Consider the following 72,089-nt stretch of genomic DNA (forward strand, 5'->3'; position numbering starts at 1 on the left):
ATTATTATTATTCTTAAGCTTGGGTTGAACAAATCATTTTTGCTTAGATGGAACAGCAGCTACGCTAATTATGTCTCTATTTGTTTCTCTGTTGATTAACATCCTGTGGTAACTAGGAATGACAGAAGCTTCAGTCTGGATCCAACCCTTAAATGATCTGAGATGACCGAACACCTGAGAAAAGATGATGCCAACCCCTCAGAGGACCTCAGAGGATGCCAACGCTCAGACAACATACAGAATTAACACATTTTGCCATAAGTTAAATATATTAAGGTTCTGCAATATATAAATATATTGTGGAAACTTAAATTCCTGTAGAGCTGCTTTGCAATGATTTGTAACATAAAAAGTGCTATACAAATAAATAAATAAATAAACTTGAACTTAAGTGCTGACAGAAAGGCGTCTTCAGCTGTTTTGATGATTTCTGTAGTTCAGGTGGAGGTTTGCAGCTCATTCCACCAGAGAGGAGCAGAGAGGGTGAAGGGTCTGGAAAACCACTGCTGGCCTCGCTGTGAAGAGACAAGGTGCTGCTCGTTCAGTGACTGTAGCTGCTCATAAAATGACAATAGATAGTGCTGGGATGATGGAAAAAGAAACTGTTTAACTAGCATTCGAGAGATGAGGACTGGGGAAGTTGACTGCTCTATAAAAGGGCCCATGATGCATTACACTGTAGATGAAAACAGTGCTGAAGAGAAGAGAAATTGCACAGACAAACTTCTTGACACAATGATTACAGCCCAGCTCAATCTGAGGCCGAGAGTGTTGTGAAACCTGGCATCTGATTGAAACGAAGTCTATTGATTAGTCATTATTACGAAGGCTTTTGGCCTAAAGCTCACCATAAACAACCAGCGCTCGGGATGTAAATAATTCACTAGTGTTACAGTTGGAATAGAAACCAGTCTGTGGGAAGACCGCAGTTAAGTAGCCTAAAAGAAAATGAATCAGCCAGCTCTCATTTACATTGTTAATTACAGAATATTGATTAACAGCCAGTGCCATTATCAGTGTAGATTGCACAGTTCTAGAATGCCTAGACAAAGAGTCATTTATCCAGTCTAACTCTGTTTTTTTCTACAGGAGGCTGTGATTAATGAGTATGAGATTTTCAACATGAATGACACACACAAGGAGTTTTTTTGGAATATTTATTTTTAACACTGAGGAGTAAAACTAAAGCTTGGTCAAGCATGTACTTTTGCATGGTACAGTTCAGTTTTGCTCAATACAGGTATTATTTTAAATTCATTTGGAAGGATTTAACAATTTTGACTCTGCAAAGCATTTTCTTAATGTGACATTTTTCTCATACACCAAATGCATTATCTCATGCTTCATGCACTCACTAATTCACTTCTAAAATGATACTGTTGTCAGAAAAAAAGCATAACCATTTAAATGCAAGTGTTTTATTACATAAACCTACAAACGGTCTGGCAATTACAAACCACACAGTTGTTGATTGCATTATAACTAATCACAAAACAAAACTATTCTAGCTCTTTTGGGTGTTTAATAGGACTTGCAGTCTATTGGTCAAGAGTCTCCTTCCCCATGGAAAGAATGCAACATTGGAGGTGTGCTATAGAATTCATACGAGCACAGGTGAACATGTGAGGAAGAACAGCGCATTGGAACCTGATTAAAATGCATCACACTCATCTCTCCAGGCAGCCAGGTGACTCGGAGAAGCATCTGATCAGGATCAGGACAGACTCCCACCTCTCTCCGGCGCATGCGCAGTGCGTCGCTGTGAGTCGAGCGCATCGGCGGCTGTGCGGAGTGAAGAAGAGCAGCTCCAGCCCGGTTATGACAGGTATTCACTTTTATTCATTTATGTCTTATATTGTTGTCTAAACGCTAGTTCTCTCTGTGACGGAGCACGCATTTGATGGGTAAGACTGTGACTGCTGGATCAATACCGATCATCAAATGTGTTAAACGCTGCTTTGTGCCGTTTTGTTGAATAAGGGCGACACTGTATGCTTTAAACGTCGTTGACGCATTGGACATACACGCAGCTATAAATAGACTTCATAACTGCACATCTCTGATGAGAGGAGAGGACAGAGTGTCTCAGATCAGCATCAGCTGACATGAAGATCTCAGGATGGCGTCATCCGTGATTCACAGACTGTGACGTCACGCTGCTCAAAAAATCTAATACAAATCTTCATCTTCATGAAATGTCAGCTGAAAGTATAACTGAAAGTGTGTATGTGCGTGTGGTTACAGTTATCGTTTTACTATCCCAACGTAAAATAAATAAATAATAATTTTCCACATAGAGGAATTTTATTTTTACAATAACTTCTAAACTGTTAAAGACAGCCCTACTGTGAGCTACAAGGTTGTTAATCAGTGATGTCTGCTTTGTTACAGCCATCTGTTTGCATTATTTTAACATAGTTTTCAACAATTTAATAATTATTTAACAGCAGATCCTTATGAGAAACTACATTACCCATGATTCAGTAATCTCCACCAATCAGAGAATCACAATTAAATCAGGAAATCATGTAAAATAACTCTTTAGCTCCGCCCACTCCCATGTAGCTGCTGCATCTAAAATAAGTTGACTTAACTTAAAAAAATTAAGTTAAGTGAATTGTCAGGCAACGGGTTTCCTCAGTTTTTTTAATTATTATTTACTTGATAATTTTAACGCAAGGGGTTTCCTCAATTTTTTTTATGTTAAGTGAACTTATGACTTTTGTAGGTGTGTTGGACTTGAAGCGGCGCTGTGCACAGGGTCCGTCGGCTCTCGCGGTACTGTGATGTCATACACTGATCACTCTGCGCCGTCGGTACTGTGATGTCATACGCTGATCACTCTGCGCCGTCGGTACTGTGATGTCATACACTGATCACTCTGCGCCGTCGGTACTGTGATGTCATACGCTGATCACTCTGCGCCGTCGGTACTGTGATGTCATACGCTGATCACTCTGTGCCGTCAGTACTGTGATGTCATACACTGATCACTCTGCGCCGTCGGTACTGTGATGTCATACGCTGATCACTCTGTGCCGTCGGTACTGTGATGTCATACACTGATCACTCTGCGCCGTCGGTACTGTGATGTCATACACTGATCACTCTGCGCCGTCGGTACTGTGATGTCATACACTGATCACTCTGCGCCGTAGTACTGTGATGTCATACACTGATCACTCTGCGCCGTCGGTACTGTGATGTCATACACTGATCACTCTGCGCCGTCGGTACTGTGATGTCATACACTGATCACTCTGCGCCGTCGGTACTGTGATGTCATACACTGATCACTCTGCGCCGTCGGTACTGTGATGTCATACGCTGATCACTCTGCGCCGTCGGTACTGTGATGTCATACACTGATCACTCTGCGCCGTCGGTACTGTGATGTCATACGCTGATCACTCTGCGCCGTCGGTACTGTGATGTCATACACTGATCACTCTGCGCCGTCGGTACTGTGATGTCATACACTGATCACTCTGCGCAGCGCCAAGTCCAACACACATACTGTCTGAGAATGAATTTGAATTTCAACTTACTTTGCGAGTTGTGACTGTTAAAAAGTATGTTGTAGCTATATGGTATGAATATATATGGTATGGAATTTTGACGTACTCTATCCACCATGCTGTTATGGTCATGTGATCTCCAGAGTCAGTTGTGTCGTGGCCTCATGGGATAGTAAAGTGTCCATCGGATGCACACTTCAGAAGCTCATTGGATGTAGTCTGTAGTCATCCAGGGACTTTTTGCCCACTATTTTTCGTATACCACAAATTTGGATATACTACTCGCCTCACATACTGTTTTTTTGCATACTATATAGTAGGGAAGTATTCGATTTCAAACGCAGCGTCAGTTTCCCTACACTCTCAAACTACTGAAATACTGGCATACTTTGCAATGAATTTTGTTTATATAGATACAATCAAGATTTTTAAATCAATAGTTTTATATTTCTCCAATAGTCATTCCCAGTGTTTCATGGGATTGTATTTGTTTCCCTCGCTAAAGCTGTTAAGTTCACAGTGTCGTATCTTTGTGTTTTTGTCTGATTTTCTAATACTTTTTCTTTTGCTTCAAATCAGAGTTCGTAATGGGATTCTCCTTGTAGCTGATGGATTTAGTTTATTGCTTATAACTCTTGAACAATTACTTTTTTACATTCTTATGTGAAAAATACTTGCAGAATGAAGTCGTATGCACACCATAAACATAGATGTGAAGTAATGTCATATAAATTCTACTGATGTGAATGTGGCTTCATTTTCTGTATCTCTGCATGCCATCACTTTAATTGCAAGCCTAAAACCACTTTAAATGAGCCTACACTCCCAAATAAACGCACTGGTGTAGTGTGCAGGACTGATGCACATTGAAATGCTGAAGAGTCATTTCCTCGTGATTTCATTACAGTCTCATTTCCCTCCTGCTCTCATCATCCAGACCCTCTTTACAGATGAAGCTCACGCTGGAAACCGCATGGCGCCTGGACGCATCCAGCTGTAGCATGAGTCTGCCACTGTTTCAATGTTAAACATATTCTTCTCCTACTCCACATTAATATCCAGAGTCATCTTTGATAATTTAACCTGTCATAGGCTGATTCTCAGTTTGGGGCGGGGCTATCTGTGTGTCTGACCAATGGAAAACAGGAGAGGATTTGGGAAACCTCTTTAAAAACCTTCTGTTTGGTTCTGCAGAACCAAAGTGGCAGAACATTCAGCTTTAACAAAAGAACAATCAGTTAATGAGGAATTTGTTTATTAAAACTGCATGCTCAAAATATTGTCATTAGAATGCTGTTTGTTTCGATTGTTTGTTTGTTGCCTGACTGTTCATTTGAGCAAATTTCTGTCTGCTAAATGCATAACCCTAAAAAGGGCAAAACCATAAAGAGACATCAGAAAATTCATTTACTGCTATTTTCCATCTTATTGGCACTCAAACAATACAATTTCCTGACTTTTTTCAAAACTTGACTCTTATTTTGTTTGTCAATGTTTGTATCCCCAGGATCCGTCGCCCCTTTGGGGTATAAATCCACTGAAAACAGAACACTTGTTAATCAATGCTTGTTACAACATGGCTGTAATTCCTGAATACTTTGGAATACAGACCTAAGGTTGGTCTCTTTTTAAAGAAGACACGAGCAGATTATTGCTGAAGTCAAGGTAAAACAGTTAAGCCATATGTCTAAGCAAGTTATGTTCCAAATTTGAAATATCATAACAATTGTGGTTCCTGTGAGATACTATACCAAAAAAACCCACACTGGGTTACACCCAAACTCTATTCAATTTTTCTGAGGCAGTTTTCTATTACAAATTAATCATTTGTTGTCACAATATCACTTCTATTACAAAACAGTCACCAAATATGGATCCTTGACTGTCAGACCTTTCCAATATCTTGATTTATACCCCTAAAGGGCGACATATCCCCTGAGATACAAGCATTTAGAGACAGATTACAAAAATGTAAGCATTTAATTCATAAAATTAAATTAAACCTAATAAGCTAATGCCGAACAACAGCTTTTTAAACAGGTAAGTCCCCTCCAACATGTGTAAATATGTGAACTAGATCAGCTTTTATCAGAGGATGAGTAGATTGCTCTACTACAGACAGCCATGCAGATTTAAATGCTTCCTGTGAGCTAAACAAAGATTGTATGAGCAAAGACACCTCATCTAAAAATATTCACAACAAACAAGACCTACACTTTCACTGCTTCTCCCCACAGCTTCTCAAATGTTTGTGTCCCCCAGGATACGTCGCCCCTGTAATGTAAAATGGGCCTAAAATGAACACTCGCCAAAACACTGTTCCAAATTAAACATAATTTTAATTTTTAAATTGGCCTAATGGTTAGAGAGTCGGACTCGTAATCCAAAGGTTGTGGGTTCGAGTCTCGGGCCGGCAGGGATTGTAGGTGGGGGGAGTGAATGTCCAGCGCTCTCTCCACCCTCAATACCACGACTGAGGTGCCCTTGAGCAAGACACCGAACCCCCAACTGCTCCCCGGGCGCCGCAGCATAAATGCCCACTGCTCCGGGTGTGTGTTCACGGTGTGTGTGTGTTCACTGCTGTGTGTGGGGGTGTGTGTGTGTGTGTGTGTTCACTGCTGTGTGTGTGTGTGTGTGTGTGTGTGTGTGTGTGTGTGTGTTCACGGTGTGTGTGTGTGTGTGTTCACTGCTCCGGGTGTGTGTGTGTGTGTGTGTGTTCACTGCTGTGTGTGTGTGTGTGTGTGTGTGTGTGTGTTCACGGTGTGTGTGTGTGTGTGTGTGTTCACGGTGTGTGTGTGTGTGTGTGTGTGTGTTCACGGTGTGTGTGTGTGTGTGTGTTCACTGCTCCGGGTGTGTGTGTGTGTGTGTGTGTTCACTGCTGTGTGTGTGTGTGTGTGTGTGTGTGTGTGTTCACGGTGTGTGTGTGTTCACTGCTCCGGGTGTGTGTGTGTGTGTGTGTGTTCACTGCTGTGTGTGTGTGTGTGTGTGTGTGTGTGTGTGTTCACGGTGTGTGTGTGTGTGTTCACTGCTGTGTGTGTGTGTGTGTTCACGGTGTGTGTGTGCACGTTGGATGGGTTAAATGCAGAGCACGAATTCCGAGTATGGGTCACCATACCTGGCAGTATGTCACTTCACTTCACTTCACATTAAATACTTTAAAGTTTAATAGTAGTATAATAATATTTATTTATTGGCTTGTTTTGTTTTTAATAATTTGACTGAATAATGATAATAATTAGTGTGTCCTCCATTTGTTCAACCAGTGCTTTAATGAAATAATGCACATAGTTTCATGGCCAGTAAACTGAATTGAAATGAAATTGAGACTAAATGGCGATGCTGTGTTTGTGTGCAGATGTGAAGCATGGCGTCCTGCTCAGAGATATGTGGCTCGGATTACGCTGATCAGAGCCATGGCGCCCTCAGCAGCGGTTACCAGGGTTACGGGGTGCGTTCCTACCTGCACCAATTCTACGAGGAGTGCACCGCTTCCATCTGGGAGCGCAATGAAGATTTCCAGACACAGAGATCGCCGAGCCGCTGGAGCTCCGTGCTCTGGAAGGTGAGCTGCTGCAACAGACGTTATGATTCTGCTGTTTCTCTGCAAACATTTGCCAACAAACCTCTTTTTATGTTTGCATGAATGCATGTTATTTATGTTTTTTGTCTTTTTTTTGTTTATTTTTATATTACTATTTATTTAATTTGTTCAGTTAGTTAATTTTAGTTTATATTTAATTGTATTAGTAATATGTGCAGCCAATCACAAAGCTGGTTCCTCTTCAAAAACAATGTATTATGATTATTATTTTTATTATTTATTTATTTTTTCATTTGCTATTTTGTCTTCCAGAGATTATGAAAACAAGAATCTAGATAGAAAGATTGTTGTTTTGCAATGATGCTTTTATTTAGTCTTGTGTTCCTTTATAGTGGTGTGCTTCCACCCCTTAATAAAAAAAGCCTGACAGCGCCCTATTTAGTTCAGCTCCAACTGAGTTTATTTATTTTTATTTTTTAGTTGATATATATATATATATATATATATATATATATATATATATATATATATATATATATATATATATATATATATATACACACTCACCTAAAGGATTATTAGGAACACCATACTAATACTGTGTTTGACCCCCTTTCGCCTTCAGAACTGCCTTAATTCTACGTGGCATTGATTCAACAAGGTGCTGAAAGCATTCTTTAGAAATGTTGGCCCATATTGATAGAATAGCATCTTGCAGTTGATGGAGATTTGTGGGATGCACATCCAGGGCACGAAGCTCCCGTTCCACCACATCCCAAAGATGCTCTATTGGGTTGAGATCTGGTGACTGTGGGGGCCATTTTAGTACAGTGAACTCATTGTCATGTTCAAGAAACCAATTTGAAATGATTCGAGCTTTGTGACATGGTGCATTATCCTGCTGGAAGTAGCCATCAGAGGATCTTCTATTGCTCTTCTATCAGCTTGAATCAGTCGGCCCATTCTCCTCTGACCTCTAGCATCAACAAGGCATTTTCGCCCACAGGACTGCCGCATACTGGATGATTTTCCCTTTTCACACCATTCTTTGTAAACCCTAGAAATGGTTGTGCGTGAAAATCCCAGTAACTGAGCAGATTGTGAAATACTCAGACCGGTCCGTCTGGCACCAACAACCATGCCACGCTCAAAATTGCTTAAATCACCTTTCTTTCCCATTCTGACATTCAGTTTGGAGTTCAGGAGATTGTCTTGACCAGGACCACACCCCTAAATGCATTGAAGCAACTGCCATGTGATTGGTTGATTAGATAATTGCATTAATGAGAAATTGAACAGGTGTTCCTAATAATCCTTTAGGTGAGTGTATATATTAGTGCTGTCAATCGATAAAAAAAACCCAAAACGAATGAATTGCACATTGTTCTGCGATTAATCACGATTAATCCCACCTAACATTAAAGTTTTTAAATATACTTTTATATTGCAATAATTTCACATTCAATCTTCAAATTAATGTACAAACAACAAAGACAGTATATATATTTTTAATATTTGTTTAATGTCATGTTTATTTTTATGACTGAAGGCCAGTATCACTGATACCAATTAGTAATGATGATTAGTAATGATTCCCTATAAAATGTTTCTCCCTAATATATAATTATTGACATTCAACTTTACATTATAATTAAGAGCTATAAATTTTAACATTTATTAGACTTTAAAAATAACTTCTAATTTAAATGAACTTAAAACAATCTTCACATAAACCCATTATAATAAATGTCTAAGAATTATTACAATAATTTATCTACCTGTGCCCCTCAGGATAAATATACAGAAATTGAATAAAGTTATCAACACTAAATTCTAAACTAAATACAGATGAATCCATAAAACATTTCTTTTGTTCTTGATGAACAGACATCACAGCAGCTGGTTATTAGGTTGTTTTGACTTCTATTTCTTTACTTCTTTACTTCACTTCCTCAAGCCCCACTCGCGGCATTATTTAGAAGACGACAACGTTAAGTCTGACGCAGAGAAAGGGACCGATGGCCGGCCAGCCGGGGTTCGTCTTTGGGAGATGTGTGTGTAACATGTTTGGTTGGTAATATAAATGGTGTAAATTCAAATCAGAGCATCTTCCTTGTCTGGAATGGATGTATTCTTGAGTCTATAAGGTAACAATAATATAATAAGATAACCTTGTTTGAAATGGGTTTGGCTAAAAGAACATTTTGGTTTCGTCTATACTACTAGGTACTTATACTATATTGACTGGGTTAAATATAATTGTATTACTAAAAAGAGACTAAAATACAATTTTCATTGACGAAAACTAGACAAAAATGTCATCAGTTTCCGTCGACTAAAACTTGACTAGACTAAAAAGAGTATGAACGTGACTAAAACTAATAAAAACTAAAATGACAGCTTCACACAAAGACTTAAACTAATATTAAAACATGCCGCCAAAAACAACGCTACATGCAAGCACAGTTTTATGGCAGCTTTAATCGCCTTTTTGGTAACTTCATGACTTAACTGACCACGACATTGCATGCTCGTAGTTTCTTTCGCGATTTGATATGAAATGATACAGGCTATGCGCGCGCCGGCACCTTTGTGCCGTGTATTGAAGAGCAGCGCTGCGAGCACAGTACAGTTTCCGGAATCAGTTATTTAGAATAATAAGACATTTGGGCTGTTACCAGGCAAATTAAATCAATATCAACAAAATTCATCTTTGCAACGCAAAAGAAACACAGAAGCTTCATCTGAAGAGGCATTTAGATGTATTTACACTGTTTAATGCAGGACATGAATGCATTAATCCTGCAGTTATAAATACAGAAATAATGTTTTGATATATAAGACACAAACTGTTGAATAATCATTTTAAATGATTCAAATAAATACAAAATCAAAAGATACTTTAAATGTGAAATTAAAACCGCCAGTAGGTGTCAGCAAGTCACTGTTAATAAGTGAGTCTTTGCGATTGAACCAAATCATTTAAACAGTTGATTCATTCAGGAACGAAACACCGTCATTGGTCAGAGACGCAAAACAGTGCTGTGGCTGTGTTTGGAATGATTTTTGTTGACGAAATGTAATCATTCTGATTTTTGGAGAAAAAAAAACAAGCACTCTTCGTGTGATATTGATTTACTATATGAAATGATATAAATATATACATTTTCTGCCCCTATATCTTAAATTTGAGGATCATTCTAAATGCATTTTAACAGACTGAATCACGCAGTGAAAGAACGCACTCTAAACGCACGTGCACTAGTCTAATCTACTAGACTTCACGGCACTATAGGAGTGTTTTTGGCAAAATACTGATAATGTCAAATCACACATCGTTAAAACAACAATTACGATATTATCGCAGACTGTATATATCGCACACCCTGCACCACTGTCTTTTTGGCTAATTTGTGCAGAACCTCTTGCTAAACTGTCAAAGCTTCATTTTAACCACCAATGCAATGATGCAAGTATTTACCTTACCTCTACATCCTTGCGAAGGATTGATGTCAAGATTTTATAAGCTGCTAGTTTGGTCTCCCTAGGCAAACACATACACTACATAATGAGCATAAATAGGGGTTCACTTCACTACTTTGTGTCTGGGGCTAACCGCTTTATTTCTGCTTTTCATTCATCTGGTCTGGTGTTTTTGTTCAGATCAATTATATTTAATATACATAATCATTTATTAGGCTGACATGTCAAGACAAGTCACCTTTACTTATATAGCGCTTTTAACAATAAAGATTGTGTCAACGCAGCTTTACAGTATCAAATAGGAAAATAGTGTGTCGGTAATATAAAAAGACAATAGTAAACACTCACTTTTCAGTTAAAGGCAGTTCATCATTGAATTCAGTGATGTCATCGTCCAGCTCAGTTCAGTTCTAGTAGTATTTGTGCAATCAAGTCAACGATATCGCTGGAAATCCAATATTACGGTGACCTCGTAATAAGAAAGAAACAGACTAATATTAGTGTAGATGCCATTCTTCTTATGATGTAACAAGTACATCATGTGTTATGGGAAGTGTTCCCGGTTCCGGTTGACCTAATTAATGCCGCCTAACAATCCTTTAACGGATTTGAATTATAGAAAGGTGATAGTGCATTATGCCAGGTTAAAGAGATGGGTCTTTAATCTAGATTTAAAGTGACAGAGTGAGTCTGCTTCCCGAACAGTGTTAGGTAGATTGGGTGTTGATTTTGATATTCTAGGTATTATCAAATGGCCAGAGTTTTGAGATCGCAGCGGACGTGAAGGACTATAGTGGGATAAGAGCTCATATACTGCTCATCATCAATACGGAGGTGCCAAACCATTCAGGCCTTATAGGTAATTAGCAAGATCTTAAAATGTATACGACGTTTAATAGGGAGCCAGTGCAGTGTTGACAGAACCGGGCTAATGTGGCCATACTTCCTGGTTCTAGTAAGAACTCTAGCTGCTGCATTTTGAACCAGCTGGAGTTTGTTTTCTAAACATGCAGAGCAACCACCCAATAAAGCATTACAATATTCTAACCTCGAGGTCATGAACACATGAATGAATGTTTCTGCATTTGAAATTGAGAGCATAGGTCATAATTTAGATATATTTTTAAGATGGAAATTGCAGTTTTACAAATGCTATAAACATGTTTTTCGAAGGAAATATTGCTATCAAAAAGCATGCCTAGGTTCCTAGCTGATGACGAAGAATTTACAGAGCAGCCATCAAGTATTAGACAGTGATCTAGGTTATTACAGGCACAAGTTTTTGGTCCAATAATTAACACCTCTGTTTTTTTCCGAATTTAGCAGTAAGAAATTGCTAGTCATCCAGTTTTTGTTATCAACTATACATTCCGTTAGTTTTGCAAATTGGTATGTTTCATCGGGTCGTGAAGAAATATAGAGCTGAGTATCATCAGCATAACAGTGAAAGCTAACACCATGTTTCCTAATTATATCTCCCAAGGGTAACATGTAAAGCGTGAAAAGTAAGGGGCCTAGTACAGAGCCTTGAGGTACTCCATACTACACTTGTGATTGCTATGATACCTCTTCATTTACTGCCATAAATTGATGGCGGTCAGATAAGTAAGATTTGAACCATGCCAGTGCACTTTGTCTAATGCCAACATATTTTTCTAGTCTGTTTAAAAGAATGTTGTGGTCGATACAACCACGATCAGATGATAAGAGCAGGTCGTTTGTAACTCTAATGAGAGCAGTCTCAGTACTACGATATGGTCTAAAACCTGACTGGAAATCCTCACATATATAATTTTTCTCTAAGAAGAAACATAGTTGTGATGATACTACCTTTTCTAATATCTTTGACAGAAAAGGAAGATTTGAGATCGGCCCGTAATTAATTAATTATTTGGAGTCAAGTTGTGGTTTTATAATGAGAGGCTTAATAACAGCCAGTTTGAAGGTTTTTGGGACATATCCTAATGACAATAATGAATTAATAATAGTCAGAAGAGGATCTATTACTTCTGGAATCACCTCTTTTAGGAGCTTCGATGGAATAGACACACATGTTGTTGGTTTAGATGATTTAACAAGTTTATACAATTATCCCTCTTCTATAGTGGAGAATGGATGGAATTGTTCCTCAGGGGATCTATAGTGCATTTTTTGATGCAATACTGTAGCTGACGGCTGCATGGTTACAATTTTATCACTAATAGTATCGATCTTGGAATTAAAGTAGCTCATAAAGTCATTACTGCTATGCTGTTGGGAAATGTCAAAGCCTGTTGATGCTTTATTTTTTCATTAATTTAGCCACTGTATTGAATAAATACCTGGGGTTATGATTGTTTTCTTCTAAAATAAGACGAAAAGTAATGCGATCTAGAAGTTTTTAATGCTTTTCTGTTGGAGAGAGTACTTTCCCGCCATGCGATACAGAATACCTCTAGTTTTGTTTTCCTCCAGCTGCGCTCCATTTTCCAGGCTGCTCTCTTTAGGACGCAAGTATGCTCATTAGACTACGGTGTCAAATTGTTATGCTTAATCTTCCTTAAGCGTAAAAGAGCAACTGTATCTAAAACACTAGAAAAGAGAGAGTCTATAGTTTCTGTTACATCATCAAGTTTTCTGAGCTATTGGATATGCTGAGGAATTGAGATAAATCACGAAGATTACTATCAAGCAGTCTTTTGTGGTAGAAGTGATGGTTCTACCATACTTGTAACAAGGAGTAGAATTTACAGTTTTTGCTATATGGAGTTTACACAAGACTATATAATGATCTGAGATATCATCGCTTTGCTGTTGAATTTCAACACCATTAACATCAATTCCATGTGACAGTATTAAATCTAGAGTATAATTTCGACAATGAGTAGGACCTGACACATGTTGTCTAACACCAATAGATTTCAGAATGTCTAGAAATGCTGATCCCAATGCATCTTTTTCATTATCAACATGGATATTAAAATCACCTACAATTAAGACTTTATCTGCCGCTAGTACTAACTCAGATAAAAAATATTAATAAAGTTTGTATGGTGCCCTGGTTGCCTGTATACAGTAGCCAGCACAAACATCACAGGGGTTTTATCATTAACACTTGTTTCTCTGGATAATGTTATATGAAGCACCATTACTTCAAATGAGTTATACTTGAAGCCCGTCCTCTGAGAAATACTGAAAATATTGCTATAAATTGTAGCAACACCTTTTTTTTTGGATGCTGCTCATGTTTATAACAGTAATCTTTGGGGGTTGACTCATTTAAAATAATGTAGTCATCTGGTTTTAGCCAGGTTTGTGACCCACGACTATGCCGCGTCACACTCACCCAGTTCCCCTGCTGCGGAGGCTCTGTAAACATCCGCCTTTGTTGATAGTTTGTTTAGGCTTGTTCGGGATGGATCGGTGCTGCGCGGACTGCTGTGGGAGCGACTGGAAAGCAGACAGCTCTTTATGCTTTTGGATCGCTCTCACGGTGCTTTAGTGTGTTGTGTGCCGATCGATTTATCGGTCTGTGTGGCGCCGATGCACCTCGAACAAGTCTGATATGTTTGGCGCTGCCGTGGCAGCTCTAATGAAACGAAACGTGAAACATATTCAGTGACGTACGACCTGGCTCTGTATTGGCTCTCTAGCCTGTGGAAAAGCAACCGGTTCTTAAAGGGCTCGCCAGTCAAACCAACTAAGATCTGGAAATAGCACTGGCTCTGAAATAGCAACTGGTTCCTGCTGGTGGAAAGGGGGTATAAGTGGTCTACAAAGCAAAGCCAAGACCCCTACTGGCAAACCGAGAGTCCAGAGACTTGTGAGGTTTATCATTTTATAAAACTTTTGTCAAAACTTTATTACTTGAACAGTAAAGTTCATTACATCATAGTTTTTAACAGTCATTTACAGATTATGGGGTGGTGATAGTGCAGTGGATAAGACACATGCCGTTGGTGTGAGAGACCCGGGTTCGAATCCACTGTGAGACACCAATGTGTCCCTGAGCAAGACACTTAACCCCTAGTTGCTCCAGGTGCGTGCGACCTCTGACATATATAGCAATTGTAAGTCGCTTTGGATAAAAGCGTCAGCTAAATGAATAAATGTAAATGTAAATTAGGATGTTACCATGGATATTTGTGTTGTTTCAAAACAAAGCTGCTAAATAAACAACATATTCTTCTATCCTAATATTTAAAGAATTTTCACAAATCAGAATTTTCCAGTTGCTGATTCCAGAATTTTTTTTAGAAGAAAATACCTCTCCATCACCTTCTAAACTGGTCTTTTTGATAATTGAGTAGCCCTGCAATCAGATCAGAAATCGGCTCTAAGAGTCTTGTATGTGTGCAGTTGTTACGGGAGTGACGAGACGTGAGACGTGCGGATCCATTTGCAAAGCTTTATTAAAAGACGTGGTCATACAGGCAGGGTCGAGAGACAGCAAACAGGTATGGCAGAGGCAAGACAGAGCAATCCGTGGAGCAAGCGTGGGTCGACGATCGGCGTACCAAATCCAGACAGGGCAAGGCAGACAGAATAATCCAAAAACACAGGCAGGGTCAGACACGGCAAGATAAACAAGACAAGACTACTAAGGAAACGCTTTGTATGCAGACTAGGCTAACAATACTCAGCAGCGAGCAAGAGCAAGTCCCAGGCTTAAATAGTGTGTGTTTGGGTGATGGTGATTGTGAGATGGTTCTCAGGTGTGGGCGTGATCAGTGTGAACAGCTGTGAGTGATTAGTGAGTGCAATGGATGGTGGGAAATGGAGTCCAATGTGCTGTGTAGTGTGAAAGTCCATGTGGTGAGCGGGTGACCTCTGGTGGTGAGTAAACTGAAGTGCATGGCCAGGATTCGTAACAGCAGTCATCAGGTGTTCAGTGAGGGGATTGAATCTTGAACCTGTGCAGAACAATGTCGCTTCTGTCATCCTACTGGTGTTAAATACAGTTCTGTCTTGACGATTCTCAGAGGGATTCGCATGGTAATGTACATGACAATGTTAAAGGATAAGTTCACTTCCAGAATAAAAAAAAAAAATACTGATAATTTACTCACCCCATGTCATCCAAGATGTTCATGTCTCTATTTCTTCAGTCGCGGACTATATATATATATATATATATATATATATATATTTTTTTTTTTTTTTTTTTTTTTTTGAGAAAAACATTCCAGGACTTTTCTCCATATAGTGGACTTCAATGGTGGCCAACGATTTGAACGTCCAAAATGCAGTTTCAATGCAACTTCAAAGGGCTCTACATCCCAGCCAAGGAATAAGGGTCATATGTAATGAAATTATTGGTCAGTTTCTTTATACACTTTTTAACCACAAATTCTGGGCTAGCATTAGCTCTGCAATGCGCAAGCGCATCTTTATTAGGTGATTAGGTGTCACTTATGATGTAGCTGGAAGTACCAACCCAGTGTTTACAAATCGAACATGCAAAAAAAAACTAAAAAATACAAATCAACGATGCCAGATGATTTTAAAGTTGGAGGAGAAAATGAGATGGAGTTTTTAACTGAAGTACAAAGACGTAGAACTTACCACGCATTGACCTTTCCAACAGGATTACATTGTAGCAAATTAGCTCAAAGTGAGATGAACATAATTTATCATAACGGGTTGTTATCAATTATATATTCATCTTCAGGAATTAACTGTAGCATTAATAGTACAATAAAATGATTTGTTCGTCCGCAGTACGTACAGTTTTAATCGTCTATTGACTCTAAGGAAAATTATTTATCTGGTCACGAAAAATTATTTCCTTATTAATACATCGCTCATTAGCATGTAACAAAACCGGAACGTTAAAGTGACCTCGTTTCTGTGAGCTGCAGACACAGACAACTAAGTGTGAATACATATGGATGTTTATTAAACTACACTACAGGGGAACATGTAACATTGAACTAAACACAAACATACATACATTAAACATAGATGCCAACGGAAGGAAGGCATGGAGAGAGGGAGAGAGAGAGAGAGAGAGAGAGAGAGAGCACGCACTCGCGCGCAAGAGAGAGAGCATAATGGCAGGATTTGCACGTCAGCTAAACACAACCTGTTAGAACCATCAAAGAATTACATCACCTTAATCAAAAGTGGTCGAAGCCTAGAAGCGCATCTAAACAGTTAACAAGCGGTTACTTGCACTGGTTTGTTGATGCTGAGTAAAGTGTCCTGTGCATGTATAATGCGTAGATTCTTGAAGAATTCCTTTAGGAGTGAAAGCTTCGTCATTCCAGCCATGGGTTGATTGGTCCGAAGTTAAGTCACCAAAGTTACTGAACTCAAAACTGCCAGAAGCTCGGACTCCCCCCGAAAGGGGAGTCGCGAGGTTTCCACGGTGATGAGTGTCTCTAGGGCACCCAAGGTAAAGAGAAGAACTCGTCTTTTGGGTGTGGGCGAAGTTTTATCTGATCCTGTTACACCCAGTTTTGGTCAGTCTGACCAATAACAAGGCACATAGTTTCAGCGGGAAAGTGTTTCTTTGTCTCACTTGCCACCTCATTTGCATGTTTTATGACTGTTCTGCTCGATTGGTGTAATTCTTCCCACAGTACCGTAAGAATAGTATGATGCATTTCACGAGGTCACAGTGTACATCATTGTTTGAGAAATAAGAGCGGATCATTTTGATATCAAGAAAGAGACATCTAGCAGATATTAAACCAGAGATACATTCATACACCTGAATATGAGTATTTAGAGCTTACTAATACAAATAACGAGTGGACACTAGGCTAATATAATAAGGAAACATACAAACAACACGTGCCTATACCAGATACCTTTGTAACTGATTAATTATGATCTAAATAAAGGAAATGTCTCTATGCGTGTGTGTTGTGTGTTGTACTCGTGGAGGTAGTATCGAGTCAACATTGAAGAATGATGTCTGGTGTCTGATATCGAGGGTCATTTAGTTCTCTGGAATGTGTTTGAATTCCCATGGAGAGAACAGATCTGTCTGTCTAACGTCTTTTAGACAGTGGGGGCAACCATTGGCAATTTAGCACCCATATAAAGGTCGAATGTGGGGCCAGGTCTGTGAATTATATGCAAATGTCCAAAGGCTAAAAGGGGTCTCTTAAGACATAAAGTCCCAATGACCATCAAGGATCATAAGCAGATGCTACAACGTAATATATGAAGAAGAGAGTGGTTAAAAAGTGTATAAAGAAAATTACATTGTTTCACTAGATAAGACCCTTATTCCTCGGCTAGGATCATGTAGAGCCCTTTGAAGTTGCATTGAAACTGCATTTTGGACCTTGAAATCGTTGGCCACCATTGAAGTCCACTATATGGAGAAAAACCCTGGAATGTTTTCCTCAAAAACTTAATTTCTTTGCGACTGAAAAAAGAAAGACATGAACATCTTGGATGACATGGGGGTGAGTAAATTATCAGGAAATTTGTATTCTGGAAGTGAACTAATCCTTTGTGTTTGGTATGCTACGCTGCTGCTATACCGAGACTTGCTTCTGCCAATACATCCACAATATGCTGTTGTGAGCATGTAAGAAATACTGCTGCTGCACATATAGCATATATGAATAACCTCCATACATAGCATACTTGAATCACCCTGTGGTAGATCTATACAGGTGGAGCTGAGGGAGGTGGATGGTTTCTGCAACACGCTGCAAACTGCTACAGCAAGCATTATTCATATATTTGAATGTTGAGCAGCGAGCTCATTGGCTACTGATACAAAAAGAACCAATTAGCTGCGCCATGTGATCATGACGTCATTATGTCAGATTGAGTTTGACCTATCGGACTGCGCCATCTAAAGTTGCATACCAGGACATTGGATTAATATGGTTCCTCTGTATCTCTCCACCAGGTCTGTCTTGCGCTGGGTGCTCTGATTCTGGTGGCGGGGTTGTCCGTGCTGCTGGTGGGCTACGCAACGCCGCCTCGACTCGAAGCATTCGGAGAAGACGAGCTGCTGTTCGTGGACGGCCGCGCAGTGCGGTTCAACCGGGCCCTGGATGCCTGTAAGCTGGCCGGAGCCGTGCTGTTCTGCGTGGGTGGCAGCGGGATGGCGGTGGGGCTGCTGCTGGCCGCCTGCTCTCAGGGTGGCTCCAAGGAAGAGCTCCGTCTGCAGCAGCGCTTCAAAGAGCGGCTCGTCGAGATCCAGGCCTCCGTTCATCCCGTCACCCGCGCTCCCACCCCGGGAGAGGCCAAGGTGCCCGTCACACTCTCCAAAGTGCAGAGTGTCCAGCCCGGAGCGGAAACCTGACCTCTTAGGCATCCAACGCTTCCGTGCAAAACAAAACAACAGTTCCTGGATCAGTAGAGATAGATAACACCGCACTTTCTCTGGCGTATATCATTCTTCAATGTTAACCGAGAATATCGAGAGTATTTATGTGATTAGCGTAAGCGTACCCTGTCGATCATTACTGGTGCTCCTGAATACAGACACACAGCACAAATATACTCGCCTGCTACGGCTAGGAATCAGAACAGCTTTAGGCAGCTGTTCCGAAGAGCAACATATTCTTCAGAGGCGTCAAGGCATGTGCGTATTAATACCGAATAAGCAAGAATAGTTTCTCTATTATAGTGAACCCAAACACAGCCTCTCACAATTTCCATTGTGTTATATGAGAAAAGTCACTCTGTAAAACTCATAAACAAGTAGAACGAAGGCCTGTGCGTTAGCGGCTAATTCATCACGGCTGCCTCACTAACATTGTCAACAGAAGCTACAATGATTTGTCATTGCTCATTCAGAAAATGTTACGTTGGTTCATTGCCGTCACCTAAGGTGTAATTTTTCTCCCAATCTCTCCTAGCGAAGGCTTCGCGCTCTATTGCTACAGTCAATCAATAGTTCGCTGACAGAACGCAATGCATTCCGAGCCACAATTTCACACATCTCAATACTGCGCATCAGTTCTGTTCAAATACATCACCGCCTCCGATGTCTAGGAGTGAAAATAGATTACAGTTTAGATGCGCCTGTGGGATTATGTAATATCCTCTCATTGTGTTGCACATCATTCTTGGTCCAGCCTCGCTTTCCTCAAGAGGCCGTTAAGCACAGTCACTGTCTGTAGGTAATTACACTCATTACAGCCGAGCCCATTAAGACTTTCCATACGCTAGTGCCACCTGTTCTTTCTGTCTGCTTCTCTTGTTTTGTGTTTCTTTTTGGCTTCCTGGTAGAGTCATATGTGTTTTGGTCTCCAGAGTTTCTCTGTAAGGACAGTATTTGTGCCAATCATTCCTAAAAGCAATTATTTTCTGCTGGTATTTGCATCTTATTATTCTTATATTTTTTACTTTAATTGATTAGTGCAACTGTTGTATGATCACACCATTCAGTGAAACATTGTAAACTACTTTCAAGAAGGCTGATAAGAATGAAAAACCCTTGCTGTTGCTTCTGAGTGTAATCTTTTGCGTTATTTATTGATTATTAATTATCATTGAACATATTGCATATGCATTCAGATGTTTGAAAAGGACGAGGCTTGCTAATGAATCTCTCGCACCAATCACTGGATATTTAACAATCAAATCTCTCGGACAGGCCTAGATGAAGTTTAAAAATGTAACATTTATAATATATAATATATATATCAGCTGCTTCAAGAATTGATTCTTCTTGTTTAAACTGACATATATGGATGTGTTTTTGGAGGTGTGTCGATCACAATGCTGGTAATCGTCTCAAACTGCCAAATCCTCTGGTTTGGTTTGTCCGTCTGCTCTATTGGTGAGTGCAATGGATGGTGTATTGATCTAAGGTATTGGAGCTGTTCTTACTCTTGGAACATGTCTATTTTTCAGCAAACAGAATAAAAATAACTGTTTGTTACCATCATTGTCTGTTGGTAGTTGTTTCTTCCATTATTGTTAGCTCTAAATTTGCATATTGAAATGATCAAATGATCAAAGCACATTAAAATATGTTTTATATCTTTCACATGATGTATTCAGTAGTGAGTAATGGTCAACACTGATGCTCTGAAGATCCTCGATCTATACAAATGTCCATCTGGCCCATGTCTAGTGTCACAAGTCACAGTTTCCGGGTCCAGTTGTGCTATTAGATCCCAAAAGCAAACAAAAACAGTAATACACACTCACGGTGTACTGTAATACAACCAAAACACAATTTTCCTAACCTTTGTCTCTATAGTCAAATCTCAGTTAGCCACACGTTTGGATCATTAAAATATTGTCATCCTGAACACCCTGAACATTTGCGTTTTTAAAAGCTCCCTTGGAATTAAGCAGAGGCTTAAACCTGGAAACAGTGTTCATTAGGTGATGAACTAACAAGCGGACAAAGGTTCGGTCACATTAGTGAAAGCCAAATTCTTTGAATTTATGTGACCACCTTGAACCTGATGCAAAATCTGCATGTGGAAATATTTCTCTCTTACAGAAAATTGCACGAATTCCTATATGAAGTCACATTATACATTTTGGATAAATTTTAGGTCCATTGTCCATTGTCAAGGATGTTGCGACATGAATCACAGCGCACACAGAAGTCACTCTTAACCCAAGCAGATTTATATTAGCAAATTTACCTGAGCAATTTGACTCTGATGTGAAATTGGCATGAAGAACCTTTTCTGTCCTCGAACAGAATTACAGATTGTGCAGAATTCTGTTGAAATGACTGGATTTTGCCTACAGAATTAGCTAAACAATAGTAAATACGATGTACTTCAAGTGTAGTTCGAAATGACCACACTTAAAAAAAGGTTGAGAATATTATACATAAATATTATAATAGTGAGAATATCATAATATTCTCACTCGATTTTAACAGTTTTTTCAGCTGCTTACACACATTTTCAAAACATTGCCTCTTTTTTTCAAAACTTTACACACAAATCCAAGAATTGCATACAAAATGCAAAATGCCTCACATCTCTTGCAAAATAAAGCACTACATTTGAAATATCACAAACACATCTCAAAAGCAGACATTTGCAAACACCTTTGCCATAATATTAATTCTTATTAGATTTGTGTGTGTTACATACAGTATAAATTGTGTGTTGTGTTTTGCAAAAAGTGTTTTATGAAATTGAAAACTGAGTCAAAGGCTTAGTATTAGTGTCTGGTTTTGCAGATTTGATGTGTGCTTCTGCTGTTTGACTGTCAGATTTCAGAAACTGTGTGGCAAGGAAAGATTGTGTGTGTAAGCAATTGAAAAAAATTGTAATACTAATAAAAGTAGCCCTAAAAAGAATTATTCTCTCATTATATTTTTAATGAAACAGATATATTTGGATGTTGCAGACCTCTGTAATATTTCAAAGAAAGAAGATGACTAGGAGTGTTTTAGGTAGAGCAGACTGGTTCTGTTTTGCAGCTGTCAGTGTGATGTGTTTGCAGTCTGTCAGTGGCTGGGAATAGATGTTGATCTGAGTGAGTCATGCTGAGGATCTGCTGATGGAGAGATGAGTTCCTCTCAGTGTTCGCCTGCAGCAGTGCTGCTTAAAAAGTGAAAGTGACATGACGTGGCCATACTCAGAATCTGTGCTCTGCAGTTAACCCATCCAAAGTGAACACACACCCGGAGCAGTGGGCAGCCAATGCTGCAGCGCCCGGGGGGGGGGAGTTGGGGGTTTGGTGCCTTGCTCAGTCGTTGTTTTGAAGGTGGAATTCCTGCTGGACCCGAGACTCGAACTCGCAACCTTTGGGTTACAGTCCTACTCTCTACCATTAGGCCACTACTTCACCCATAAAATGAAATACATTAAATACAACAGCATCACCAGATTCATACCAGCTCTGTGTGTGTGTGTAGGAATCGCTCACCTTGACATACATAAACACTGCCGAATCAGTTAAACACTGATGGAAATGTTTTTAATAGGGTGATTTGCCACTTTCAAGATGCTAAAAAACCTCTAATGGTGATCCAATTAAAAAAAAAAAAGTATATTTATAAGGGATGTACTTTAGTTTGTTAAAATTAGAATAGTTCACTCAAACATTCAAAGGAGGAAACAAAAACTTTATTTGTATAGTGAGACCCTTTTCTGCCTCAAAAACAAACAAATAAAAAAATAAAAAATTGTAATTGTGACATTTGTTCCCACAATTTTCTTCTTCTCTGAATTCTGACTCATCTTGCTATTCAGTTCCTTTTCTCCCACCACAGAATAAAAAAAAACACAAAAAAACAATGGTAAATGCAAACTTTTCTCACAATTCTGACTTGTTTTCTTAAAATTGCAAGTTTATATCTTGCAATTCTGAAATCATATTTTGTAATTTCACAGAATTGTTAGGGGACAAAAAGATAAAAAGTCACAAATATATATATGAGGAGAGGAATGAAGCCAGATTTGGTCTTTTTTGAGGTGCTATTGTTGTGTTTGTCCCAGTGACCTGCTTTACACAGATCAGAGTCGCACACACACACACACACACACACACACACACACACACACACACACACACTAATGAAGGACGTATCCACACAGATCTGTGAAAGCAGTCGACTGTATTTAGTTGTCATGTAGCTTATCCTTCAGGACTGATGTTATTCATGTCAGTTAAAATGATAATATCACAATAATGACATACACAACAGAGAAGACACTAAAAGATGAAATAGAAATATATATATTTAGCTTTCTTTGACAAAAAATCTATCAGCTTAGCAGATATTAGCACTTGTACTCGTTTTGTTACCATAATTATGTTACTACATGGAAAATAGATATTTTCTCAAATCCTAACTGGTTAAATTAGCTGTGTTATTAAATATGTTCACAGTATTAGAATCTCAATACAATAAATTATTAATATGAATAAATTAGTAGCAATCAAAGTAATAAATCATCTTCTAAAGGGATAGTTCACCCAGAAGTGATCACTCAAACCTGTATGACTCTTCTGTCTTCTCACAAAACAACATATTTTGAAGAATGTTCTGGTCTGTTTTCCATGTTATACAGAAAACAACAGCCAGAATATTTTGACAATAAAATTCTCCTTCTGTGGTCTGCAGGAGACAGAGAATCACACGGTGATCGTTTCTCGTGGAGCTACTCCTTCAGGTTTTCTCCTTCAGTATTTGCAGACGCGTCCTCACTGGGATCTGGATTCTCCTCCGCCGGCTCTTCCTCCTTCTCTGTGTTCTCCTGGTTTTCCTCTTCTGCTCCCTCCTCTGGTTTCTCTTCTTCATCTCCTCCTTCAGCTTCTTCATCCTTCTCTTCTTCATCTCCTCCTTCAGCTTCTTCATCCTTCTCTTCTTCATCTCCTCCTTCAGCTTCTTCATCCTTCTCTTCGCCGTCATCATGTGCCTCTGGTTCTGATGTTTGTCCCTCATCCTTTATCTCTCCATCCTCTTCATTCTTTTCATCCTCTGGTTTCGTCTCTTGTTCTTCGTCACACGGTGATTCTTCTGTGTTTTGGGCCGCTTCACTTTCTGGTTTGGTTGCGTCGTCTATATCAGGACTGGCCTCCTCCGCCTCCTTAATAAAACAACATCATATATCAGTGTGTGATACTTTTGTGGATACCGTGATACACTGCCATTTAAAAAAAAAAAGAACTGGTCCCACTTTATATTAGGTGGCCTTAACTACTGTGTACTTACATCAAAAAGTAAGTGCAATGTACTTACTGTGTTCATATTGTATTGTAAAACACTTGTGCTGCTATCGAGGTGGGATACGGGTAAGGTTAGGGACAGGTTAGGGTGGTATGGGTGGGTTTAAGGTGTAAGGGATGGGTCAACAGTGTAATTATAAATGTACTTACATAATTAATTAAAGATGTAACTACATATAGGTATTTTTTAAAAATATAAGTACAAATGTAAATACATGTATATACACAATAAGTGCATTGTACCAAATTATTAATTTAAATATAAGTACATAGTAGTTAAGGCCACCTAATATAAAGCGGGACCAAAAAAGCTTTTATTCAGACGCATTAAATTGATCAAAAGTGACAGTAAAGACATTAATGATGTCACAAAATATTTATATTTCAAACAGATGCTGTTCTTTTGAACTTTCTATTAATCTGTGAATACTGAAAAATAAAATGTATCAGTTTCCACAAAAATATTGAGCAGCACAACTGTGTTCAACATTGATAATAATCAGAAATGTTTGTTGATCAGTAAATCAGTATATTATTATGATTTCTGAAGATCATGTGACACTGAAGACTGGAGTAATGATGCTGAAAATACAGCTGCAGATCACAGAAATAAATGTAACCCTGGAGCACAAAACCAGTCATAAGGGTCAATTTTTCGAAATTGAGATTTATGCATCATCATCATCTGAATAAATAATCTTTCCATTGATGTATGGTTTGTTATGATCGGACAATATTTGTCTGAGATACAACTATTAAGGATAATGTACTAAATATCTTGATGGAACATGATCTTAATATCCTAATGATATTTGTCATAAAAGAGAAATGTATAATTTTGATCCATACAATGTATTGTTGGTTATTGCTACAGATATACCTGTGCTACTCATGACTGCTTTTGTGCTGCAGGGTCACATATTAGATTTTAACAGATATTCACAGAGAAAACATCTATATGATATAGTAATACTATTTCACTGTTTGTACAGTATTTTCAGTCAAATAAATTATTCCGATTACTCCAAAATTTGACCGCCTGTGTGTGTGTGTGTGTGTGTGTGTGTGTGTGTGTGTGTGAGTGTGTGTGTGTGTGTGTGTGTGTGAGTGAGTGTGTGTGTGTGTGTGTGTGTGTGAGTGTGTGTGTGTGTGTGTGTGTGTGAGTGAGTGTGTGTGCATAAGCATATACACTTTTTTTAGTGTAGCAGCATCCAAACATGTGACTGCTTTGTTTTAGACACATATCCTCGGTACTTTAACACAGGTGGGTGATTTCTGAGGACCTCAGTTATGAACTGAATCACATGTGTGTCGACTGGGCTTCTTAGTAAGAGTATTAGAGATCCTGATGAGGTTGGAGCTCCTCACCTGCTGGACCGGTGAAGATTTGTCATCTTCTTCTACTCTTCTGTCCTCTCCATCATCTGCACAAACACACACCACAGCAAACATGAGACGCCAGCGCCACCCAGGGGTCAGGATTCACATTCACTTACAGATACAACATACTGTTTCCAATTCTATTAAAGACAGCAAAAGGCCAAGCAATAAATCAAGAAATGTATATTTAATAATATGAAGATATATCATCTAAATGGATGAACAATCAATGGTTTTACTGATGAAATCAACAATGATTGATATGATCAACATAGACTAGTGTAGACACAAATTCTAATTTCAGATCTAAAATAGTAAATGTAGTGTCAGACCTCAAACAAGCATGTGCATACGTCCCACTCTTATTAAAACCTCTCATTAATTAATTACAGAGTCGCTGTTAAAATGACCATTAGCTTTCGACGCTTCTGTGTAATTATGTGTGCGAGATTTACAGTCATACCATTGTACTCGCTAGTAAACAAGAAAATTACACGAGTGTTTTAAATACTTAATGAGTAATAAATCCAAAGATTGCGTGTGAAATCAATACACTCTGAATAATTAAACAGCAGAATTAATGCACCTCATATAGTTTCGCTTTCCCCAATAGCGGCTATAAAAATATTGCTGTGCAGATGATAGCGCTTTACCCAGGCATTTAATGCGTTTCAAATGCAAAACTGATTGAAGTTTAGCAGCGGAGATGAGCCGGCGAAGCAATAATGGGCTTCTTTGAATATTTTATGGAAATCGTTCACATTTATTAACTGTAGTCCAAAAGCCCGACTGTAAGCAGGAGCGCTAATGTAACAATAAACAGTTAAATGTGATTGAGAGAAGGGCTCGTCTCATAAAAATGCTAAATCAAATTAAATACAGCATTTTAAAGCCTGCCTTCATTAAAGCGGCGGATGGGAGGGAGACTCATTTCAACACAACCGCTGTTAGTTATTCCTGTGCTAATTAATCCACGGTGCAAGGTAAAGGCAGCTAGACACTGCTCAATACACACAAAGACTAAATACAGTTCACATATAATAAATGTTAACTATATCAACTATTATATTGGTATCAGGAGAGGTTCAATAACCCCAGGTGAACAAGGTTTAAAAAACAAAGATGAATATCACTATTCTGGCCTAGTTGATTTATTATATTAAGTGTTGGTAACATTTTACTTTAGGGTCCAATTCTCTCTATTAACTAGTTGCTTATTAACATGCATATTACAAGCATACTGGCTGTTTATTACTACTTATAAAGCACAAATTAATGCCTTATTCTTCATGATCATAGTTTAGATCTATTAGCCCTATCCCAACTTAACATTATTAATAAGCAGTAAATTAAGAGTTTATTCAGGGCAAAAGTCAGAGTTAATAAGTGAGAATTGATCCCCAAACTAAAGAGTGACCCACATGTTTTCTAAGATGTTATGCTTAAATGTGCAAACGATACATTATTTATTTAAACATGCACTAATTTGCTGTAACTTTTAGAATAAAAATCTGAACATTGGATAAAACATTCAATGTGTTATTTTAGCATCAAGCTACTTTTATAGTTTTTTGAAGTTTACACATATACAGTATATTGTACAGTGGTGGCCAAAATTATGAGAACACCAGTATAATCAGCAGCTAAGAATGGTCTTAAGTCAGTTATTTCTATCTTCTGCTGTAGTGTGTCAGAAGGAAATATCAGCATTTGCCATTAATAGTAATAATCCAGTGAGATGTTAGAGATCTGATCTGATCATCATCAGTCTGTCTGGAATAACACGAAGAAACAGAACAAACTGAGACTAAATCCAGAAGAACTGTGTCTCCAAGACGCTTCAAGAAACCTCCTGCAAAGCTCCTGAGAAACTCTGCTCAAGAGCACCGAGGACAAAAGCTGCTTTAAACACAAAGCATGCTCACAACAAATGCTGATTTAATATAGTTAATAGAAGTTAATTGATAAAGAAAATCTATTTATGACATTATTTTTGACAGCATCCTCATTTTACAGCATTTTTACACAAGTGCCTAAAACTTTTAACAGCACTGTAGCTTTGCAGGAGGTTTCTTGAAGTGTCTTGGAGACACAGTTCTTCTGGATTTAGTCTCAGTTTGTTCAGAGCTGCAGCCACGAGTCAAGATCTCACACTGGAGTCGAGACGCGCGGCTCGGATGATCTCTACAACTCCCACGGGCCAAAGACGAACACATCCTGCTGTCTACATGCTACTAGATCAGCTATTTATGGATTATGTTAATAAAGACCTCCCAAGGCCTGAAATAGCCTTCTCTCATCTACACAATGTTACCGAGCAAACGACGTGAGAGCAAGAGAGCCATCATGAATTCGGCTTCACATCACGTGACACATAATGGATCCGGTGCAAATCAATGACAGCAGACCTGATCAAGCCAAACATCAGAATACAGTAATAAAATGTGCAAATGCGATTGGTACACATGCACTTGCCATCACGAGTGTTAGATGACTTTGCTCTTACGCAAATGAGGACTAAAACATGTGCAGCTCCAGAGCCAACCGGTCACATTCATAACCTCACCAATACAGAGAGCGTATGAAATATGTATGACAGACACAGATTAATCACACATTTTCCATTTTACACTCTCAGCTTGCACTGCACTTGCATGTTATTTTGTTACTTTTATATATAAATATAAATAATATAATATAAATAAATATATATATATAATCTTCTCAACATTGACTTTATCATTTTGAGATCCATCTTTTCACACTGAGAGCTCATTTTGTGTATTTATGCTACATTGTAAGGACTAAATGTCTCCACAAGGATAGTAAAACCTGGCATTTCTGAATATTTAAAATAGCAAACAACAATTTGAAAGAGTAACCATGCAAACAGGTATCCTGTAAGGGGTAGGTTTAGGGTTAGGGGATAGAAAGTATCGTTTGGTCAGTTTTCACAGAAACAAACGTGTGTGTGTGTGTGTGTGAGTGTGTGTGTGTGTGTGTGTGTGTGTGTGTGTGAATTTGGTTATTTTGTCTTGTGGACTAAATTTGAACATCTGTTCTATTGGGGGGGATTCAATTCAAATTAAATCAAATTAATAAATACAGATTCCTCAAGGTGTGTGTAAACTTATGACCTCACCTCAACTATGCGATTAAGGGTTAATATACTGAGCTGCTTATCAAAATAAGTAACATTAACAGGGCATTGGTGACATTACAGGGAAATGCTGCAACTTTGATTTTAATGTTTGTAATTTGATTTGAAATCATAATGAATTCTACTTATTATGCAAAGTGTGAGAGAGACCAGAGCCGTATCTACAGACCAGAGGATCACAGAGACTGGAAGGAAAAGTCATTTAAAAAGTCATATTCTCTTCAGAAAAAAATGTCCTGATGGCATTAATGGAGTTCATACTGCAGGTACAGTATAGCAGTAACAAAAGACTGAATAAATGCTATTGAATTCATCAGCTCCTCGAATGTTTTAGTCTCTCAAGTCACGAGCAACTTTACAAACGTGCAGAAATGTTTTCTCGACATGTTCCAAACTGACTAAAACAGAATATGATCTCTTTCTGCTTATCCAATAAGCCTCCTTCAGAGCATCATAAAGGCTGTGTGTCAGACGTGTGGCGTGATGAGCGTCTGCTCTGCGGTTCTGGAGGAAGACTGTCTCTACACCTCCAGCATCTGTTTGTCTCTCATAAGTGAAGGCTGCTGGGAAGCATTACAGAGATGTGCTGATTGGCTCATTCACTTTGGCAGCGTCACCCTTTCCTAACAGAGCCGGGGGGGTATTAAATCCTGCTGCTTGCTGATAAAACAACTTTAAACACGCTTATAGCTAGAATAATGAACAGTTTTAATGAACAGGGGGAAGTTGTGGCCTAATGGTTAGAGAGTCAGACTCGTAATCCAAAGGTTGTGGGTTCGAGTCTCCGGCCGGCAGGGATTGTAGGTGGGGGGAGTGAATGTCCAGCGCTCTCTCCACCCTCAATACCACGACTGAGGTGCCCTTGAGCAAGACACCGAACCCCCAACTGCTCCCCGGGCGCCGCAGCATAAATGGCTGCCCACTGCTCCGGGTGTATGTTCACTGCTGTGTGTGTGTGTGTGTGTGTTCACTGCTGTGTGTGTGTGTGTGTGTGTGTGTTCACTGCTCTGTGTGTGTGTTCACTGCTGTGTGTGTGTTCACTGCTGTGTGTGTGTGTTCACTGCTGTGTGTGTGTTCACTGCTGTGTGTGTGCACGTTGGATGGGTTAAATGCAGAGCACGAATTCCGAGTATGGGTCACCATACTTGGCAGTATGTCACTTCACTTCACTTCTGTGACTTTAATCACAGGCTGCCGCGGTGTCATAAATACACGACTGTAACGCTGTCACCTACAACACATGAAGACCAGAGTTCAACCAAACTTCAGCCACAACTGACCACACAGACATGACATTTACCAGCTTTTAATTTCACAGTAAGAGTTATTTTTCTATTAAGCACAAAGGTAAAGAAACAGATGATTGATGATTTCTGGCTTCTGTGGCAGCATTTCCAGACGTGTTACACTGCATACATCTAATAATTTGCATTATTCAGAAGAAAATGTGAGTGATTGTTGTTTAGTCCCAATGTAAAAGATCCCATATCTCTATGATATTCTGTTCTCCATATAGAGAACAAATACACAGCATTTAAAACAGTATATACATCAATAGTGATAGTCTTAACATAGAGCACTAATGCAGTCCATCTAACTGACAGCACAGCTCTCAAGAAGCAATTTCTTCACCTATAATAGTAACATCAAGCTATTCTGGCTCACAATGGAAGTCATTGCTGGGATTTTCAGTCTTTAATGGCCTTCACACTGTATAATCAGTACGAATCGCTCCACAATGGGGCTTAATTGGGAATATTTTAAGGCGCACAGCGCCTTTTGGTGGAAAGCAATTTGCCAGTTCTGACAAAAATAAACCCCCATGCTTTTGGTGGGAGGACTGCATAAAATTGCGCTGATTACCACCCCCTCCTTGTCTAAGTGTGCACAGATAGCGGGGGCGGGTTAATCGGTGCTGACTTTCATTCGCTGGAGTGTTTTCTTGTGTTCCTGTTGATTTGTCAGAGGCAGAAAGGAGACTCCTATAAGAGCGCTGTTACCAGCGGGCAGCAAACCCACGGAGGCAACTGTTACACAGGCCACTATCTCGGCCAATCATGTACACCAGCCTCTTTCAGAAGAATTTCAACAGACAGTTCTGAAAAAGTTCCTCCGAAGTATCATATATCCATGGGTCAATCCTAAAGCAAATGCTAACTCAGCCCTAGGCGTAATTGTACACATGAATATTTCATACACTATTTAAAGACAGGTATGTTGTGATTCTCATCTTTCTCAGCTGGGTCCTGTCCAGCATGGTGACCAGATGTGTGTGTGTGTGTGTGTGTGTGTGTGTGAGTGTGTGTGAGTCAGTCAGATAGGAATCTGTCACCTGCTGCTGTGGTGTTGTGGTTAAGGGCTCAGGTGGTTACATTGACAAACAAGCCTGACGTGACCCTACAGACATTGTTAGTTTTTGTCCTGGAATCTGATTGGTCGAGGAGCGTTTCAAGAGCACTGCTAATTCAACAGTGTTTGCACCAGACAGACTGTCAGCCTGTGTGTTAGTGATGGGGTTTTTACAGTGACTCTTTCTGCAGTTACATTATTTCACCAGTAGGTGGCGTCGACTGACTGTTTTATGAGTGAGTAATTGAATTATTCATTCAACTGATTCATTCAAGACTGACAAACAGGAGTAACGACATTACAGGTGGTCTAGCCAGAAAAGAAAATCTTAGCCGTGACCAATGTTTATGGCTTCCTGAAGACAAACCCACCCTGTACACCAAACTATGGGTGTGAGGGCGGACCCAATCGCTAAAGCCAACAACGGCTGGCCTGATAAACTCTGCAGTTGCGGCGCTGCGAACAATACAACGTTTGACAGTGCGGACATTGGAGCTACTGCAAGATCTTGTTGATCAAAAGTTGAACGTTATCTGCATGGACCGACATAATCAGCTTAAAGAATACAATTTGTCTGAGCCTGATGCACTCTGCAATTTTTCTACTAATAACCCTTCAGCGGATCTGAGGCATAATCCGGAAATTTAAACTGAAATTCCACAGGACCGTCGCGGATTAAAACAGTCAATCCAGATTCTAGGAAATGGCGACAACATTCTATATCAATTAGGGGACAAAGTTTATGTCTTGGAAAGAATTGAATTCTGAAAAAGTCGTCTGAAAAAAGCTGACAGAGCTGATGGAGCGTGACTGGAGTTCTAGCGCTGCTGCGGATGAGCAGCTGGAATGCGACTGCACCGCGGGAAAAACGTGTTTTGTAAATGACGTCATAGGCCCCATGTTTAAACGGCATTACAGAGGACAAATGATCAGTCTGATGCGTAAGATCATCGGAGCGGCGTGCAATCCAAATCACAATTGTTCGGGAGATACCAAACGTGAAACAAAGCTCAAGAACGAAATGAAAATTGTAAGAAGCCTGAAATATCCATGGCCTGATTTGACGAGCATGTTTATCACCAGCAGAGAGCCAGTCTCTGTAATTGCCAGAAAAATTCTGGATGTGAGGATGAGATGGACATTAACGAGGTTCTCTGTCTGTGTACATCTGTAACAGATCTATGTGTGTTGCTGGCATCCAAAAATTGTGATTCTATGACATGTGAAATTGTTGCATCGCTGGTTGATTTTATATTAGAGCAAAACACGTTGGTCTGCAGAGATTTTCTTTTCTGGCTAGACCACCTGTAATGTCGTTACTCCCGTTGTTCGTAAAGGCAATTTGCTCATTTTCTTCACTACTTCAATTTATGATTGTATATTCAACAATATATTGTTGAAATAAAAGGCTGACTCACTTAACTCTTTATTCTGTTCTCTGAGCTCATGAAAATGTCTTTGTTTAAAACATTTAAATGCAATGATTTAGCAGAAGCTTTTATCCGAAGTGACTTACAAATGAGGAAAGTGTTGAGGGCTAAGCGATGTGACCTGGATAGTCTAACGCAGTACAGATAGCAAGTGTTTGTTTGTTTGTTATCAATTTAATTTATTAGAAAACCGGTAGACAGAATAGAACGTTCGAGCATAGACGGAAAGTAATTAATAAGAAATGATCTTAAATGATTTCAACAACAGCACCGCCATGTGCAATAGTTTGATTAGTTTAGGTTGTAATTGTTTTAAGGGTAAAACAGCAAGACTTAATTTTCGTGTTGATTCTTCATGTGATCACACTTTGTGAAGTTGCACTAAAACAAATATCTCAAAGAGAAAGACTGTTACTAAAGTTCTTCATTTTCATTTATTCCTATTATGATGACAGCTCACAAAGAGGAGTCTTCACCTAAAAACATACACAGTCCAACAAACAACTGTGAACGGCCATCCGAAATCTTGATAATAGGACTAAATCTAGGGGTATATGAAAAATGTCTGTCAAAAAATATTGTGATTTTTATATGAAAATCTGTTGGCATGCAAAAATACTCACAAATGTTTTAGCACAGCTATTTAAACATGGTATGAGAACTGTATACTGTGTCACTTGCCATAGAACTCATTACCAGTTTATTAGGGTCAAAAGGAAATGATGATAGTTGAAACATCCTTAGCTTGAACATCTCTTTCATGTTGAAAATCCCAGATTCTGGTTATTTTAATCTTTTAGTAAATCATTTAAAATGACATGATATCTACAAATAGTCAGAATGTATTAAACTGCTTGGTTGGCATGAAGCTTAATCTAGATCCCCAAAGCAAAGTTTTGTGTTCTAGGTATAAAAATTTACACCAATAAATGAACATTAGAAAACAACATGCAATACTTGTGATTGTTAAACACCTCGGGTAAATAATCTGAAACGTAGATCTGTCAAATGAGAAATGTTCACTCTGAAGCGTAGATAGACAGCGTGCCTTGCTTTAGTGACACGCAATGTGTTTAACCTTTTAAACGTTTAAAACTTGTGGTTGTAATTATTTTACTGAGAAGTATCGAAGATACTCTCGCCCCTCCTTCTCAGTCAGGCCCAAACATTAGATGGGTGGATGGTAGTGGTTTGAATAAATTGCTTGGCTCTTTGTCTTCAGTTTTTATCAATAGCCTATCAGCTTGTACTGACTCTACAGTGCTGTGTCAGGATGCACGCATACAAATGTTTTAGAAAAACCCAAACTTAAAACCTTTTCAGAAGGATATAAACAGTGTGATGGGTAATGGTCTTCGTGAATGCTTTGATTTGTTGGTTTAGCCATTAAGATTTAGCCCATAGATCAGGTAGACACGTGATTGGAGATCTTCAACCTAAAACAAAGTACATCCCCAAACATGACACCTTTATTCTACCATCACTGGAAGGTAGACGACCATTAACATAAGAGACATTAACATACAGCCTATAGATCAGACCGTGGTGAGGTGTCGACATAAACACTGTTGTACAGACCCAGAAAGTCAGGAAGGAGACAGATGAAGAAAGGATGCTTTTAGACTAGTTAGGACATTCATGAGAAAAGTTTAGATAATGACTAATTTCTCAATACATGTTTGATACTACCAGTCAGGGTAACACATTGCGATCCAAATACACAACAACACTCCACAGATAGGAGGGCTAAGCATGCAAGTCTGGGAACAACTTAATTCACAGATATGCATCTGGACTGCATGGATCTCACTTTAACTCATGTAAGTTCTCTTAGAACTTTGTTTTATTTCTTAAACTATTTTGTTTCTTCATTTGCCTCCACGGGTGGAAATTGTGCTGCAACTCTTAGGGTCTAAAAAGAACACGTCCGGGCATATCACTTTTTCAGAAGCATGGATGGATTAGATAGTTGCTGACTTGGATAATCGTTTGCCATTTTGATATATTGAGCAGCCATTGATGATAATAGAGACAAATGTTTGGAAAAGTCTTTCATCACAAAACAAAAGAACGCAATGGCTCTCAGCTCATTCATTCTTGTTCTTATTCAAAGGTGTGAAACAACTAGAGTGTTTGACGGACCAACCCATCCGAGATCGCTGTGACACTTCATATTCGACAGTCATTTAATTATTCACTCAACCAATTCATTCAAAAATTCAGATGCATTTATGAATGATATAAGTGCTTCAATTATTTAGACAGTTTTATTTAAAATCCAAATGGGACTGATAAATAGTTTTTACATGTATTTGTATGACAAGTATTGAAAGCTAACAGGTTTTCGCAAACACTCTACTTAGTTTCAGCTGGTCAGATAGTCCTGCTCAGATCGTTTCAATGGCTTAAAAGTGATGATGGCTCTGAATATTAAGGTAGGATAGGACTAAAACATTTTACCATTTAAAAAAAAATAATTAATTGTACATCACAGCAGCTGCACAGTCATACTGTAAAAGCCTTTATGTTTTTGTTATGTTTAGAAATTGCCTATATAGTATAACTGAGAAATGCTATATTATTCACATTTAAAACAAACAAACAAAAAAACAGTTTATGTTCCAGTAACTATCACACTGGTATAGGACACAGAAAACAAAATCATGCACAGAATGAGGAAAAGACAGCGTCACAAGAAAATTACATTTCTACATTTAAAGAAGAATCTGGCTCCCTCTTCCAAATCCTCTTTTATTCTCTTGCCTCTGGTTCAGATATTACATTACTGCCATCACTGCAGGCCATGATCTAATTAGAAGCGAGCAAGGCTTTAGCACTTGTCACATCTCAGTCTGTTCGGAGGTGCTGAAAGACCTCAGACACACACACACACGTATGGTCTGATCAGTGAAGTGAGGCACCTTAATGGCCTATTTCAGCATTATTACAGTATTGCGGATGGATTGTCACCAGGAGCCCAGAGATACTGAAGTGTGAAAGCCATCAGTGGCTCTCATACGTCTGCACACTCCTCTGATCCTCCATGTCATTACTGGAGTGGGACGGAGCCACAGCAATTTCCCCTTGATTCCTCCTTCCCTCTCTCAAACACATCCACACGTCCTCAGTCTCCTCCACCAGCCTCTCTGACTTCATTATGCCATGTGATTGGAGAATTTGCCCTACATTCACTTAACACTTGTGCCATCTGTTAGACTCCCTCGTTAATGGTGTCAGATCCTCGGCAAATCATTGATATTCAAATGTATGCACATAGCGTTATATTCCAGCACGCCGTTTCCTGCCTTCTAATGGATGGTTTATTTATCAAAGAGGGATATTCATCAGCGCAAGAGTGACTAAATGTTTTGCCTGCATCGAGAGTGGCGCTAAGCTTTACTCAAACATCTTTGATTCATTGACATTTTAAATGCATGTGTAAAAATCATTTTATTAATAATCATTGTTTTCAACTAAATAAGGTTCACTCTGTAATTTTTCCTCATTTAAAAGTTTTACATCTCAATTCATTGTATCATCATTGCTCAAAACCTTCACATTTGGTAAACACTTCTATCCAAAGTGACTTGCATTGCATCAAATGTTTAAATTTGTATCAGTTCATGCTTTCTCTGCGAATTGAACCCATGACTTTAACGTTGCTCGTGCCATGCTTAGTATAAACACAAGACTGCCATATTGACAGGTGCAGCATACACAAAGTGACACCTTTAAATAGGGTGCATTTTAATTTTGTTTTAATTTAATATTTTATGCTCATCGTAACAAAAGCAGCTTGTGATGTGTCTGATCTCTTGCCTTTTAATTTAAATCGTCTTCTGTTTCTAATCATATGTACAGAGATTTGTAACTATACTGACATTGTTTAAAATTATTTCACTTTTCTAATGATAATAACCCGTGTGATCCCACACAATTCTGACACCGATGGATTTTTGCTGGTCATTTCAACACTTATTTTAAACTAGACCCAGTATTTCAGCACAGATCTGTATGTTCACTGTCTAATGTCTAATAACAGACTACTACAAATCCTGAACCCTGAAACTCAATTATTAGCAGCCGAAATGAGAAAAACACTGCTCTACACACCTGAACACAAGCAGTGCTATAATACAGGACTAGTCATGTTGAACATTACGTCACAGAGCACTAAACAGGCAACTAAACTCCATGCTTCTGTAACCCTATATGCTGCATGAAGGAATCAAACACAACCTTCTGTGACATTGGAAACTTCATTAATTTACAATTTGATATGGTTAAACTGATGCACTATTACCATTTAGTAATTGGTTTGATTCTCTCATACTCAAATCACCACCTGAAATAACCTTGGTGAATATGTTCCTGGAAATCAGAGGCATTACAGTCTTCATTCATCAGATAAAAACAACAAGTGTCTGTGTAAAATCATTCTTATGCTAAAACTCAACAGATGTTAGTAGGCTTTCACATATAAAACATGTTCCGCTCAGTGAAGACTACTACTTCCGGTGATTTTAGAGAAGAAAAAAATACATAGTAACATCTTTCTACTTCAATGATCTTGATAGAAAAGTAGTGGAGTGAAAACTACGATATTTGTCTTTCAAATGTAGTGAAGTTAAAGTCATAAGATTCCAGAAAAAATAATACTCAAGTACAGATAGTCAAAGAGTGTACTCAAGTACAGTGCTCAAGTAAATGTACTTTATTACTGTCCTGAATATTACGGTAGGATAGGACTAGAATGTTTTACTATATATAAAAAAAGAATCTGACTTCAGCATTTATTATGTGACTCAAGAGCTGCACATTTATACTCTAAAAGGCTTCAAGTTTTAGAAGTGGCTTGGGAGTAACATAATCAGATTACTTTTTTCAAGTAACTATTAAAAAGTAATGCATTACTTTTATCTACAATGAAATATTTTTCAAAAAAGTAATGCAAGTCTCTTTGTTTTCTCTTTTATTGACTGACAGCTCTCCTGTCTGCAGGTTGAGAGAAATCAGGAGTCAATGCAGAGACACTTCCTTCAGCCTGAGGATTATTCATTTCACTTTTGGTGTGAAAGGGCCTTTACAGTCAAAAATTATAACTTTTGGGTTTTTTGTTATCATAAAAAAAAAACAAATAACCAAGCCCAGCACATGTGATTCAGTACTTCCTATAAAAAAATAACCAAGTAACACAACTGGTTACTTTTTCATGGAGTAACCCAATATTGTAATGCATTACTTTTAAAAGTAACTTTCCCCAACACTGCTTATAAGATATGATATTACAACAGATTATGCAAGAATGGTCTCACATAGAAACATGTTCTGCTCGGCCCAAGAATGAAGAGGAGAAGAGATGTGCTTTTGTTGACTTCATCACCATGGAGATTTAATAGGCTTGTATTGGGCCACCTGGATACCAGCAGGACCTTATGCTAATGAGGGAGAGACGCTTCTACACTCACCACACACACACACACACACACACACACACACACACACGGCTCTCACGGACACTCCTGCTCCAGATCAAACGCTGCTCATTACGCGACACCCTTCACTGCCAAACCTCTTATTCCTGATCTTTATTTTTCACCACATCAATTTAAGTACAAATCAAATTTCTTTCAGAATCTGGAGCGTGACTAATAGCGTTTGCGGGCAATCTCTGCGAGGCTCTCTTTGCACTGAAATGTCATCACTTGGTGAGATGTTGTGGAAAGAGACACGTGCAGTGGAGCGTGGCGCTGATCGCACACCTCCGGCAGCAATCTGAGGAAACATGATGATGATGATGATGGTGGTGGTGGTGGTGAGGAGCATGATGTAATCCCTTTCATGCCACAGCAAGCCGTGAGCAGCACACGCACAGAGCAGCAGTGCCATCTCATGCTCACACAGGGAAGTGCCTTACATAAGCTTCAGAGGATTACATCACTGTTATATCAGACAATAGTGGCAGCTGAGAATCTGACGCGTGGATACACACACAAACTCATCACCAAAGTTGGCAAGAACAACAAAAACAGTCACAGATGATGCAGCTTTATGGTCTTTTACAGTGTTGTATTATTAAACCTATTTATTTCAATTCAATTCATCACATTGTTGACGAGACGGTGGTAAACTAAAGGTACAGTTTTTGCACATTCATTCTAACAATTTGACTTATATTTAAAAGTTTGAGGTCAGAAATATTTTTTTTGGTTGTTGGCAAAATGAACTAACGATTAAAAAAACACTTTTATAGCATTTATTAATCTTAATGTTAATCTCAACATTGACTGACTAACACATTTTAATTAAAACATGTATCTGTCAATATTAGTTAATGCACTGTAAACTAACATCATTTAAACAAAGGTTTATAAATGCTGTAAAAACATATTGCTATTTTTATGCTAATGTTTCCAAAATAAACCTTATTGTAAAATGTTACCATTTTAGCATCAAATAAATTAATAATTTTGTCCATCAATGATGCATTAAATGGATCAAAAGTAAAAGGCATTTATAATGTTATAAAAGATTTATGTTTCAAATAAATGCTGCTCTTTTTAACTTTCTATTCATCTGTGAATCCTGAAAAATAAAATGTATCCCAGTTTCCGAAAAAAATATTAAACAATATTGATAATAGTCAGAAATGTTTGTTGATCAGTAAATCAGTATATTATAATGATTTCTGAAGATCATGTGACACTGAAGACTGGAGTAATGATGCTGAAAATACAGCCCCGCATCACAGAAATAAATTACAGTTTAACACATATTCACACAGAAAACAGCTGTAATAATATTTCACTGTGTTTGATCAAATAAATGCAGCCTTGGTGAGCAGAAGATATGTCTTTCAGAAACATAAAAAAATCTGATTGACCTCAAACCTTTGAACCGTTTATGCTCTAGTTCTACATACTGTGCTGCTGTTTCTGCCAGGCCCATGTTTCATATAAATGTCTTGTCTCAGATGTTGTGCTGATGTCTTACCGTTGTCCGGAGTCTCCTGTGAAGCCATGAGTTCACTCCTCTTCTTGCGTATGTTCATGAGTTTGGCCTGTGAGATCTCTCTGACTATAGAGGACAGCTGCTCTTTAGAGCTCTGCGCCGGAGGACTGCTCTTCTCCTGTCCACACTCAGACTTGCTCAGATGATGGTTCCCCACCTCACAACGCCAATATTCAAAGATTAAACACTTGAAAACCCAATGCAAACATTTGTTATTATAATGTGTTTGTACTCACATCTCCATTCTGTCTTGTGTATTTGTATATCGGCGGTAGCGATGCAGCTTTAGACCTGAAACCACATTCGGTCACATTCTGTTTGGAAACATCCTTCATCTTTAGTGTAAATGCTGTCTTTCTCTTACCCGTTCACTCTCTTCATGCCGCTGGGTTTATTGAACAGCAGGTCACTGTATGGAAGCTTTTTGAATTTGTCTCTGCCAACAGCGACATAAAACTGTCCGTTTTCTAACTCCTTTCCATCCATAATGAGAGTCCCTTCAAAGGTGTACAGGCTGTAAGAGAAGATGTCAAAGGCATTAATTAGGTAAGTACAGCTCAGAAATGCTTCCTTTTCCCTAATGAGAAAAGGCCACTTAGCATCCAAATTACTTTTCATGAGCATTTCAGACTTTTACAGTGTGTCCTGGAGAACCACAATAATGAAAGTAAATCAAATTGATGTCTTTTTTTTTTAAATGACTGTTCTCTAGGCAGTCTCTCTAAGCACAATACTGTTACAGGTGCACAAATCACCTGCAGACATTACATTACACTCTGATTTTAATGAGCAACTGCCAGCATACAAATACTGTTTTTTCTGGATTTTAAAAAAATGCTTTGAGCACAAATATGAATTCATTTCACTTCAACGCAGTTGTCATTACACAAATAACTTCATTCATTTCTTGTGCTTGTGTACCTCCGCACACCCCCGACGATTCGCAGGCCCATTTTCTCCGTGACCATCTCCAGAACCCGCTCAAACTTGCCAATCACACGGCTGGAAATCAGCAACCTCACTACTGGGTTCAGGACGTCTCCATTTGCCACAACACTGAGACACATACACACATACACACACACACACACACACACACCTTGTTGGCAGAGGCTATTTACACTAACTCCGCCCACCAATGTGTGGTTGGGCTAGTCAACATTACAAAATATGCATATCAAACATCTGATAGAAAAGTGCATGCTGAAGTCTTTTTGACGTGATCAACCAGAGTTCGAAACGTTCTTACTCCCTTTTCAAATCTCATATTACATCGGAAAGACATTTTCAATAAAAATGAAGGAAATAATCAAAAAGTTGAAAATAAGTATCGGGTAGGGTTAGGGTAAGTGTAGGGAGTAGGGAGGGCTTTATTGTACCAATAAGGTGGCATGCATTTAATAATTTGAATTAACATTATAATTTACACTCAATACATTATTTTTGCATACTGTTTTTAAAATATACTTCAATACTGAGGTGCAGATAATTGCCACTATTTGCAAATAGTAATATAAATTGCAGAAAATGTTAACAGTGTAAATAGAATCTATACACAGTAGCTGTTTGTGTGTGCAAATAGCAGCTGCCTTTAAAAAATATTAGATGAACTTCCAACTGAAATATAGATGATGTTTTTGTGCTAACATTTTAAAAGCATTATAAAAGACCAGCTAACTTTAAACAAACATTCTATTAAAAGTGCTAAAAAAATAAATAAAAATAATGATTATTTGTTCATGATTGTGAAAGAACCTTGTCAGAATGTTGTGAACCAAAGTTGTGAGAACATTCCTTATAAACTTGAATTATACAAAGAAACAAAACGAATGAATGAATACGGTACATCTGTGCATAAATACAGAAATAGTGCTGGTGCATTAACTTCTTAAAAAATAGCTCAATACAAACAATACATGTGGTTGTGACACTTTTTAATGTGGCATTTATTAGTTTGTAGTATAATACTCAAACTTTCCATTTTTTTTTTTGTTTGTTTGTTTTGTTTTGTTTTGTTTTTCTCTCTTTTGAAGCCTGACCACTGTGGTCACTGTGAGCGAACGCTGTGTGCAAAAAAGCAACAAGATTTCTCCAAAAATTTACAGAAAAAAGCATAATGGATTTTGTAACAACAGGAGGGAGCATAAGCAGTGGCAGAATTTTCATGTTTTGAATGAACTAACAGCTTAAGCTTTTCAGTATCCCACAGAGATATTTGATTAAGTCTCATTGTGAAGAAGAAGGTCAGGATTATAAAATAAAGCAATAAGCAGTACTCACAATATTGCACAGGGTTCTTTGATGGGCTTCAGGAATCTGGCAGATACAATCACACGACTCTGAGGAACAGGTTTCAGCTGCACACAGGAAAAATAAGGGGTGAGGATCGGCAAAGGAGTAAAATCTAGCAAAAACATAAATATAAAAACATTAACATAAACAGGTAGCACACAATGCATTAACAGTTTTAATCTGCTCATGATAATATGGGGGGGGGGGGGGGGGGGGGGGCTATTTGATCCCCTGCGGATTTTGTACATTTGCCCACTGATAAAGAAATGATCAGTCTATAATTTTAATGGTAGGTTTTAGGTAGTTTGAACATGAAAGAATAACAACAACAAAAAAATCCAGAAAAAAAACATTTAGAAAAAGTTATAAATTGATTTGCATTTTAATAACTCAAATAAATCAAATGATCCCCTATCAATCAGCAAGATTTCTGGCTCTCAAGTGTCTTTTATACAGGTAAGGAGCAGAGATTAGGAGCACGCTCTTAAAGGGAATACTCCTAATCTCAGTTTGTTACCTGTATAAAAGACAATAATAAATAATAACTGTAAATAACTGTCCACAGAAGCAATCGATCAATCAGATTCCAAACTCTCCACCGTGGCCAAGACCAAAGAGCTGTCCAAGGATGTCAGGGACAAGATTGTAGATCTACACAAGGCTGGAATGGGCAACAAGACCATCGCCAACAGCTTGGTGAGAAAGTGACAACAGTTGGTGTGATTATTCGCAAATGAAAGAAACACAAAATAACAATTTCCCTCGGACTGGGGCTCCATGCAAGATCTCACCTCGTGGAGTTTCAGTGATCATGAGAACGGTGAGGAATCAGCCCAGAACTACACGGGAGGATCTTGTCAATGATCTCAAGGCAGCTGGCACCATAGTCACCAAGAAAACAATTGGTAACACACTACGCCGTGAAGGACTGAAATCCTGCAGCGCCCGCAAGGTTCCCCTGCTCAAGAAAGCACATGTCTGAAGTTTGTCAATGATTCAGAGGTGAACTGGGTGAAAGTGTTGTGGTTTTGGTTAAGACCAAACTCGAGCTCTTTGGCATCAACCCACCGTGTTTGAAGGAGGAGGAATGCTGCTTATGACCCCAAGAACACCATCCCCGCTGTCAAACATGGAGGTGGAAACATTATGCTTTGGGGATATTTTTTGCATTGAAAATGGGTCGTGGATGGGTATTCCAGCATGACAATGACCCAAAACACATGGCCAAGGCAACAAAAGAGTGACTCAAGAAGAAGCACATTAAGGTCCTGGAGTGGCCTAGCCAGTCTCCAGACCTTCATCCCATAGAAAATCTGTGGAGGGAGCTGAATGTCAGCCTCGAAACCTTAATGACTTGGAGAGGATCTGCAAAGAGGAGTGGGACAAAATCCCTCCTGAGATGCGTGCAAACCTGGTGGCCAACTACAAGAAATGTCTGACCTCTGTGATTGCCATCAAGGGTTTTGCCACCAAATACTAAGTCATGTTTTGCGAAGGGGTCAAATACTTATTTGCCTCATTAAAATGCAAATCAATTTATAACTTTTTTGAAATGCGTTTTTCTGTATATATTTTTTTATGTTATTCTGTCTCTCACTGTTCAAATAAACCTACCATTAAAATTATAGACTGATCATTTCTTTGTCAGTGGGCAAACTTTCAAAATCAGCAGGAGATCAATTTTTTTTTCCCCCACTGTATATACATGTTACGGGGTTGACGAGATGTGAGACGTGCGGATCCATTTGCAAGGCTTTATTAGCAAACATGGTCGTAATACAGGCAGGGTCAATGGGAGCATACTGGTATGGCATTGGTAAGACACAAGAGCAATCCTAGAGCAAGCGTGGGTCGACGATCGGCAAACAGTATCCAAACAGGGCAAGGCAGAGAGAATAATCCAGAAACACGGGCAGGAATCAAACACAGGAAATCAAACAAGATAAACAGGAACGCTTTGTAAGGTAGCTGGTCTAAACAATACTCGGCAGTGAACAAGAGAATGTCCCAGGTTTAAATAGCATGAGTGCTTGTGTGATCAGCACTGCAATCAGGGTAATGAGAGATTGGTGCCAGCTGTGTCTCGTCAGTGCAATGTATGATGGGAAATGGAGTCCAATGTGCTGTGTAGTGTGAAAGTCCATGTGTGACCTCTGGTGATGAACAAATGGAAGTTGCACGGACCAGATTCGTGACATAGCCCCCCCCCAAGGAGTGGCTTCCAGACACTCCAATACAATCCAATAGGGCTGTGGAGCAGAGGCGGAACAGGGGGAGGGACGGAGGGCCAGGTTCATGTGCAAATGGAGGGAGCAGGTGGGTATGAGCTCGATCCCAGACTGCTTCGCTGTTCTGTAACCATTCCATTACTGAAGGTAGATCGGTGGGTTCGCCTGACCAGGGGAATAGCTGTGGTTGAAAACCCAGAACACACTTGAAAGGAGTCATACCTGTAGCGGGTTTAGTGAGGGAGTTTTGTGCATATTCGCCACAAAAACTGCTCCACTCAGCTTGTTGTTGTTGACAATATGATCGTAGGAACCGGATTACTTCTTGATTTAGACGTTCTGTCTGTCCATTGGATTTTGGATGATAACCGGATGTGAGACTGATATTGATGTTGAGATGTTTGAAGAAGGCTGTCCAAACACGGGAGGTGAATTGTGGTCCACGATCTGATACGATATCTTCGGGTAAACCATAGAATCGGAACACATGATTACAGAGAAGTTTGGCGGTCTCAAAGGAAGTGGGCAGTTTGGGCAGAGGGATAAGACGGCAAGCTTTGGAGAAGCGATCAATGATGGTCAGTATAGTGAAGTCGTGGCCTAATGGTTAGAGAGTCGGACTTGTAATCCAAAGGTTGTGGGTTCGAGTCTCCGGCCGGCAGGAATTGTAGGTGGGGGAGTGAATGTCCAGCGCTCTCTCCACCCTCAATACCACGACTGAGGTGCCCTTGAGCAAGGCACCGAACCCCCAACTGCTCCCCGGGCGCTGCAGCATAAAATGGCTGCCCACTGTATGTTCACGGTGTGTGTGTGTTCACTGCTGTGTGTGTGCACGTTGGATGGGTTAAATGCAGAGCACGAATTCCGAGTATGGGTCACCATACTTGGCTGAATGTCACTTCACAAGTAGTGGTGTGAATTGGGTAGATCAGTGATGAAGTCGATGGTGATGTGTGACCAAGGTCGGTGTGGTGTGGGAAGTGGAGTCAAAAGGCCGGCTGGTAACTGTCGGGGAGTTTTTGATGTATTGCAGCTGGTACAGTTACGGATAAACGTGGTTATGTCAGTTAACAGAGTTGGCCACCAGAAGCGGTTTCTAAGGAGCTGTGTTGTGGCTGCGATTCCGGGATGACCAGAACTGTGTGCTGTGTGATGGGTGATGAGTTGTTTTCGGAGGGTCTCGGGAACATAAGTGAGGTTGGACATTCAGCAGGAGGTGGTTCTTGAAGATTCATTTGTTCAATCTCTGTCATAACATCCCACTGTACTGGGGTCACGAGCAGACCCTCAGGGATAATATTTTCGGAGAGGGTGGTGTGAATCGATTTCTCTGTTTGGCGGGATAGAGCATCAGCTTTAGTGTTCTTGGAGCCTGGACGATATGTCACCGAGAAGTGATATCTTGTAAAGAACAAAGCCCACCTAGCCTGACTTGGGTTTAGGCGTTTGGGTGAACGGAGATACTCTAGGTTTTTGTGGTCAGTGAGAATAATGAAGGGGTGTGTAGATCCCTCTAACCAGTGTCGCCACTCCTCGAGGGCCAGTTTCATGGCAAGAAGCTCACGGTTGCCCACATCATAATTGCATTCGGCATCTGACAATTCGTGGGAAAAAACGCGAATGGGTACATTTTGGCCGGTTGTCCATGACGTTGTGACAGAACTGCCCCTACCCCCGTGTTGGAAGCGTCGACCTCGGCGATGAATTGTCGCTCGGGATCTGGATGTCGTAGGATGGGTGCTGAGGTGAATCTAGTCCTTAGCTCGTTGAAAGCCTGACGTGACTCTGTGAACCAGCTTAGACGGGTTGTGTGACGTTTTGTCATGGTGGTTAATGGTGAGGCAATGGCACTGAAGTTCCTGATGAAACATCTGTAAAAGTTTGCGAATCCTAAGAAACGTTGAAGTTCTTTGACTGTTTGGGGTAAAGGCCATTCCAAGACCACACTAACCTTCTTCTCATCCATGGCTACCCCTTCCTGGCTGATCACGTATCTCAGAAATTATGTGCTTGTCTGGTGGAACTCACATTTCTCAACTTTGGCATAGAGTTAGTGTTGGACGAGATGGTTTAAAACTGACCGGACGTGATGAATGTGTTCCTCCATGGTATTGGAGTAGATCAAGATATCGTCAATGTATACAATCACCCATCTGTTGAGCATGTCCTGGAAGACGTCATTCATGAAGGATTGAAAGACTGACGGACTGTTGGCTAGGCCGAAGGGCATAACAAGGTACTCGTAGTGCCCACTAGTGGTAGAGAAGGCGGTCTTCCACTCATCCCCCTCACGAATGCGGATCAGATTATAGGCATTGCGTAGATCTAACTAAGTGTAGAATTTGGCCCGGCTAAGCTGTTATAATACGGCTGGCACCAGAGGCAGTGGGTAACGGAACTTTACAGTGATGTCGTTCAAACCGCGATAATCAATACAGGGCCGCAATCCCCCATCCTTCTTCACGAAGAAGAATCCGGCCAATGCTGGTGAGGTCGAGGGTCTGATGAAGCCTTTGGCTAATTCTTTTTCGATGCAGTGTTTCATAGCTTCGGATTCTGGCTGAGACAGAGGAAAGATTCTTCCCTTTGGTGGCGTGGTACCGGGCATGAGATCTATAACGCAGTCAACTGAGCGATCTTCAAGTAGTTGAGATGCTTTTTTCTTAATGAAGGCCTTGATTAGGTCAGAGTACTCAGATGGCACGTTTAATTTGTCAGAGTCTGTAACAGATGAGTCAGGGGTCTTACTGTGGGTTCTTGAAATCTTGGACAGAAAGCGATCTTGACAGGTGGTATCCCACTGGATAATTTGACCTTCTCTCCAAGAGATGTGAGGGTTATGGGTGCGCAGCCAGGGTAGACCAAGGATTACGGGGTGAATGGGTGAATTGATGACGCAGAATCGGATGGTTTCTGAGTGTAAAGTTCCAATGCGGAGTATGGCCTCGTCCGTGATTTGAAGAATTTTCCCCTAGCCGAGGGGTCGGCCGTCTAGCGCCTCCACTGCCAAGGATGAGTTACATGGGGTTAATTTCAACTTGCATTGGGTAGCAAATTCGCTTGAAATAAAGTTCCCCGCTGCCCCAGAATCTAATAACGCGGTGGTGGGAATTACTTTTTTTTGAATGATTAATTGAGTTGGTAACTTAAAGCAGGACATAGAAATTAGATTTTTTGCTTGAAAACTCACTGTTTGAGATTTCGGCGCCGGGCGGATTGGACACAAAGTTTTCATATGTCCCGGTTGACCGCAGTAGATACAAAGGTGATTTTGCAAGTGGCGTTCACGTTCCTCAGGAGTGATGTGGGTGACTCCTAGCTGCATGAGTTCGTGAGCCTTGGCAGTTTCGTGGGACAAGTGGGGTGTGGCTTGTGTCGAGCGCTGTGAGCGGATTACTTTATCAATCTGAATGGCGAGATCAATGAATTCATTCAGACCTTTCCCTTCGTTCCGGCAAGCCAGTTCAGACTGTAACTCAGGCCTTAATCCTCTTCAAAACAACAGTTTTAGTGTGTCCTCAACCCAGTTGGTTTGAGCAGCGAGGGTGCGGAATGAGAGTGCGGAAAGAGGGTGCGGAAAGATCGGCCGCGTATTCAGCGGCCGATCTTCTCCCTTGGGAAAGGGTTAGTAATTGCTCTCCGGCATCTCCCCTTTCAGTGGAATGTTTGAAAACTTCACGAAACTGCTCAAGGAATGCCTTGAAACTGGGGAATGCGGACCCATCTGTCCTCCAGACTGCTGTAGTCCACTCTAATGCCTTCCTGGTAAGCAATGAACAAACAAAAGCTATACAGCTTGATTCGGTGGGGTATAATGACGGCTCTTGATTGATGAAGAGTGAGCATTGTAACAGGAAACCCTTGCACCTGGTAGGAGTTCCGTCAAACTTTTCTGGGAAAGCGAGTCGAGGGCTGACAGGAGAAGTCGTTGTAGGTGAGGGGTTACTCGGTGCGGGGGGTTGATTGGCCATGGCGTTGGTCGCTGACTGACGGATGCCTTGCAATGCTTGAACCAGTTCCTCTGTTAGAGTGGTCAATCGGTTCAACTGGTATTGATGCAACACCAGCTGATAAGCTTGGACAGACAATTCAGTAGAGAGCCGCTGGCTGACTCGGTGGCGAAGTCTTCTGTTGCGAAAGATCAGACTGGTTTGGATCCATTTGCAGCTTTTAATAAGAATGGTCAAACAGGCAGAGTCGAACACCAGCAAACTGAACAATGGAGACGAGGCAGAGACAGAGTCGAGAATCAGGCAGAAGGTCGAGGCAGGCAGCGAGAATCAGTAGTCCAGTAAACAATCTGAGTCGGGGCAGGCAGAGAACTATCAGCAACGTGAAACTGTCCAAGGTCGAGAGGTACAAAACAAACACGGGTATATAACGCTCAGAAATGACAGCCGGGGCAAATCAAGACTTCGCAGTGTGGTGCTGTGTGTGAATGGCTTATATGTGTGTGTGCTAATGAGGTGCAGGTGTGGAGTGCAATCAGTCCCAGGTATGAGGCATGATGGGAATTGGAGTTCATGAGAGAGTTAATATTCGGGAGACGGCTCCCTCTGGTGGTGCGAGGGAGGCGGTACAGGAACCTCTTCTGTAACAGATGGAGTTCAAACCTGCAAAGTCAAGAAGTTTGGTGCTGAGGAAGAGGCGTCCAGGATCGGTTTTGCTTTAAGTGAATAGCTTGAGGAAGTGGTACAGGGCAGACCTCAATGACAGGCAGAGTGTGATGGACATGTTTAAGGAAGTTGAAACTTAGATGACATTCCTGGAGAACAGTGGTTTACCTGGGAAGCATAGGCTTGTGGATACCAGCAGTGAGTCCTAGCCAGATTGCTCCAGCTACTGCTCATTTTTGAGGTACCCACATTTACTGTGGAAAGATGAAAAACTATTTAAGGAGATGGCTGGGTGTTCTGTAAAGCTTATGCTCCATAGGCTTGTATAATACAGGCAGCAAGCTGCAGCTACCAGTAACATCAGTGGTGGAGGAGCATAAGGTAACAAAAACACAACAGGTGAGGATGCTGCAAGACAGTAAAGACCCATGAGTATGTCAAGCAGGCATTGAGGTCAGAACGGGTCGCAAGTGGTTAGCCAGCAGAGAATTGAAGGAGACGGAGGAGCACCTGCATCATGCTGACATCGTTGGATCAGTGACCTAGAGAAGGCAAGGGCTAGGAAACTCGACCAATGTAAGCTGGAAGCAGGCAAATCTAAGAGACCGGCACTGCATGTTGCAGAGGGAGGGTTGGTTGACTGTTTAAAATTTTTTTCTAGGCTTGATTGTGTTTATGGGGTGCAGTCTAACATGTGTTAATGTTTCATTTAAAAAAAAAAAACGCATACATTTTTACATAATTTACCTTTATTTTACACCTTTATTCAAGGAGAATATTAGTGAAGAGGATTGCGCAGAACCTGAGCAAGCACACAGCTCTTAATGGTATGTTTTTTCTTTGTTGTTGTCTCATCATTTTAGATAGGCTGTTAATTGTAAATGCTACTGCTTATGTTAGCTTTTAAAATACAGTTTTATCCTGATTAAAGTTTTAATACAGCACGGCAACCGCACGTCTGTCTGTCTACAGACGGTTTCAACGGCAACAACATAAACAACCGTTACTGCGCATGCACGCTTTTGTGGCCATAACTTCATTTCTGGAAGACATCCAAATAGAATCAATAACAACAGCTAAGTCCCTATAGAGTAGATTATTTTTTGATAACAAGCAAAATATGTTTATAGAGTAGATTATTTTTTGATAACAAGCAAAATATGTTTGCTGCGTAAATCAGACAGACTTATTAAAAATTCAAATTCATTCTCTGCCAGCAGGAGGCGCATTAAAGCAGGAAAACTAGAGGTTTCCCCGGTAACGGCTGTAGACAAAGCAGCGCAGAGGACATGAGGAACAGGATTAAGAACCGCTACTTTAGAACATTGATTTTGAAACTTGTGAATCCATTAGAATTGTTAGAAAACAGAATCGCGATTCATACATGAAAAGATTTTTTCGTGCACCCCTAGTTTTGACGGCATGGCAGCAACTCCTCCTCTTCTCTACAGCAGTGCAACATGGCCCCGCCCCCTCTGCTGCATGTTCCTGGGGGCGGGGTTTATCTGGGTTTGTGATGTCACAATGCTGGAAGTAACTCGTTGTAGTCCCTATACGAGCCGTTTTTGTAGGCAAATTTTAAAAGACTATATCTTCGTTTGCATTTAACTTTCAGCGTCGTAACTTTGCAGATATTGTTTATGCTCAAACAACAACATTACAGACTAAGTAACGTTAAAAAAGTGAAATCACAATCAACCACCCCTATATGTCTGCAGCCATGACAGGCCAGATAGGGAGAATGTGCGAGAGAAGGTTCTGAAATGGCAGGTCATCTGGAGCATGGAAGACTACTGGATTAAGTTTTTGTTGTCTTCTGTATACGATACTCTATCTAATTTATCAAAACTCCATACATGGCGGTTGGTAGAGAGCTGCTGGGGTGAAGTAGGCATAAAACTAGCCAAGACAACTTTGTAAAGGGCCTTGTTTCATTCAGTTCCTTAGGTCTGGGGAAAGCACAACAACATAAATAAAGAGTAAAGGAGTACTGTCCACGGCAAACGACTGGGAGATGCGGGCAGACCTTAGGAAGCAGCTCAGATTCCCAGAGGAAATAACCCATACGAGTCTCAGACCTGATATTTTGCTCTGATCGAAGATTACCAAGCAGGTGGTACTTATTGGGTTGACAGTACCCTGGGGAAGAGAGGATAGAAGAAGCACACGAGAGTGAGCTCTGCTGGTGGTGGTTGGCTGCAGGGGTTTCGCAGGGCAGTTGCTTTGGAGGACCTTTGGACTTCTTGGGATCGATGACCAGGCTAGGAAGCGGCTGATGATAAACATCACCAAACAGACAGCGCTAGCATCCTGGTGGATATTGATAAAATGGAATGAGCAGTGGCAGTACAAACATACTTAAATTTGGAGGTGGAGAGAGGGGGTGGAACTAGGATGCTGGTTCTACCATCGAGCCCCAACCGTAATAAATGGCTGAAACATCAAGGAAGGGCCCTAAACTCAAGCAAGTTGGAGGAAGATAACTTGAGAGAGGAAGAGGGGATAGCAATGTCACCGACTCATATATGGTGCAGGCTGAGTGCCTGTAAAAGTGCGCCGGTTGCGATAAATCCTCCCATATTTTGCATATTTAACTATGTTTCAAAGACAATAGAAACAATTATGAAATTACATATAAAGATGAGTCCTATATATCTGGATCAAGAAAACTGTCTAAAGTTCAGCAATTAGCAATTGATATAAATGTAAACTATAATACAAATGACATTCAGTCCAGGATTAAGTATATATTATTCCCATAAGTACTCTTTTTAAAAGTATGCTAAAGTGTACTTCAATTTCAAAAGTGACATATACTAATAAGTTTCACATGGTGCTTAAAATAAAAATGACTATGTCTATGACCCAAATCTCAAGTATCATTGTTAAAACATCTGCATAAATTAGAGCAAAAACACTATTATATGAATTGATCAGCTTTGGGTTTTGTTTAGTTTTTTTCAACTACAATCAATAAATTTATTTTCAACAAATCAATAAATATGAAACTGCATTCCAGTCAGCAGAAAACATGCCTCGAGACGTGAAACGTGAGCTCAGCTCTGTCGCTCTCAGGGTCAGATGTGAGTTTGATTAACCAGTGTGTTTAAGCCAGTCCACTGCTCAGTTCAGCCCAAAGACAGACACACAGCTGCTCTCATCTAGTGTTTCGGTGTCTCTCAGGCCCCTGCCGTATCCCCTGGTAACCCCGCGGGACGCCTGTGTGAAGAGCGGAGGGACAGTGCGTCTTTGGGGCGCCAAGGTGGCCGCTCTAATTAAGACAATCAGGAGCCAGTGGGAACAAAGTGTGGCCCTCGTTATAAATATAAGAACCTGTTCAATCTTGCCTAATGATGATTAGGAAATTGTTTCACCAATTACCACGGCAACAGCCCCTTAGCTCAGCGCTATAATAAAGTGGGATCTGAGCAGGTGTGACGATACTCACTTTCTTTGCCTAAGAGAGTTCATAAAATTTTAAGACTGTCGTAAAAAAGTCCCTGTGCTGGTTTTCTTTCTTTCTTTTCATTCCTCTCTGCTTTAACTAGTCTTGAGTTCTGTGGGAGTATATGAAGTGTCATTCAGATGGTCTCTGGAGGCTTTGTTTGTGTTCTGGGTCGGAGCCATTGACTTAAATATGCATCCAAGGAGGTGGAGAATAATTCACAGGTTAATAATTCATTGTCAAATGAGCTAACAACAAAGTGATTCTTTCCAGACGACAACGCAGACGGTGTGTCTAAACATGAGACCTCGCTCAGGTAGTCTTTCTTGAACGTTAAAGCAGGTGAGATATGCTGAACTAGCACACTAATGCTCCAGGATCCCTTTAAACATATAACTTGTGTGCCGAAAAACATGCTCTTAAAACACTGGCTTTGCTTGCCAGTGTCTAAACCTCCTGTGGTTGACTGTTAGCCTCCATTGCACTGGTTCAGAGCCCTGAGGGACGTGTGGATGAACACATGCACCCGACTGACTCCATTAACCTCCAAACTAGTGCAGTGATTGACTGCTACACTGTTAATGTGATTAACAGTGTTTTATATAGGAGTTGAGCTTGCATTAGTTATACTGTATAAACACATACACAGATTATAGACATAAATAAATATTTGTTCTTACCACTCCATTGGCCTGAAGCATTTTTTTCTTCCTGGTTCCTATCTGTAAATAACTAGAACATGAGCTGAATTACTTTCTTTTCTTTTTTTTTCCTTTTACAAATGATGAATTTGTGAAGTGGCCATAAACAGTGGCAATACAAGTCAAACGTTTCACTAAATTTAGTTAAAATTGGTATTTGATCTAAAAGTTCATGCTTAAAGCAAGAGTTCAGCAAAAAATGAAAATGTCTTGAAAAAGTCCTCACTCTCAGGCCATCCAACATTAGGATGAGTTTGTTTCTTCATCAGGTTTGTAGAAATGTGTCTCTGCATCAGTGTCTCAGCAATGGATGCTCTGCAGTGAATGGGTGCCGTCAGAATGAGAGTCCAAACAGCTGATAAAAACATCACAATAATCCACAAGAAATCCACACCACGGCAGTCCATCAGTTAACATCTTGAGAAGACAAAAGAAACAAATCCATCATCAAGATGTTTTTAACTGAAATATGAGTCTACAATCCATAATAACTCTTCCTCCAGTGAAAAAGTGCATCTCCTGTTGTCTCTCGCATCAAAATCCAGCCACATATTTGTTTAGAGCTGTTTTGTCTTGTAAACGCTGCTTGATCTGTGCAGATTTCTCTCCTGATTCAGACCAGAACACTTTTTCCCTTGAGGAAGCGTTATTATGGGTTATGGACTCTATGGTATTTTAGCCAGAAACAACAGTTTGAAGTTTTAATGTCTTAATGATGGATTCAATTCACACAAACACAAGATGTTAATTGATGGTGTGGATTACTTGTGTATTATTGTGATGTTTTTATCAGCTGTTTGGACTCTCATTCTGACGGCACCCATTCACTGCAGAGCATCCATTGCTGAGACACTGATGCAGAGACACATTTATACAAACCTGATGAAGAAACACACTCATCCTGATCTCGGATGGCCTACTTGGATTAACTATTTTATGTTTGTAAAATTAGATATCTACATTTGTATGTACTGTACACTTGCACATGCATTTCTTTACAAAACTAACATTTACAAACATTTATTGAAGCTGAATCAGATCAGAATCATCATGTGTCCACCATACATGCACTCTAAGAGTTCTGTAAAATACATTAGTACACTGTCCATAAAATGTGAGTCTGTAACACCTTGATAATTTGAAGGACTTTTCTGTATTGATATTTCAGAGGTTAAAATTTTCCCCATATTTTAAATTATGCCCTGCATTGTGTTGTTTCTTAGCCTCCTAAGACCCTGCGTCCTCATATGAGGACATTATATTTTAGTGTATTTCTCTGAGACTATTCATGCACAGTTTTAAGACTGGATGTCCTGTACAGAGCACACTCAGGGCTTTTCAGAGACACCAAATTATTGGATGTTTCACCATGACCACTCCCTCTCCTCGGTCTTCAAACATGTCTTATATTAGTGACAGACTTATGGAAATATGAAAATATTATTATCCTTTAAATCTGACTAATTTTTAAACTGTGTGTCATAAATCAACATCTCAGGAAAATGTTATGGGGTTTAAAATCAAAATATGACTTTCTGTTACGAAACAGGACGTTGATTTCATACATGTCCTCATATGAGGACACCGGGACTAAAAACATGTTTATTATGCATTTTGGGAATTATATTTCAATATCCCTATGAAATAATATATATTATTATGAAAATCTTGTCAATTATTACTCATTATTGCACTTCTTTTTTCAATACATGTTGCCCCAAAAGCACATTAATATGCAAATTAGAGTTAGTTTATGGATACATTGTACAGTATATAATGAGAAAACCCAATTTACACACATTTTGCATAAAGAAAGATGGTATATCAAATCATTATTTTATTACAAAGTTTGGTAAAAAAATTTAAATAATAAAAAATCTGAAAACTGAAAACGTACTGGTGATTAAAAAAAAAGTTTTTGCCTATACATTTTCATTCATGTGTTTATATATATATATATATATATATATATATATATATATATATATATATATATATATATATATTTATATTGAGTCTTGATGGACATAGCATAACTTTTGAATTAAATATATTTTATTTATTTATTTTTTATTACAAAAATATTTAAAAATAAAATAATAATAATAATAATGCTCTAACAATGCAATGACATGAAAAAAATACTTTTTTCCCTGCTAAAATATTTGTCTCAGGAAGTTAAGGTAAAGGAATAATCTGTAAACTAAATGGAAAGTGTGGACATTTTCTGCCAGGAAATGATCTTTCTTTCTAAATATTTTTTCTTACACTGTGATTTTTTTTTTACATAGTAAAACAAAAACAAAAACAAACAAAAAAAAATAAAAATAAATAAAAAACATCTCAGGATGCACTTCATGAAGTTGTTTGATTAAAGTCATTGTATTCATTTGCCACGTTTTGATCACTACATGATTCATAAACTTCCATTTGTCCTATTTCACAGGTTTTGTGACTTTTGTGACTATCATTTTAAATATGGAAAACACAGATGTGTATGTAAACGTTTGACTGTTAGATGGATGGACGGACGGACGGACGGACGGACAGACAGACAGACAGACAGATAGATAGATAGATAGATAGATAGATAGATAGATAGATAGATAGATAGATAGATAGATAGATAGATAGATAGATAGATAGATAGATAGATAGATAGACGGATAGACGGATAGATGGATGGATGGAGGTGTCTTACTCTATCTTCTTGAACCTCTCTCGTCCAGCAGCCACATACTGCTCTCCGCTCCGCAGGTGCTCCAGAGACTGGACCCGGTGTCCGGCTTTGGGTGTGTAGATGTTGCGCACCGCGCCGAACGGAGCCCTCACGCCGCCAGTCACCTCCCGCAGAAGCGTGTCGAATGTCGAAACCCGCTTGGAGTTAATCACCAAACGCCTGGGCTCGTAATACGGATCCCCATTGCGATAGAAGTAGATATTTTTCACTTCAGGTTGAGACAGAAAGTTTGGCTTCTCCGCACTCATGGCCGGGAGAGGTGAAGTTAGAGATGGAGAGTCAGAGCGCAGCGCGGCTATATCTCCAGAGCAGAGCAGCGCATGTGATCCTCATGCTCCAAACGACACAGATTCAGGTTCGATTAACAAATCAACATGATTTTAAGCCAAACAAAAGTGGAAGCGGTGGATTTTGCGCAAATAAAACTTTCCAACGGGACGTTCATATCATAATGATAAAGAGAAAGATGCAGCGCACTGAAAGCGATGATCATGGGCACTCTTGTGTTCCTCAAGCGGTTTCTATAGAGACATCACCATCTTAAAGCCCGCTGATACCACTCTGCACTAACTCCAGAGACTCCGTGTATATGGCAAGCTGCTTTAACATGTAGCCTATAGCTTGCCTTAAAACAATCTTCATATTTTTGTTCCTTAGAATTTCAAAAGTTAGAATTTTTCCAAGCTTGATAATAACTTTATTTGACAGTAGTATTTATTCATGTGAAAGTTCACTTCAAAGTTTACATCTCACAGTTCTGCATTTTGTTTTGTTTTTTGTTTGTTTTTGCCACATAATTAAAAAAGTAGTAGGCTAATTTTTAATCTCAAAATGCTTACTTTTCTTCTTAGCATTGCAAGCTTATATCTAGTTAAAAACTATTTATTTATTTTTATTCTGTGGCAGAAATGGTCTATATAAATCAGCTCACAGTAATGCTCATGGAAGAGATGCGTTTCCATGTCTTTACTAGTAGATACCAGTAATGAGACATTTGTATTTATCCTAATTGCTGCTAGTAACATTTCGCTAGATACAAATGCATTTTACTTGTCAAATCAGCATAGCTGTTTAAAAGTTCAGTTTTACTAGTAACTAGAAAAGCACCAGTGTTGTGGTACTGCACTCACACTCCAGTACACGTCAAATCAAGGTCACCGAGTTCAAGGCCATATTATATTATATTATATTATATTATATTATATTATATTATTTATCATTCAAGAGGACTTGAGACAGAGTTGAGTGCCAGTCAGGTTTTGTCTGGACTTGAGTACTTCAACACTGATGGGTTTTAATCTCCCAGTCTCCAGATTTAATCTGGTCAGACCCAAACTTTCTAAAACCAGCTGACAAACTAACTCAGCCAAGGGCGGACTTTACTCTTAGGCAAAGGTAGGTAATAGGTGTGTTCGACTTGAAGCTGCACTGCGCAGAATGATTAGTGTATGACATCAAAGTACCGTGAGAGCCACAAGAGAGTCGACGGATCCTATGCTTTAGAATCGCTCTCGCGGTACTTTGATGTCATACACTGATCATTCTGCACAGCACCGCTACCCAGGGGCCCCCAAAAAATCCTGTATTAACTTTTGGTTGAGTTTTTTTTTTTTTTTTACTTTATTGCAAATTTCAAAAATTTGCTGAAACGGCATCAGAATGCTTAAATCATTAGTATTGCAAACAGGTGCTTGGGCGCCCCCCAACACCACACCACCACCATTATTTATCTTCACTACGTGTCTGCAGAACTGCAGAAGTGATTGACAGACAGCGTGTACAGAATAAGATCTAAAATGAAGCAAAGCTACCCAAGCAGTGCTGAAAAAAGGAGGAAACAGGAGGAAAGCAAAAAGTTATTACCAAAACTACAAAAGGTAACAAACTTTTTTTTTTGACAAAAAGTTGAGCCAACTTAAAATTTTAAAGCAACCAGCTTCAGCAGATTTTTTTGTTTTCTCAGCTTGTTGTTTTAAGTTTATACAACAAAAACTTGAGAATCTCCTACAAAAATAAGTTGAGAGAGCTCAAAAATCTGCTGAAGCAGGTTGCCTTAAAATTTCAAGTTGGCTCAACTTTTTTTTTTTTTTTTTACAGTGTAGCACTCAAGCCTAGATATTACTAGACTTGCCATGCTGAGTATATTCCAGTAAATGTGATTTTACAGTATTCACCATCAGAAATGGCCTTTTTAGTACTTTCCATCCAGACGTTCATGTATGGCCCTTGTTGAATGAGGATGTATACATCGCTCAATAGAGAAAACCCGAGTCTTCATTCAATCTAATTGGACACCGAGGAGTTCATGTGCAAGTACAGCCCCTCTGTTGCTCTAACCTAGTTATATCTTGGAACAAAAAACATGTTTGTTTGGTGTGTCGCATAACAACTGTCTATTAAATGCCTTGACCATTTGCAAGATTAGTGCCAAGGGAAAGCAGCCTTGAAAATTTGGTTAATTAGTGCATCTCTGCACACAGCATTTCCACATGTAGAAGAGGTGATATACACTTATATCCAACATACTGACTGACTTAAAATGTGTTTGACTCATTTTGCTGTTCCACATCCAATTATTAAGAAGTCAGAAAGAGCTTTATTACCAAGTATGTTTACACACACAAGGAATTTGACTTGGCAACAGGAGCTTCCGATGCAGAAGAAAGTACTGACATAGTGTAAACATACATGATAGTGCATACATACAGAGCTATTTCTACCCAATTTAAGCCATAAACATGAGTTTTTTGGTATGAATGGTTGTAAATAGTTTCAGTGATGTTGAATAATATTTTTAATTTATAAAACCAGTTGATTTAGATATTACTATTTTAGGTTAGCATTTAATTTTTTTTTTTTTTTTTTTTTTTCAGTAAAGGAATAAAGGTTTGAAACAACATAAGGGCGAGTAAAGGATGACAGAACTAACTTTTTTTTTTTTCATCTCCAGTTTATTGATTTGGCTGAATCCATCATGAATCAGACTCATGACTCATTTGTTGCATTTGGTATTGGTTTAACCATGAATGACTCAAAAATACTGGTTGGAAAAAAAATGACAATGACAATACAATACGTACAATAATAATACTCTTATTTTTTTGTTTAGAATGAATCTGGAATCTGGAATTAAAGTGGAACATAAAGTGACATATACAAATACATGAAATAAGTCCTGGAGCAATCCAGAAAAGTAATGGGTTGAAAGCCACGTGTCTCGTGAGTTTATATTTCAAATTTGAAGACGATACCATGAAAAATGAGATTCCTGCAATATTTTTTCTGAAAATATTTATAGTCTCCCCAGCCCCTCTGTTTGAGGAAAAATAACCACCAGAATTGCAGTACAGCTTGTATAACAGAGTAAATTTGCTTTCCCCTCAAAATAACTCAACACACAGCCATTAATGTCTAAACTGCTGGCCACAAAAGTGAGTACACCCCTAAGTGAAAATGTCCAAATTGGGCCCAAAGTGTCAATATTTTGTGTGGCCACCATTATTTTCCAGCACTGCCTTAACCCTCTTGGGCATGGAGTTCACCAGAGCTTCACAGGTTGCCACTGTAGTCCTCTTCCACTCCTCCATGATGACATCACGGAGCTGGTGGATGTTAGAGAACTTGCGCTCCTTCAATAGGGTTTAGGTCTGGAAACATGCTTGGTCAGTCTATTACCTTTACCCTCAGCTTCTTTAGCAAGGCAGTTGTCATCTTGGAGTTGTGTTTGAGGTCGTTATCATGTTGGAATACTGCCCTGCGGCCCAGTCTCTGCTTCAGTATGTCATAGCACATGTTGGCATTCATGGTTCCAATGCAGACCAATTTGATGCAGTGTGCGGCGTATGGTCTGAGCACTGACAGGCTAACCCCCCACCCCTTCAACCTCTGCAGCAATGCTGGCAGCACTCATGCGTCTATTTCCCAAACACAACCTCTGGATATGACGCTGAGCACGTGCACTCAACCTCTTTGGTCAACTTTGGCAAGGCCTGTTCTGAGTGGAACCTGTCCTGTTAAACCACTGTATGGTCTTGGCCACCATGCTGCAGTTCAGTTTCAGGGTCTTGGCAATCTTCTTATAGCCTACGCCATCTTTATGTAGAGCAACAATTCTTTTTTCTGATCCTCAGAGAGTTCTTTGCCATGAGGTGCCATGTTGAACTTCCAGTGACCAGTATGAGAGTGTGAGAGCGATAATAAATTTAACACACCTGCTCCCCATTCTCACCTGAGACCTTGTAACTCTAATGAGTCACGTGACACCGGAGAGAGAAAATGGCTAATTGGGCCCAATTTGGACATTTTCACTTAGGGGTGTACTCACTTTTGTGGCCAGCAGTTTAGACATTAATGGCTGTATGTTGATTTATTTTGAGGGGACAGCAAGCTGTTATACAAGCTGCACACTCGCTACTTTACATTGTATCAAAGTGTTATTTCTTCAGTGTTGTCACATGAAATCCAGTGTATGCAAAGAGAAATTGAAAGTAGATAACTTAGACATAAGAATTATATGATTAACAGTGCCTTTCTTCAGATCAAGGAACGTGACCACATTTCCTTAGCGTCTGTTTCCATAGTGACTCGTCGATTCGTCGCTCTGTTGAGAATGTCTGGAGTCTTAACCAGGAACATACTCTGTATTGAATGAACTTACTCCCGGATGCGTTTTTGGAACCACATACATCAATTAAGCAAGGTTTGGGGTTAATCAACCTGAAGTTCAGGGTTTAGCTGAAGGTAAGTTAACCGTGCTTTCTGGAATACACCCCAGGTGATCTGTGATCATAAGTGTTTGATCACAGACATCGTTTCAAGGTGGCCTGGGAGCATTCATGACTCCTTTATCTGTAGCAACTCATTTGTGGATTAAGAGGCTCAAAACTCACAGGGACAGTGGAGGCTGCTTGGGGACAGCGGATATCCACTGAGGCCATATCTGTTCACCCCTGTTGCTAATCATGTGATTAACAGGGAAGCAGATTTCAATGAGGCTCACCGTGTTGCCCGAAGTATTGTGGAGCACACTTTAGGGAGGTGGAAGCTACGCTTTCGGGATATTCACAAGTACAGTGGTGGTCTTCTCTTTGTGCCACAAAAGTGCTGTGCTGTAATAACAGTAGCAGCTATGTTGCACAACATTGCAGTGCAGGTAAGAGGTGGATGAAGGAAGGAAGATAATGAAGATGGCATGAGACCTCATGATGACCAACCAAGACATGTTCTATACATGGCTGGGTTTCATGCATGCCAACAAGTCATTGACACATTTTTTTTAGTTCCTCCTTGAAAAGTCCATGTACAGCAGTATACTTTTTCATTCCTTAATTTATGTGTTCAATCATGTCATTTTTATTTTATTTCTTTATTCATTATTATTTCTATATTGAATTATGTTTAATGAATAAAACAAAGAAAAATAAATGCATAAAAACAAAATGAAAGTCACATTGAGGAGGACTAAATTTTAGTTGCAGTTTGCTGGTAGTCCAGCAGGCGACCTCATAACTCTGTCTCCTTACAATGCACTAAGGGATTTACGATTACTTCAGAGCACTCATAGATCTATGAAGATTTTCAAGTACTACTTAAGTTACGATGGTTTTGGGATACGGTCCGCAAATCTAAGATGATTCGTGTGAGCGTTTTTAACGATCAACTTAAGCTTACGATGCTTTTGGGAAATGCAGCCCTGTTAAAGGGGACCTATTGTGCTCCTTTTTACAAGATGTAAAACTCTGATATCCCCAGAGTGTGTATGTGAAGTTTTAGCTCAAAATACCCGACAGATAATTTTTTATAGCTTGTTAAAATTGCCACTTTTAGGGTATTAGCCAAAACATGCAGTATTTGAGTATGTTGCTTTAATGCAAATGAGCTGGTGCTCCTGGAGAAGAGGGCGGAGCTTCAAGAGCTCAATCTAGCATTAGCAGTGCTAGCCTTTGCAAATAAACATTCCACTGTTAGTACAAGCCTGTTTTCATTACAGAAAACGTACTCTGTTTCAAAGTCAGTCATCTGATTGTACTGTGCACATAATAAATTTGCATTTATGAATTACACAGACAGGGAGCACAGCACGATAAAAATAGCAAAGGTGGTCTCATAGTGCATGGCATGCTATCACAAACTTTATAAGTCCCACTCATGATTATGAGCTCAACAAACTGAAGCGATAGACTCACATTGCTTTCATATGCAACTTTTAACCACCACATTCCTGTTCATTATCATTCATGGGCAGCACCAGTGAGAACTGACAGAGACAATGGTAGCTTTAGCATCATTAGCCTTACAGAGTGCCAAAAAGCTCTTTCAGAAAGGCAATTTGGAAAACAAATGCATGATACTTACTTTGTCTGGAGCTGACGTTTGCGCACATAGCGTTGGTATTGATCCCTATACGTTTTGCGGACTTTACCGTTTTTTTCCGGGACATTTCCTTAGACGATGAAACTTAACCACACTGTCCTCAGCGGCTCAGATGGAGGGAGTCTATGGAGACTCCTATGTTCCTTAGTGCATCCCAAAACACAACACTTGAAAAGCCTCTTTGGCGCTGACATTGTATATCTCCAGCAGCTACAGCAAGTAATCAGTAATGGCGGAGGCGGACCACAGCTTCTCACTCAGGGCTGTGTCTATGTTTATAGGGCAGCGTCACAAATGGGCGGGACTTTTTCCCCTCGGTGACATGAAGAGAGGGAGAATCTGAAACAGCTCATTCTGAGAGACGGTTTATAATTTTTTTCAGATTACTTTTTTCAGACGTATTGACACACATCACCGTGGAAACCTCGCAACTCCCCTTTCGGGGGGAGTCCGAGCTTCTGGCAGTTTTGAGTTCAGTAACTTTGGCGATTTAACTTCGGACCAATCAACCCGTGGCTGGAATAACGAAGCTTTCACTCCTAAAGGAATTCTTCAAGATTCTACGCATTTTACATGCACAGGACACTTTACTCAGCATCAACAAACCAGTGCAAGTAACCGCTTGTTAACTGTTTAGATGCGCTTCTAGGCTTCGGCCCGTTTTGATTAAGGTGATGTAATTCTTTGATGGTTCTAATTGGTTGTGTTTAGCTGATGTGCAAATCCTGCCATTATGCTCTCTCTTGTGCTCGAGCGCTCTCTCTCTCTCTCTCTCTCTCTCTCTCTCTCTCCCCCTCTCTCCATACCTTCCTTCCGTTGGCATCTATGTTTAATGTATGTATGTTTGTGTTTAGTTCAATGTTACATGTTCCCCTGTAGTGTAGTTTAATAAACATCCATTTGTATTCACACTTGGTTGTCTGTGTCTGCAGCTAACAGAAACGAGGTCACTTTAACGTTCCGGTTTTGTTACATGCTAATGAGCGATGTATTATTAAGGAAATTATTTTCCTTAGAGTCAATAGACGATTAAAACTGTCCGTACTGCGGACAAACAAATAATTTTATTGTACTATTAATGCTACAGTTAATTCCTGAAGATTAATATATAATTGATAACAACCAGTTATGATTATGTTCATCTCACTTTGAGCTAATTTGCTACAGTGTATCAAACACACTGTTTTCATTGATCTCCCGAGTGGGAATCCCGAAAGAGTTTCTCACTGATCAAGGCACAGCGTTTGTCACGTATGTTATGCAAACTGTATGAAAAGTCGATTCACACCAGTGTCTACCATCCACAAACAGACGGACTGGTGGAACGATTTAATCACACGTTAAAAACCATGATTCGTAAGTTCGTCCACGATGATGCCAAAAATTGGGACAGGTGGCTGGAACCCCTCTTGTTCGCTGTGCGGGAGGTCCCGCAAGCCTCCATGGGGTTTTCCCCCTTTGAGCTTCTTTATGGGCGTCAGCTCCGCGGGGTGCTGCACGTCCTGAGAGAAACTTGGGAGGATGGACCTTCAGACAGCCGAAATGAAATTCAATACGTGCTGGACCTGAGAACAAAACTCCACACTTTGGGGCGGCTGTCAATGGAGAATTGGTTACAGGCCCAGGACCGGCAGAGCTGGCTGTACAACCAGGCAACCAGGCTACGTAAATTTGCACCGGGAGAAAAAGTACTTGTATTGCTTCCTACGTCTAGCTCTAAATTCCGACCCTTTGAGGTCACGCGGCGAATTGGGGATCTTAAATATGAGGTGATTCATACAGACCGGAATAGGGCACATCAGATTTATCACCTCAACCTCCTCAAAAAGTGGAGTGAGGCGGAGTCAGTGATGCTAGCAACGGTAGTGAGTGGGGAGGAGGATCTTGGGCCGTAGGTAAATAGCAAACCACAATCTCTAGCTCTGACCCCTTGGGGAAACCACCTCTCACCCTCGCAGCTTGCTGATGTAGCCAAGCTGCAGACCGCGTTTGCAGATGTGTTCTCGCCCCTGCCAGGACGAACCTATCGTTTACCTGAACACAAGAAAAAGGTAGTTTAGGCAGAATTAGAGGCGATGCTAGAGATGGGAGTAATAGAGGAATCCCACAGCGATTGGGCGAGCCCGATAGTTTTAGTACCTAAAACAGACGGCTGTGTACGATTCTGTGTGGATTATCGCAAGGTGAATGCTGTGTCTAAATTCGACGCATATCCAATGCTGTTGACGAACTGCTTGATCGGCTGGGTTCAGGGGCGGACTGGCCATCTGGCAGACGGGCATTTTCCCGCTGGGCCGACGTACCTTTTGGGCCGGGCCGATACATCTTCTCAAACCATATTTTGTCTGATCGGCCCATAAAACTATAATGTTTGTCATTATACTTGGCAAGTCATCTCACAACCACATCATCAGAGTCAAGTGCTCAGAGAAAGTGTGAAGCAGCAGGATGAACTGCAGCTTGAATCTGGAACTTCACTTGTGCCAGAAAAAAACAAAAAACAAACACCACTGCACTACGTTTTTCAAACTTGTCCCAAGGCAATGATCCAGACTGCACAGAATTTCACAAAAATCATCCAATCACTCATAAGCTTTGATTCAACTAATGAATTTGTCAGACAAAAACCTTACATCACAGAGACTGTGGGTTCAGTGACAGTTCTGACAGGTGTAAAGGACACCAGACGTCTTTTCAGTCATGATAAGACTGGAAATATCAACCCAGGCTCACTGGAAAAATGTACCTGTATTACGTCAAAAACCTACCTATACATTACCGGTATTATTCAGATCATCAGCTATGCCTTTAAGAAAACTGAAGTTCAAGAACAGAGATATTGATTCATGAAAGTGCAGTAGATGAGTTCAGTGAAGCTGTGCTGAAAGGATACAATGATGTTATTAAACTGCACCAAAAACAATAGAAACAAATCTTAGTTTGTGTTATTGCATTAATCAGAAGATCCTTCATGTCTCGTGCTTCTTGGCCAGAAAGAAAAACAACATGCACACGTTTTTAGCTCGACAGTCAAAAAAGACTGTGACTAACAGTTCTGTGGCTTCAGACTCAAAAGTTTGAAAATAAGGAGGCAATCGACAACATGGATTTGAATGCTTCTTTTAAGAAAAGTGCCTCATGTTGATGCTTTTGTTTTTGACCACAGCTTTCCTCTGATCCATGAAGACAGGGACTGTAACTCCTTTTATTTAGTTAGTTGTGGATCAGCTGGGTCTCCAATCAGTGCTGCACAAAGGAAAATGATGCTTAAGTCATTTAAAATGTGTATACAACTAAATGTGACCCATTGACCTAATGATCTGTACAGCTAATCTGAACAGAGTGTTCTTGCTAACAAGTCTGTAGGGGAATTCATAGACACCTCTCTAGTGCTCACTACGCTATACTGTATTCCCTTGAGGCTGCTACTGTTGCTAAACCTCTTCATACATTGGCTTATTTTCTGCATTTATAATGACATATTTAGTAGCATCTTTCAGATTTTTAAAATCATTGTCTACATAATGTCTTAATGCTGATTTTTAGAGCATTGCAATTTAAAACTTAGCAAGTGAACAAAGCATTGCAGTATCATCATTGAGCACAAGATGGTGCACTCTGTCAAACTACAGGGATAGGAACTCAGTGTAATAAATAAGGCAAATGAACACGATTTGTTCAAGCTCAGCATGAATACGTTGAACTGATTACAGTTTTTGCATATTGCTTGAACATTATAGACACATGCTTAGACCAAAGTACTACACCTTAAACACAGTGTAACCATACCTTAAACAAAAGCGCTGCTTTGCACTTCAGTTGCAAATCTGCAACACACTACACACTATTTCATACATAAGACACTTCATTCATAAATGAAATCTCATTGGTACCATTGGGAAAACATCTATTCAAAATACAAAACACATTGGGTGATAGAAAGCACTTAGACACACACCTGAAAACACTTACTTACAAAACTGATCACCAATCAGCCAACCACAAATAGGCCCCAGTTGAGCCATTTTGGGAACTTTGCAAGCATGGAGAGCAAGAGGTAGAGGAAGAGGACAACAAAGAGAGAGAGGAGTAGGATATGGTCAAAGAGGCTATGCACGGAACAATATTTCAGATGATATTAGAGCAACGTTGGTGGATCATGTGATAAATTATGGCCTGACAATGAGGGAAGCTGGGCAGAGAGTCCACCCACATCTAAGCCGGACATTCAGACGGGAAAACGGGTATGTCTTCAACTCTCCACTCCAGACTGTATCTACAGTATCTACAGTACTGTACCATGTCACATAACTGTATCACATGTAGTGTATTGCAAGTTGGCTAGTGCTCCTTTTGTAACAAAAAATGATAGTTTTGTGGAATATACAGTAGAGTATAGTACATAGCAGTGTACCATTGAGATGTTACAGTATTGTAAAAAAGAACCAAACCAACAACAATTTGTGGTTGCATTTTTCTACAGAATGACTAGAAGACCTTCTGGGGGTGGTCGGCAACGCCTGTTCACCCAACAGCAGGGACTTGCCATTGTGGAAATGGTCCGAGCAAACAATGCAATCCGCCTCCACCAGCTACGGGAACAAATACTTTCAGATAGGCAAGTATTCATCAACATCAATGGAGTAGGCATTACCACGATCAGACGTGTCTTGGTAAAGCACAAAATCACATTGAAGCAATTGTACAAGGTCCCATTTGAGAGGAACTGTATCAGGGTCGAAGGACTTCGACAAGAATATGTACAGGTAAGTGTTGCAGACCTTTTACAATACAGTATTTATGTAATCCAGTACAGTAATAGCTGAATATGTACCATTGTATCAGTAGCACATAGATGCATGCAGAGAGGGACACGGGTACCTGTGTGTTGGGGTGGGGGGTGGGGGGTGGGGGGGGGGGGGGGCTCTCTATGTGTAGTACTGTAGTTGTGTGTTTTGAGTAATGCCAGCTATCCATGTTATGTATTTTTATTTTTTTGTTGCAGAAAATCTTGGACATGGATGGAGCTGCACAGCCTCATGAATTTATTTACATTGAGGCTGGTTTAAACCTCAGCAAAACTAGACGACTGGGTCGTAATATAATTGGCCAAAGGGCAATTGTGCACGTCCCGGGGCAGCGTGGGGGGAACATCACAATGTGTGCCGCCATAAGCCTTCGAGGGCTACTACACCATCATGCCAAACTAGGTCCCTACAATATGCAACATGCTAACATTTCTTGATGCACTTCATGATGCAGTTGTACAGGACAGATCAGAGCAGCCCAGGTTTGTTGTTGTCTGGGATAATGTTATTTTCCTCCTGGCTGCTCTGGTTCACCAACCATGATCAATTTGATGTTGTATACTTGCCCCCTTACGCGCCATTTCTAAACCCTATCGAATGTTTTTTTTCCGCTTTGAGATGGTGTGTATATGACCGCCAACCACATGCCCGCATGCCTCTTCTGAAGGCAATGGAAGAGGCATGCGGTGACATTGAGGTAACGTCAATCCATGGATGGATTCGGCAGACAAGGCGTTATTTTCCCCGTTTCTTAGCAGGAGAAAATATCGCTTGTGATGTTGATGAGGTCCTGTGGCCAGACCTAAACAGACGGCAGGATCTGTAATCCCACCCACGCAAAATTGACCTGTTCTGTATTTACAGTAGTTTTATTTTTGTTACTGTACTGTAAAGTATAGTACTGTGATGTGCAGTATTGAGTTGATGTCATTTGTAACCTTTCAGTACTTTCACTTTTTATTTATGAAAACCTTAAAAAAAAAAAAAAAAAAAAAACTAACAAAAACTGTAAGTGTTGAGCTTCACAGAATGCTAACTGATGAATAACGTTATATAACGTACACTAGTGTGTTGCTGCTAATCTGAAAGTGAATTCATATGATGCAAGTGTGTATCATTTTGTTGTCAGTGATATTTTGACAAAGGATTGTTAGGTTTTGATAGTTTAAATTCAACATAGATGTGAATGGTTTATTTCCCAGTGTTGTGTGCTTGTGTGTAAAGTTTTGACACAATGAGCCAAAGTTTAGCAAAAAGTGTTCAAGCAATCAGCAAAAACTGTAGTAGTTGACTCCCATTTGTTTTTAGATGCTTTGTGCAGATGAATATTAGAGAGTAGAGGATGTGAAGAGCAGCAAACAATAGCACACACTCATTATACAGACTGATGAATATTAAAGCTCATTACACCTGCATTATTAATCACCCGGAAACTATCATTCTGTAATTTACTCACCCTCGTGTTATTCCAAAGACTTCATTCCTTCTGTGGAACTCAAATGAAGATGCTTTGAGAAATGTATCAGTGTTGTTCATCCATTCATTGAAAGCCAGTGGTCACCAAAATGGTTTGGTCTTCAAAATATCATCTTTTGTGTTCTGCATTTCCAATGATAAATTTCCACCCTCTCTCTATAAAGAAACCTGTATATGTAAAGAGCATCTTTGCATCTGAATTTGATCTTCAGTCCAGTCTAGCTTTGAATGGCCTCATTCTTCAACAACAGCTTTTTGTGAAGCTGCATTATATTAGGACAGATTCATAAATCCGTCTGGTCTGAATGTGCTGCTCAAACGGTTCAGATCAGGCTCAAATGCTTATGAAAATAAACTTGCTTGCGCTGTTGGTTTTTAATGTCAGGATTCAAAAGGACTTAACATCAAATGAGAGTAAAAAGGTAACCGCAACATGCAATAGGTGGTGAGTTTGCCATTTAAGAGTAATGTGTGCTAATGTGAAGCTGTGTGTGTGTTTATGAGTGAGAGGAACAGATGTAGGGGCTCTGCTCTTGTTTTTGTCCTTTGCAAATATGCTTTTAGATTCAACCGCTGCAACATGACATGGAATTACGGGTAATTGCTGTTGTTTATTGGCTGTAGTAATGGCTACATTTACACTGTGTCCTTGTGTAGCCCAAAGTGCTTTATAATTGGAGCTCTTTGACAACACAAGGGCTGAGACGACGCTATCCAAGCGGCACTGTCAGCACACGACTGCACTCCATACTATACAACTCACAATCATCTCTACTCTTCACGACCGGCTTATGATTCCTCCAACACAAACCTTCTGAAAATATACTTTTTTGTATATAATGATGACTCGGTCACTGGATTTACCAGCGAAGAAGACCATTAATTCAAATGAAACAAAAACAATTACACAGATCAGGAAAGCATAACTGTATATGTTTCCCAGAGTAAGACGGTCATTCATGCATGCCTTAACATACTGGACAAAATTATAATATCAGTTTAAAATGTAATTCAATTCAGTTAGTTGTCTTTTATCACAATATAACATAATTGAACATGGAGGTGATTTTGAAATAATTTATCCACTTTGTTTGAGCTGATATTGCAATTGCTGCCATACGTACTGTTGCGAATGATCAGACTGGGTTAGATCCATTTGCAGCTTTTATTAGAATAATGAAACAGGCAGGGTCAAATACCAGCAAAACAGTGCAAAAGAGGCAAGGCAAGGCAGAGTCAGGCAAAGAGTCGAGGCAGGCGGCGAGAATCAGAGTCCAATAAACAATCTGGGTCAGGCAGGCAGAGAACAATCACAAACATGAACAGTCCAAGGTCGAGATACAAATCAAACACAGGTAGAAAACGCTCAGTAGTGACAGCCAGGGCAAATCAAGACTTCACAGGGATGTGGTGTGTGTGAGTGGCTTTTATGTGTGTGTGTAAATGAGGTGCAGGTGTGATGTGCAATCAGTCCCAGGTATGAGGTATGATGGGAATCAGTTCATGAGAGAGTTCAGGAGAGTGCTAATATTCAGGAGATGGCTCCGTCTGGTGGTGCGAGGGAGGCGGTACAAGAACCTCTTCCGTAACATCTAACCTTACGAAACAGAAATATATGGAAATATACTGATTAAATAATACATTTCCATATATTGCTTATTTTTTAATATAATATAATATATTCAATATATTTAATATATATTGATACATATAATACATATATAGCAATGAAGACAAGAGATAATGTTTGGATTTACATAAACGTAAACAAATATGATCTCACTATTGTTTACAGGTACACATTTGATATATGAAAATATCTGTGATATATATATATATATATATATATATATATATATATATATATATATATATATATATATATATAAACGTATTGGATTTTTGGACAATCTGATTGTTAAAGTCATGAAAACATGGTGAAAAATGAGATTTGACATTTATAACTTAATTCATTGAGTGCTATAAAATTACTTATATTACAATATATGTCAATATACTGTCACAAATGTTCCAGTATATGTAAAGTGACAGTTCCTTTTATTAGTATTCAATATATTGTAATGTATTAACACAATATATTATTTAGTATATTTTCAACCTACAATAAATTTAACAAATAGTTAATATATATATATATATATATATATATATATATATATATATATATATATATATACTGTATATGAAGAGTTCATTTGCAAAATCAGATAACTCTGTTTTTAACAATTTTCAGAAATCATGTTTTTTTTCATTGTGCATTCCAATTAATCTCAATCAAAATGCAGTTGGGTTATTTTGATAAAAAAAAAAAACACATTAAAACACAATAAAAACATAACATAATAAAAAATCTGATTTTTGAAAATAAAAAAACAGAGTTATCTGTTTTTGCAAATAAACTGTTCATATATATATATATATATATATATATATATATATATTTGTTTCCTTTTTTTTCTTTGTGTTTGAGGACTTTGAAATGACATGAAACACCTCAAATGAAAAACTGACAATCTATTCAGCAATAGTCCAGCAACAAGGAGTTTCATGCAGAATTTTAAAGAATGTGCTCGAGCACCTAATTACTATACAACTATTTTATTCAATGTATCATCTAAAAATGTAAAGCCAGATGCCATGTGATTAACTGCTGTGTTTACCTCTTCTAACAAGCCTTCAGTCGTAGTACAGTCAGCAGACATCAACACTGTAGCAGCCAGGCTCCTTAAGTTATCAAAGGAAAGTGGAGTGAGTTTGTGATGCATTCCACCTCACAATCACTATTACACAGATTCAGTCTGCAAATGACGTCATGAGTGCAAGACAACAGACAACTTTTCAACCTGGAAAGAAGTGGAGGCATGTTGTCCATCTTTTACAGCATTTGCTTATGAAGAACATGTTGCCAGAGCAGATGGACTGCATTTGAGTGACATCAGCTCTATAAACCTGCGGATTATCCATGCTCTACAACTTCATAAAGAACATTAAAGGGCATATTGCAGGTTAGAGACTCCATTGAGTCAATGTATAGAAAAATACTGTAGGAACTAGATTTTCTTTAAAATTTACTTTAAAATACGCTATTAAGGCTTCTGGAGTCGTTTTTTTGAGACAATTTTACTTCCGCATCTGAAACGCATCAAAACCGGAAGTGACGCATCAAAAGGGAGGTCCATTTAAACCACAGGAAAACAATGGATCGCAATGACAGTTCGGATGCTGAGGAAACTTTAAATGTGTATTTACACTCGTATGACGGACCACAGATAAAATGATGAGCCTGCTATGCAGCCAAGAGAGCAGGGCAGGCCAGGATTAGACAGAACAACGGTCAGAGAAGACAAATTGAGTTGATGTGAGGAGAACAGGGCAGGTGTTTGGCGAGAGATCAGTGTTAGTTTACAGATATACACACGTTAGCTAATGTAATCAGGCAATAGCAATGCTAGTATTGATACTACCAGTAATAGAAACTAATAAGTGTTGATCAGGCATGTCACACTCATTAATATCCGACACTAACGTTACGTGATAGTGGTTTCTTATCACCGCAGGAGAGAGAGATAAACACGTTTTTGATTCATAGGTGCTTGTGTGGGAAATGCGAGGAAAGCATAGACCTCTCCAGGCCAGCAGACACATGTTTTAGGGCAGAAATCATTTATTACTCTAAGCTAAATACTTATATACATGTATAAATACATTGTTAAAGATTTTAATATTAAAACAGTCTGAATAATTTTGATTCTCAATTACAAGTTAACTCTATTTAGGTCATGACTACCTATAAGTAACACTTGTTGATGCCATTGATATAACACAATCAATAATGACAGCATACAGACAAGTTGTCCGCTGGGCCTATGGTGCATGTGTTGTGTCAGCCATTAGAAGATAGTTTACA

The 72,089-nt window shown here is 39.5% G+C and overlaps 2 protein-coding genes across 2 annotated transcripts; one reads left to right on the forward strand and one right to left on the reverse strand.

The window, feature by feature from the left end:
• The first annotated feature begins 6,879 nt into the window (after window positions 1–6,879).
• On the forward strand, window positions 6,880–20,388 carry LOC306878334 (neurensin-1-like). The gene is made up of 2 exons (XM_079430614.1): window positions 6,880–7,080; window positions 18,398–20,388. The coding sequence occupies exons 1-2, from the start codon at window positions 6,883–6,885 to the stop codon at window positions 18,794–18,796; spliced, it is 597 nt and encodes a 198-aa protein (XP_079286740.1). The 5' UTR covers window positions 6,880–6,882; the 3' UTR covers window positions 18,797–20,388.
• Window positions 20,389–23,585: 3,197 nt separating this feature from the next.
• LOC306878024 (doublecortin domain-containing protein 2-like) lies at window positions 23,586–55,753 on the reverse strand (the record flags this gene model as incomplete). The annotated part of the gene is made up of 10 exons (XM_079430107.1): window positions 23,586–24,014; window positions 25,522–25,577; window positions 38,235–38,384; window positions 39,466–39,631; window positions 39,720–39,774; window positions 39,848–39,997; window positions 40,405–40,539; window positions 41,764–41,840; window positions 52,745–52,796; window positions 55,467–55,753. 10 exons carry the CDS (start codon window positions 55,751–55,753, stop codon window positions 23,586–23,588), a joined length of 1,557 nt encoding a protein of 518 aa, XP_079286233.1.
• Window positions 55,754–72,089: the final 16,336 nt, after the last annotated feature.

Source organism: Barbus barbus, assembly GCF_936440315.1.
Source record: "Barbus barbus genome assembly, chromosome: 12".
In the NCBI taxonomy this organism is placed as follows: Eukaryota; Metazoa; Chordata; class Actinopteri; order Cypriniformes; family Cyprinidae; genus Barbus; species Barbus barbus.

Bases quoted from the DNA above. Each gene is read 5' to 3' on its own strand.
- LOC306878334 (XM_079430614.1), top strand. From the start codon at position 6,883: ATGGCGTCCTGCTCAGAGATATGTGGCTCGGATTACGCTGATCAGAGC. The intron at 7,081-18,397 runs GTGAGCTGCTGC...TCTCTCCACCAG, and splicing joins GGAGCTCCGTGCTCTGGAAG to GTCTGTCTTGCGCTGGGTGC.